This window comes from Ursus arctos, unplaced genomic scaffold, assembly GCF_023065955.2.
Source record: "Ursus arctos isolate Adak ecotype North America unplaced genomic scaffold, UrsArc2.0 scaffold_16, whole genome shotgun sequence".
Taxonomy (NCBI): Eukaryota; Metazoa; Chordata; class Mammalia; order Carnivora; family Ursidae; genus Ursus; species Ursus arctos.
In genome coordinates, this window is record NW_026622830.1 from 32,026,038 (window position 1) to 32,098,126 (window position 72,089).

Here is a 72,089-nt window from a genome sequence, read left to right on the forward strand (position 1 = left end):
GCACCACAATCAGGAGTGAACATACCCATCATCCCTAGAAGTTTCCACATGCTGCTCTGTAATTCTTTTCTTCTAGCTCTTTTCCCAATCACCTTGCAAAGCAACCACTGATCTGTTTTCAGTCTCTCTACATTAGTTAGCTTTTCCTAGAATTTTAAATAAATGGAATCACATAGCACGTATTCTTTCATCTCCTCTGCTGCCTCATTAGCCTACTATAACTTTAAAAAAAAAAATTCCAGTGGTTGCTTTAGAGTTTATAGTAATAACATCTTTACCTTCAAAAGATTCTATACTACTTTAGATGTAGTATAAAAATCTTATACTTTGGGGGCACCTGGGTGGCACAGTCAGTTAAGCATCCGGCTGTTGGTTTCAGCTCAGGTATGATCTCAGGGTTGTGAGTTCAAGCCTTACATCAGGCTCTGCACTCAGTGTGGAGTCTGCTTCAGTTTCTCTCTCCCTCTCTCTCTCTGTCCCCCCTGCTCGTGCTCTCTCTCTAAAATAAATAAATAAATCTTTTTAAAAAATCATAATTTTCCTGTTTCTCCCCTCCCATGCTTTATGCTATTATCACACATTTTACCTATACATATGTTATAAACCCCATGATACATATTATTTTTGTTTAAACAGTATCTTTAAAGAGATTTAAATAATAAGAAAAATATATGTTTTCCCCATACAGTTACTACTTACAGTGTTCTTTATTCCCTTGGGTATATCCCTGTTTCCATTTGGTTTTATTTTCCTTCTGCCTAAAAGACTTCCTTTAAAATTTGTTAGAGTGCAGATCTGCTGTTGATAAAGTGGTATTTATGTTTTCCACCATTTTTCCTTTTTGGGCAATTCCCACCTGAACCTCTCTTCTGATATGCATTCAGGGTCAACTGAGCTGGCCTTAGATGTTTAGTTCCTCACTATATGTTACTCTGTTTCTTTTTTTTTTTCTTTTTAGATTTTATTTATTTATTTAACAGAGAGCACGCAAGCTGGGGGAGTGGCAGGCAGAGGGAGAGGGAGAAGCGAGCTCCCCAGTGAGCAAGGAGCCCGATGTGGGGCTCGATCCCAGATCCCGGGATCATGACCTGAGCCAAAGGTAGATGTTTAACCCATTGAGCACCCAGGTGCACCATGTTAGTTTATATTTCATCATCTTCTTCAGAATTGATTTGGTTATTCAGTTTTCTTTTATTTTTCACATAAATTTTAAAGTCAGTTTGTTGATATTTACAAAAAGGTTTACTGGAATTTTGATTGAGATTGTATTACTGAGTCTATTTATCAAAGGGGAGAGATAACATTGTGACAGTATTGAGTCTTTCAACCCATGAGCAAGTATAGCTCTTTGTTTATTTAGGTTTTCTTTGATTTCTTTCACTAGTGTTTTGTAGGTTTTTTTCATACAGACCTTGTACCTATTTAGATTTATACACAAGTAATTCAGTCTTGGGTGCTATTGTAAATGGTATTATTATTATGTTTCAGATTTCAATTTATCATGCAATGTATGATAATGCAATTGATTTTTGTAGGTTGACCTTATATTCTGAGACCAGGTAAAACTCATTTATTAGTTCCAAGAGTATTTTGTGAATCCTTTGGGATTTTCTACATAGACAATTATATTATCTCTAAGTAAAGATGTATTTATTTCTTCCTTTCCAATGTATTCCTTTTATTTCTTTTTCTTGCTTTATTGCACTAGCTAGAACTTCCAGTATAATGTTGAGAGAGAACATCCTTGGCTCCTTGAGGGCTTAGGAGAAAACATTTTGTCTTCTACCATTAAATATCATGGTAGTGGTAGTATTTTGTTGTTGTTTTGTTTTGCTTTTTTGGTTTTTTTTTTTAGATAATCTGTATTAAGAAAAAGGAGTTTGCTCACAAAGAGTTGCAGTTGTTACTATATGAGACTGTATCACAAATGAATGTATGTTGGACGTTGTTGAAAGCTTTTTCTGCATGTATTACTATGGCCATGTGGATTTCTTATTTTTCCTAATAATATGGCGAATTGTAGTGATTGAATTTTGAATGTTGAACCAGCCTTGCATTCCTAGGATAAACTCCACTTTAATTTGATGTATTATGCTTTTTATATATTGTGAGATTTGATTTATTAATATTTGTTATGAATTTTTGTGTCTATGTTCATGATAGATGATGGCCTGTAGTATTCTTTCCCTGTAATGCTCTGTCTGATTTTGGTATTAGAATAATGCTGACTTCATAAAATGATTTGAAAAGTATTCCCTCTTCTTTCATTTTCTGGAAGGGAATATATAGGTTGGTACTATTTTTTCCTTAAATGCTTGGTAGAACTCATTAGTGAAAGTATCTAGGCTTGGAGAATTTTGTTTTGTTTTGTCTTAGCATATTTAAAACTACAAATTTAATTCTTTTTTCCCTGTCTCTGTTTTTGTTTATTTGTTTGTTTGTTTGTTTGTTTGTTTGTTTTTAGAGAGAGACCAGGCAAGATTGGGGGGAGGAGCAGAGGGAGAGGGAGAGAGAAAATCTTAAGCAGGCTCCATGCCCAGTGCAGAGCCCAATGCAGTCCCTGATCTCACAACCCTGAGATCATGACCTGAGCTGAAATTGAGTTGGACACTTAACTGACTCAGCCACCCAGGCACTCCACAAATTTAATTCTTTTAATAAACATAGGACTATTCAATTATCCCACTATCATTGTAGATTTGTCTGGTTAGCCTTTCAGATCCATCAGTTTTTGCCTCAAGCTCTGTTGTTAGGTGCATGCATGTATAAGATTGCTATGTATTCTTGGAGAATTAATCCCTCTATTATTATGTAATGTCCCTCTTGTACCTGATAATCTTCCTTGTTCTGCCTTGTTTGGAATTAATATAACTACTTCAACCTTCCAGTTAGTATTTGTGTGTATTGATTTTTAAAAATGTATTTTTGGTAGACAGAATATAGATAAGTCTTGTTTTCTACTAGATTGTTGTTTTTATCTTTTATCCAATAATACAATCTCTATCATTTAACAGGTACATCTAAACCATGGGCACTTAAAATAATTATTAATATAGTTTATCATGTCCCTATCTGTTATCTATCTATTGTATTTCTTCTGTGTGTCTTATTTCTTCTTACTGTATCTTTTCTGATTTTTTTAAATATTTTTCCTTCAATTTTACCTTCTCCATACACTTATAATTTATACTTAAAAATCTTTTTAGTGCTTGTGCTGGAATTTAAAATAGACTTTTTTTTTAAAAAGATTTTATTTATTTATTTACTTACTTATTTAAGAGAGCGATAGACCTCAAGGAGGGGAAGGAGCAAATGGAGAGAATCTCAAGCAGACACCGTGCTGGGTGGAGCCTAACGTCTGATGCAGGGCTTGATCCCACGACGCTGAGATCATGATTTGAGCCAAAATTAAGTCAGATGCTTAACTGACTGAACCACCAGGCACCCCATAAAATATGTTTTTTAAAATTATTTGAGTCTATTTTCAAATAATATGATACCACTCTACATGTACTAAAAGTACCTTGTAACAGTACATTCCCAGTGTCTCCCTCCCATCTTTATGCCAGTATCACATATCTCACTTCCACACACATTGTAACTATGAACACTCAATCCATTTTTACAGTTATCACTTAAATAGGTCTCTTTTAGGGTGGTTAAAAATAAGAAAAATAAAGTTATATTTTACCTTCATTTATTCTATTTCCAACACTCATTTCTTTACATGGTTCTAAGTTTCCAGCCTTAATCATATTCCTTCTGCCTGAAGAACTTCCTTTAATGTTTGTCATAGGAGAGGTCTACTGACAATTGATTCTCTCAGTTTTTGTTTGTTGAGAAAGTAGACTGCTTTTGCTAAATAGAGAATTCTGTGTTGATAGGGCTTTTTCTTCTCTTTTAACACTTTAAAGTTCTCACTCTACTATTTCTTACTTGCACTGTTTCTGATCAGAAATCTGTTGTAATTCTCCTTTGCCTCTGTAGGTAAAATATCTTTTTTCCCTCTGGTTTTCCTCAAGAATTTCTCTTCTTTCATTTTCTGCAGCTTGAATATGGGGTATTTATTCAACTTGAATTTCTGGCTTGGTGTCACTTGTTTTTGAAAATTTTCAGCATAATTTCTTCAAATATCTCACCTGCATTGTTTTCTCTTCTCCTTCCAGCATTCCAGTTATCCACATTATGCTGTTTGATATGATCCCACAACTCTCCGGTGCCCTGTTTTGTTTTGTTTTTTTCCTCGACACTACTTCTGTGCTTCAGCTTGTATAAGTTTTATTGCCTTTCCTTCAAATTCACTGACTGTTTCTCAGTTCTGTCAAATCTACTAATGAGTCCAATGAAGGTCGTCTTCTTTTCTGTTACAGTGTTTTATGTTTCTAGCATTTCCACTTGATTCTTTTTTACGGTTTCTATCTCTCTGCTGAAATAATTTTTTTTTTGCATGTTTACTTTTTTTGCATGTTTACTTTATCTTTTCATTGGCCCTTGAACATATCTAAGTATGATTCTTTTTTTTTTTAAGATTTTATTTATTTATTTATTTATTTATTTATTTGTTTAGGAGAGAGAGAGAGAGAGAGAGAGAAAGCATGAGTTGGTGGGAGGGGCAGAGGGAGAAGCAGACTCCCCACTGAGCAGGGGAGTCTTGATCCCAGGATCCTGAGATCATGACCTGAGCTGAAGGTAGATATTTAACAGACTGAGCCACCCAGGCGCCCCTGGAATAGTAACTTTTGTGGTATAGTTTCTCTGCTTCATCTAGACTTATTCTAGTTTGAATTTCCCTGAAAATGGTCTGACTAAAAACAGAACTAGGTAAGATGGATCCATCTTGGGGCACAAACATTAAATTTCCATGGTTACAATTTAAATTGCATTGGCATAAATAATTGTTACTACTGCCTTTTATAAGGCTTAGAGGTTACTAAAATTTTTAGATAATTGGCTCATAAACTACAGTCATAGTAAGAATTCCATTATTTCTTATTTTTGCAAGTGACCTTTTCAGCTAACTTTGTTCTTTTGCTCTTAATTTTCTTAAATATCTTAATGTTTTGGGTATGGCATTCTTGATTGCCAAATTTACTTTATATAATTTCATTTATACAAGGTATTAACTAACTCTCCTTTATAAAGTTGCTAAATGTTCCATCAACCTCTTTATCATGATTATTGAGAAAAATTATATAGAATGATATCAAGACAGAACCATAGAAATTTCCATCTAGGTTGGCATAGAGCCATTAATCAATGTTCTGTGTATTAGTTATTAACCTGTCTATGAATCCGTGTAATTAATTTTGAAATGAGCTCAATTTCACCATTGTATCTACACTATCTCATGAAGGTTGCTGGATGCTTCTTTGATATAATGAAAAAAAATTACCTCTTTGCTTTCAGAACCCTATGATTTGTTCTTATCAAATCTGTGTTGACTTCAACTGATTACAATACTCTTTTTAAATTTCTTATATTTTCAATAATCTCTTATGGAAATTTAACCAAGTATAATTTACTGATCTCTAATTTCTAGAATCCATACTTCCTTCCCTTCTTCCCTCACTTCCTTCCTTCTTTTTTCTTTTAATTAAGTATATACCAAACTCTGGACTGTTGACAACTTTGTCATTATATATTTCTAAGAAGTTAGCAAGAGTTCCGAGATGACATCTTGAAGACTTATTAGGATTTTAATCTGCTTTTATAGTATCTTGATATGTTCTTGGTAATTAGAATTTTATTAGTATTTTAACCTACCTTGAGTTGTCATTTTCTCTTCACATTATTACATAATTTTAACTTGAAAGTTAATTTATTTGGTGAGTATATGGAAGAATTAAAGTAAACTCTTCTTATTTACTCAGGATACCTTTGTTAAAAACAAAAAACATTTAAAGAGCACTTATTTGAATTTATAAATCCCCTTTAGGTTTGCAAATGCCATAATGGAAAGGGGCCATCTCTTCCTGTAGCTCAGAATTTTTATGTTAAAGAATTACAACAATTAAGCACATAAAGAAAATATTATGGAGGATTAATCTGCAGTTGTACAAACTGAGTAATAACCAGAATTGGTAGTCATTACATATATTCTCACAGATCCGTTACTAAACTTAATTGGTATAGTCCAACAGCAGATTCACCAGAAAAACTTACATCGTGTGTGTGTGTGTGTGTGTGTGTGTGTGTGTGTGTGTGAGAGAGAGAGAGAGAGAGAGAGAGAAAGAGAAAGATAATTCACAAAATAAACATTATGCTATAAGGTGGTAAGTGTACATCCTAGGGTAAGGTGATGGGGAGCACCTGGGAAGAGTGTGGGACTTGCAGCTTTAAATAGACTTATCTGGATAGGCCTTATTTTGAGGGTTTATTCAAGCAAAATGTTGAAGGGCAGGTTGGAGTTAGGTCTTGAGCATCTAGGGAGAAGCATTCAAGTTAGAAGGAATGCTGTGCAAAAGTTGTATGGCATGTGTGATCCTATGTCTTCTAGGAGGGGAAGGAGAATTGTGCTCTTCAGAGCAGTGTGAATGAGGAGGTGAGAAGAAGAAGTCAGGGTGGCAGTGGAGGCCACATCTTGCACATCCACATAAGCTGTTATAAATACTTTGGCCATTTTTGTAAGTGAAAGGAGCAGTCATTGCTGCATTCTGAGCAAAGGAGTCACTACTCTGTCTTCTGTGTCTCTTTACCACCGAAGTTATCCACGACGTAAATAATTCATTTACTTAATCCCCCAACTTAACCATGCCTTACTTTCTTATGAAATTCTCCATCTCCCAGGCCAGAAAAAAAAAGAAATTTATATCTTGCTCATATAATAGTGAGTGCAAGTATTTCTCATCAGCAGGTGATTCCTATTTATTGATTCGGGAGCCAGGGTTTTTGCATATGATTCTTCCAACCCTTAAGACCTCAATCACCAAAAGGAGGAAGAAAGTATGTGGGAGCCCTCTTCCCTAGAGATAGCATGCATCACTTCTGTCATATCCCATTAATAAGAACTTAAATGTAACAGAAGCTGGGGAACGTAGTCTAGCTGGGTGCCCAGAGAGAAAAGATTTGAATCAACAGCTAAACACTCTTTTCCTCATCAAATAATCATTAAATTGATTGAGTCTACCAAATAAATACCTCTGAAAAGTACGTAACTTTTATCTCTGTCGAAAATTCTCTGCTTTATTCAGGCTTTATCCTCTCTACCTGAATTTATTGAAAAACTAACTATTCTCTCTAAGGTTTCAGGATCTTCTACAGATGTCCTGTTTCTAACACACAGATTTGGTAATTTTCACACTTCTTCAGGAACTCTTCATAACTCCTTACACTGGTACTCATGGCCTTTCTGGATCAGATTTCAAGACTTGTCTGCCCTCATACTGTGCTGCACTGAGGCGTGTTTCTATGGTGCCATGTTATCTGCTATTCCCCAGATCATCTGTGTCTTGTCACATGCTCTTGGTACCTAAATCACATTGTACCATATGCACATGGCAAATTTCAACTTTTAAAGCAGCTGATCTATCCTCTGCAAAACCACCTCTAACCTTGCCAGAAAGCCCCAGGAAATGAGCAATGTACTTGATGCCTCACACCTACTTAGTTATGACCTGGGACACAGTCTGTGGCTCTGGGCATGACAGAAAACAGACATGTATTATATATATATAATATATATATTTTATATATATACATATATAATATATATATTTTACAACAAGATTGATTTAATAAGCAATGTCTCATTTCCTTTTCTCTATCCTTTCTTTTTCTTTCTTTTTTTCTCTTTCTCTCTCCTTTTTTCCCCTTTCTTTCTTTTATAATATTTTATCAGGTTTGGGCCAGAGTACCTCATATTTTCAAAGTGTGATTTGAATAAAAGAACATCCAAGATTTCTTTTAGCACCAGAAATGATGGATTCTAAAGGTCATGAGCATGAGGCCTCATCTTTTATAGCACCTGCCTTGCGATGCCTGGATTGAGTTTGTGAGGGCAGTGTTCCCTACAGACCCCAGAATATTCTCCAGAAACCACTGTCTGTGCACAACACATTTGGTGGACACAAACCATATGATCAATATTAGATATCCAGGGGGTAAGGAATTCAGATGCTATTTAAACAGCAAGACCTTTTCAGGTCAAAAAAAGGTGTCTATTTCTATCTCATTCTCTAATCCATCTGAAAAATATTTGGAAATTAAGCAGGTGCGTAACATGTGAGTTTTCTTTAAGATGGATTTTCTTACCCCTTTTGGTTCAGACTGCCAACAGCATTTCTTTCAATTAATTTAACATTAGGTAGACATGAGGAAACATATTTCTCATCTCTTCAGGAGACTATAGGAGATAATTGGGGACAGATTACTCTTTTATTCTAAACTGGTAATATTTTCCATGTCTTGCATCAATATTTTTCTTTTTACTCAACGAAGGGCAGAAGTGTGTGCACCTGCACCTCTGTTAGCTATCCTTGATGTGTCTCCAGAAGTGGTTCAAAGTATATTATCAGTGTCTTGAACTTACTAATTCCCGTATTAAATTATAGTTACTAAATTGCCTTTAAAATCAATTCTTTTTAAATTGTGTAAAAATCTTACATTAGAATGATTTTTGTTTTGTGAGAGTAGAGAATTTCATATCATAAACACAAGGACTATATTAGTCAATAAATACTTGTTAACTGTGTTCTTTCCTTTGATTTTTGTATTTGGCATAAGACAAAGCCCACTAAAACAAGAACAAAAACTAACAAAAACAATAAACTAGTTTTAACTAAAAATTCTGAACAATTTTTTCATATTTTTTATAATCAAACGTTGGAAATTTCAATTCATATTTTCTCTTCCATCGAAGACGGTCTCAAGAACGAAAAATAGTTTTGTTATAAAGTGATATCTAACCTATAATGAATCTTCATGAAGGGGGGGATATTGACTTCACAAGCGTGGGATAAATGGCTACCAATTGATGATTTAGTTTCATGATGTTGATGGCTGAAACATACATTTATAAAAAGGCACACTATTTATACTCCATCTTAATAACTTCAAATTTGCTTCTGGAAAAAATTATTTTTTTCTTCCTTATAAAACCCTTTTGAGGTTTTAAATATCATCAATAAGTCCATGAATTCATACTTACATGTTGAACTGTGTGTTTAAATCCCCGCTTGAATGCTTTGCAGGTATAGTAAAGGTAAACTTAAAACTGAATTCCTTATGTTACTTGCACATCTTGGTAATTGTGAATAATGCTGTGATGAACATGAGTGTACAAATACCTCTTCAAAATCCTGATTTCAATTCTTTTGGTTAAATACCCAGAAGCAGAATTGCTGGATCATATGGTAATTCTGTTTTTAATCGTGTGAGGAACCTCCATACTGTTTTCCACGGTGGCTACATAATTTTCTATTCCCATCAACAGTGTACAGGGTGTCATTTTCTCCACATCCTCATCAGTGCTTATTATCTTTTTTTTCTCCTTATAATTATGCCATCCTAACAGGTGTGAAGTGGTATCTCATTATGGCTTGGATTTGCACTTCCCTGATGATTGGTATTGTTGAACATGTTTCATTTATTTATTGGTCATTTGTATGTTTTCTTTGGGGAAATGTGGTATATACATACAATGGAATATTGTTCAGCCTTAAAAAAGAAAGAAGTCCTGTCATATACAATGACATGTATGAGCCTTGAGGACATTATACTAAATAAACTAGTCACAGAAAGACAATCACTGCATGATTCCATTTACATGAGGAATCTAAAATAGTCTAATTCATAGAAGCAGAGAGTAGAACCATGATTGACAGGGCAAGGAGGGGGAATTGTGGGTTGTTGTTCAGCAGGTATAATGTTGCAGTTACACAAGATGAATAAATCATGGAGATCTATTGCACAACATTATGCCTATAATTAATAATATTTATTGCACACTTGGTAAGTGGGTAGATTGCATATTATATGTTCTTATCAAATTAAAAAAAAAGCCCTGAATTCCTTAGTTCTTTCTCATTCATTTCTGAGGAAATGGCTTTATTAGTTTAAGTGTTGCTAAAACATAATGAAAACTAAAGAAAGCAAAAAGCAAACAAACAGAAATATCTGGTTGCCTTGACCACTTCCTCTTTTTCACCCTCCCATTCAATCCCCAACCTATTAATTTCATCTCTAGATGTAGCTTAGATACACTCACTGCTTTACATCACCACTTTTATGACCCTGGACCAAGGTACCACTTTCAAAGGTCTACACTACTACCAGAAAATCCTCTGACAAAATCCCATATCACTGTTGTCTTCTCTAGTATATTCTTTAGAGACTATTCCAAGTGCTCTTTTCTAAAACCAAAAGATAACATAGGCTGCCCCATTACTTCCATGTCTGCTATGGCTTCTCATTGCACTTAGAGTAAAATCCAGATTTCCCACCGTGGCAACTCCCTACCTGTTCTGGGCTCTGCTCACGTTTCTCTTAAATCACCACAACTGACCTCCTTTCACATCCTCACAAAGCTTTGTTCAGGCGTTCTGTGTGTGGACCACTCTTCTGCTGAATTTTGTCAACACTATCATCTTCCCCAACTCCAGTTCTCTGATTTAATGGTAAGTTTTTAGAAAGAGCTTGTGTGATTAACCTAGCTATATTAATGTCCATAACCCATTAGTCCTATTCCCACCATTCTGTTTTTTATTTTAACACTACAGAGTACTTTCCACATATTGTAATTCCGGTGGGAGCTTTATTGTTTCATATGATTGGAACCAGTAGTTGATTGGGTAATTGCAATCACAACAAAAAAATAATTCAAGACTAAAATTAATAAAATAGTACACCTATAAATTAACATTTTATTTTAACTTAAAACATAGATATGTTCTTTCCTTTATTGATCTTTTTACATAGGGTCAATGACTTAATAAGTATGTTGTTGAATGATTGGAGTTATTCTAGATCTTTCTTGCATTAGTATACTGCTTTGGCTGTATTGCATAATTTAAATCAAATGAGAATCCAAAGACACCTGCGAAACAATCAGAATGTCTCTAGATTTGATACTTCTCTTTGGATTGTTTATAGATGTGTCTCCCACACTTCATTTGGCAGGGTTTTGTTTTATTTTGTTTTTGGTGAATTGTTCTTATTGAGTTTTTCCAAAGATTTTACTCATATTTTTTTCTCATGGTAATCACTACTCAGACTCCTTCCATCCTGTCCTTTGCCTTCCTCAAGTGTCATATTTGCATTGCTCAGACCTGGAAATAGCACAGATTACCTTTACTTACATTCTGCTGGCTAGTCCTCGCATGATCACAGTCAAGAGCTAAAGAGGCAGGAAATGTAGTCTAAATGTGTGCTCAGGAAGAAGAGGAAATGGGTTTGGTTAGCAGCTAGCCAGTCTTGGCAAAACTCTCCTTTAAGTCCACTTTAGTATTGTTTTACAACATGTGCCCTATTTAATATAGTAAATTCAAAAAAGAAGATGACTAAGATCTGTAAGTATTATTTGTTCCGGAATGGTCCAGGTAGCTGTTTATTCTACTTATCCAAATCTCCTAGCAGGTACTGCCTGCAAATACAAGTCAATAGGCGATATTGTATCTTTTTAAAATAGTATTCCCCTTTAGAAATTACTCAGCACATATTTATACAGACGGGATCAGGGGAAAAAAAATGAGGTCATGAGGACCATAATATAAGTAGGATAATGTTATAGACATTGAAATATTAAAATAGTCTCTACGATTTCCTGGCTTACCAGGCAGTTCTTTTGGCTCTCACTTACCTACATAGGTGTCAGCAAAACATTCATGAGATTGAAAGTAATAAAAGGCATTGGTGGCTGTATCAGGATTGTTTTGTTGGCCAGGAATAGCTTCCACACAGATGGTTTGAGCCTGTACAGAACCACTTGGAGGTACTGTAATTACCACTACACTAAATATATCCCATTATTTATCAATCGGCTGTAATTCTGAAGACCTACTATTAAAACCTTGCTGGATTCATCATTATCTTCACAGGATTCCTAACAAAATATTAATATCTAACCTGGAAAGACTAATAGATTAACCCCAAATTGCATTATTACTACATCATGAATGAATGTATTAAAATACCTAACTCTATGCAAATGGCAGATGGTATGTAACGTAGGACAGGTGAAATTTTAATGGCAAAGTTTGGGAAGAATATAAAACTGTGGACATAGGTACTAAGTTAAATGCTTCTGACAGTTAGAGGGCAGGCCTAAGGGCATTAGGGGAGTGGAAAGGTAGCACCAACTTATAAACATATATTTGTCCCTGGACATAGATATGTATTTCTTGGTCAGAGTCGTCTTCATGCAAGTGTTACTCTACTAGTTCTGTTTTAAAGAACAGTTATAAAAGTCTTTTATATTACTCAATAGCCACTTCCACATAATATAAAATAATATCTTGTCTGCTGGCAACTTCAAACATTAGACCAATCATATGTAAATGGAAAATCAATAGAGAGTGTTTTAACAGCTTTGGGGTATGACTGAGATATATGTGTAGATAGATAGATAGATAGATAGATAGATAGATAGATAGATAGATAGATAGATATGACTACCCATATTTAGTGTATATAGTTTGGTTAATTTGGACATATTATACATATGTCCATACCCATGAAACCATCACCATAGTCAAGGTAACAGACATATTCATCATCTCCAAAAGTTTCCTCGCATCCCTTAAGTTTTTTTTCTGGGTTTTGTTTTGTGTTATTGTAAGAACTAGTAACATGAGATCTACCCTCTCCACAAATTTTTAAGTGCACAATGAAGTATTGTTGACTATAGGTAGTATGCTGTATAGCAGATCTCTAGAACTTATTCATCTTGCATAATAGAAACTGTATACTGATTAAACAATTCCCCACTTCCCTCTTCCCCCTGGTAACCACCATCCTATTCTCTGCTTCTATGAGTTTAACTGTTTTAAGTACCTCTTTATAAGTGGAATCATGTAGTATTTACCCTTTTGTGATTGGCTTATTTCAGTTAGCATAATTGCCACACAGCAATAAAAACATTATCTGCTGGTAGACACAAATATAGTCAAACCTCAAAAAATTATATTGAGTAAAAAAAATTATATTGGGTAAAATAAGCCAGACACCAAGGAGTAAAAAAGGACTCAACTTCTCTCAACAAATCTGAATGATGATTGCTAGAACACCCACACAGTATAAAAAGCATCATATTACTGTTTTAATCTTGACATATTTACTAATTTGCTTTTAACAGTTTGGATTTTTCTCTTTACACTATTCTGTAAAAATAGAATCATCCATCTTTTAAAAATTTATTTATTATATAAGAAGGAGTTTAAATTAATTCAGTTTCTCCATAAATAAAATACCAGGGGCGCCTGGGTGGCTCAGTCATTAAGCGTCTGCCTTCAGCTCAGGGCATGATCCCAGGGTCCTGGGATTGAGCCCCGCATCAGGCTCCCTGCTCAGCAGGAAGCCTGCTTCTTCCTCTCCCACTCCCCCTGCTTGTGTTTTCTCTCTCGCTGGCTCTCTCTCTCTCTGTCAAATAAATAGATAAATAAATAAATAAATAAATAAATAAATAAATAAATAAATAAAATCTTTTAAAAAAATAAAAATAAAATGCTAACATCTTCAAAAAAAAAGAGTACATAGTGTATGAACCCATTTATACAAAATCAAAGTAAATGCAAAATTACTCTATGGTGATAGAAGTCAGCATAGTGGTTGTCTTGGATTTGGGCAAATATTAAGTAGAAAGGTGCACAAGAGGATTTAATGGAGTGATAAAAATATTCTATATCTTTATCTGAAAGATGGTTACATGCTTGTGTGCATTTGACAGAGATCATAGAACTGTCCACTTATATTTTGAGCATTTTCATGTACATAAATTATACTAAATACTGGTAGACTAAAAAAAATTGTATCACTTCTGCATAAGAGCATTACTGTGAAGATGCAAAAAATAATACTTTCTAAACATGAAATGGAGAAATCCAAACTTAATCTGAATCATTCTCTGTATGACACCTGTTTCTAATAGCTTCCTAGAGAGAATGAAAGAAGAAAATGTATAGTGAGAATATTTTCATTTCCTTTTAAGCCTGAGTGTAACCAAAATCTAAATTAAAACACCAAAGACATGAAAAAGAAAATTAATAGCAGTAGGGAATTCAGAAGTACTGGTGAATTTGAATGAGGTGTTCCTATAGTCACCCATGGTAGAGGTGAATTTAGCACCTTGCACATGATTCTGGAAAACAGGTACACATCTGGCTTCCTGCTATTGGGCATGAGTTTAAAAATTTTGGCTCAGATATATAAATCAATTCATTTAAATCCAAAAGATTGATACTAAGAGCTCAAAACTCACATTGGTCCCTTGGCTCTCTCTTCTGATGAACTGAAGTGGAAGGTTTGACTTAGCTTTCAGAGAACTTTAAAAAGTCTTAGATGTAATAGACTTAAATAAGTCTCTTAGCATTACTTTGTCAAGTTCAGGAAAGTCAGCCAAGTTAAACTCAAAGGTATGCCTGGGACTGATGTAGTTTTCCCTCAGATAGCTGTAGGGATTGTGCACGTAAATTAATGAATTAATCATGACAGTGTCACAACACAGACTTCTAATAGCTCTCCAGTTGCATAGTTTCAAAACTATTCATTTAAAGTTTTCAAAAACAAAAATTATGGCAGAACAAATTGTAAAGGCTTAGTAAAATCCCATTATATGGTCCTCTTTAATAGTCCTGATTCAATGAAAAACAGGAACAAATTAAACCAATATAAATATTCTAAATTAACAGTTATAGAAAAATATGTACTCAGTGGAGGACTACTTGATGGGTTGTAAAGAGATGAGTGATCATATCCAAAAGCTGCCTGTTAATGGACAAATATCAATCTGGAAGGGATTTTTCAAGATAATCTACAAGGATTAGATCTTGGTCCTCTTCTGTTGAACTATTAGTACAATGTGGGCAGATGTTCTAGGTACGAGTACCATCAAATATATGGCACAGTGCTGAGATTTAACTCCTTTTCTGTCACAATACTGCACCATAACAGAACAGTCCTTTATTAGATATATGTTTCTGTATAAATAGACTGTTAATTTTTAGTAGCTGAAAACCACAATAATTTTATTTGCTTATGATCCTGTTGGTCAGCATGAGCTGTGCTCAGCTGGGTGATTTTTCTTGTGACCTCTCTTGGGTCACTCACACAGCCCTGGTCAGTGGGAGGGGTGGCCGGAGGCTAGTTGGGAGAAGAGGCCTCAGCTGGACAGCCTTCCTCTGATCCTCATGTGATCCTCATGTCTCACCCTCCAGGTGACTGGCCTGAGCTTACATAGCAACAGCATGTTCAAATAGGACAAAGGGAAGTGGCAAGGCCCCTTGAGGCCCATACTCAAAAGCACACAGTGTGTCTTCCACTTTATTTTGTTGTTTAAACAAGTCATTAGGCCAGCCCAAATTCAAAGGGTGAAGAAATAGATTCTACCTGTCAAAGGGAACTTCTACAAATAATTTGTAGTCATTTTCAATTTAGCACAGTCCTCTCCTTGGGCACAGTTATTTAGATTCCTCTTGGGAAAAATACACTAATCACCTTCTAAGACCACCAAAAGTAGTGGGGTATGACAACCAACTCTCTGAATGGGAAAAAAAAAAAAAAAAAAGATCCCTGATATGGAGTATTTGCTCATTTCTGTGTACCAGCATGCATCATTTCAGGATATTGATGGGATATCACTGAGTGTGAGTTGGGAAAAGATGCACACAATCAGCTCTCACAAGCTGGTATAAGGTGGCCCTGGCACACCACTGCCAATGATGGCATCAGACCCAAATACAATATATCAGAATCTATATCTAGTCCAGGTAGAACTGGGGCTTCTTGAGTGTGGCTTCTCATGATCTATAGGCCTATAAAAACATAGATTATCCACTTCCCATATTCCCAATGCACAATTTTGAGATAGTGACAAGATAACTAGTGTAACCAATTTTTAAAAAGGAGAGGAACAGGCATCCCATAGCAGACTGGTGCATAGCAATTTTTATATAACAGATATTGTCAGGTTTCCCTACCCCAGGAGCTGGCAATAGTCCTTGCCTAGGGCCCTGATCTGTTCTGTGAAAGTAACTCCATTGCCATTCTTAGGTCTTGACATGACTCTTTAGGTATTTGGCTTTGCTCTGTACGATTTTTCTCTTCCTCTGAGAGGTGTTTTCTTTTCTGTAAGAAATACTGCATACTTCCAGCTGAGAAGTTTTCTTCTTACTTGGTAAGATTGGGGGCCCAGAGGTATGTTTTCATTTTACACTCTCTGTGCCACTTGTAGATCTAGGTGCTGAATATCTCATGTCTTGTATTGACTACTGTACTGAAAGTGAAAAACCGGATGGTTGTAAGTGTATCGGCTGTTTGCAGTTGGCATCACATGGCTGATTGGGAGCTGCAGCTGCCGCTGCCCCGCATCACAAGAGTACTTACTGCCTATCACCAGCCAGGGAAAAAATCGAAACTGAAAGTTTGAAGTATGGTTTCTATTCAATGTGTATCACATTCATGCCATCTTAAAGTCAAAAAATTATAAGCTGGGGACTGCCTGTCGTGTGATTTGGGATTTCTTACAGTGACTCCTTTTTCTTGCTCAGTCTGTGATTTGAATCCTTGGCTTTGCAAGTAGAGTACGGATATCTCCCCCACCACCCCACAGCCTGGATAGAAGCTGGCATTTCTGAAGTATACACATTTAAAGAATATATTTACTCCAGGCCACTGAAATTGCATTTGAAGAGAATATTTCGGGATTAGATGACTCACTAATTCTTGTTTAGATCCAAGAAACAATAAGGAGACCACAAAATGTATAAACACACATTTTACGCACAAACATACAAACACACTGCCCCAAGTGAGGGAACCAAGACAGGCTCACAGTAAACCATAGGCATAACAAAGAGAAAGAAGCCTTCCAAACCCAACCAACTTTGTCACAGTCTTTGAAAAGTCTACCGAGGCCCTTGGGGAGAAATGAATGCTTCCTAGGTCCAATTTAATGGGTCAGGAAATTGAATACCCAGCTTAAAGAGGGAAATAGTGAGCCATTCATCAAGGAAGGGAGATTAAATCTTTTATTCTGCTCGATAACCTAGATGGACTCCCTTTCCCCAGTCCCCTTTCCATTTTGTGTCTTGGGACACCATCAGTGAGCTGGGTCACCAACAACAGATTTAAGATTTCTCCTGAAACTTGGCCCTTGTATACAAATGCTAGGTGACAGAAGCTTAAATTGGAAGTCATTTCACCTAACCATATAGCAGCTAACTTTCCTGTAAAAAAAAAAAAAAAAAAAAAAAGGCAGCCGAGGTATGAGGCCTCTGTCCTGGATTATAATCTACAGCGTATTCACACTCGCCTGTCAAGCATGCCTCGTTAGGAAACAGCTAGACAGTGAGCTTGACTTCTGCGTGTTTTTTTTGCTCTTTGCCTACACATGTTGCCCAATAACCTTCTATAGATGCCTATATTGTGTGAGACTAGGGGTATTTGTCCCGTCCCTCAGGCTTAACAGTCAGGGGCAGAGATCTGAAAAGTAATTTATGTAGCTTTTTCCTCCGTCCCTCAAATTCTATTGTACTTACGATTCATTCTATTTACTGCTAATCATCAGAAGCCCAGCTAAAGTTTTGAGAGTAGCAATGATGGGCATAAACCAAGCAGATTTCTGTTAATTTCCCATAATATATTTTTTAAGAATATTCTAAGTGTTAAGTTCTATACTGTGCCCTAGAACATTGTTTCTGAAATGGGGGTGATTTTGCCACCAGGGGCATTTTGACAATGACTGGAAGAATTTTTGGTTGTCATAAAGAGGGAAGGAGGAGGGTACCATTAGCATCCAGCGGTTAGTAATCAAGGAAGCTGCTAAGCATCCTGCAAAGCTTTGGACAACCTCCCACAACAAAGAATGATCCTGCCTAAAATGTCGATAGTCCTGAGGTTATGAAACCCTGCACTAAAGAGAAAATGATGCTCCAGCAGTGATATCATCAGCTTATGAGCATGGCAAATATTCCTCAAATAAGCGCCTCATCATATGTAAATTTGCATGTCTGCAAAGTCAGAAGTTAGTGTCAGGAGATCATCCAGGAAGGCATGTCCAAAGAAGTCTTGCTTGAAATCAAACCTGAATGGTGAGTAGAAATCAGCTATGTGCAGGGAGGAAGGAAGAACATTCCACAGAAAGGGAACATTGTGTGGGAAGGTCCTGTGGAAAGAATAAACAGAAAGAAGCTGAAGGGCAGTGTTGATGGAATGCCAAAGTGGATGTGGAACTTAGGATGGAGTGAGTCTGGGAAGGGGGCAGAGAGCTACATCTTCTGGGGCCTCGTAGGCCATGTTAGTGAACTTTGACTTTATACTAAGAGCAATGGAAAATAATGACATTTTTGAACTACAGAGGTAGTGGTGCTGGTGGATAATCACTTTGTATACACTTGAAAATGGTTAAAATGGTCAACTTCATGTTATATCTATTTTACCAAAATTTAAAAAATAAGGAGCAGTATGCCATTTATTATGGTATATAAACGGGAGAACTTAAATGGATGATCAAATTCAGAAGTCCAAAATAGCCATAAAGATTTTAAGATAGCTCTAGACTATTACTGGCATCGGCAAGATTAGTGCTGTGTGTGGGAACAGTTTTAGTTCCTCCTCAGCCAAGAACTTCCTTTTCCTATCTAGACCCATGAAACATTTTCCTTTTGAATGTCAAAGCAGGTGTTTACTTGAACCTTGTTAGAATTTCCAACTGATGGATTTCCTCTCCCACATGGAAGTTCTTGTAGCTCAAGGAATCTTTCGAGGAGAAAAATTTCTACTATGAAGCTACTTAGTGTTGGGTCCTTTTTTCCAGCGTAAAAATATTTGTGTCTGAAGGAAAGAGGCTGAATAACGAAGAGATGAGCCTGCCACCACTTGGGTGTCAGTGACACAGGCAGTCCCATCTGGGGCCTGTTACTGTGTTTTATAGTTGTTTTGCATGGATTAGCATATTCATTGGGGTTCAGCATTCCCAGACATCTGGCTTGCTCAAATGAAATCCTAGAAGAAATAGACAACTTTTAATAAAAATCATTAATAGCACTGTCTTTCTTTATTTTTACTTTAATGTTTTTAGCATAGCAAACCTCAGAGTATTTAATCACAGGAAAAAAAAACCCCGAGTTTTCCTTATTCATGAGTGTATTTCCCCGATAGATATATTTTTAAAATACTTTAAATGTTTGTCGTATTTTTTAAGTAAAATATTTTCTTATTTGTAAGGGAGAACGGCAATGAGATTGTAAAACTGACGTATTTTCGTTTGTTTACCTAATGAAAGCTGAGACTTTGTAACAGGTAATGGTGCAAACTGAACCCAATCTTTGAGGGACCATTCTCTTCTTTGCATCTTAGAAAGGGAGGAAAGTGAGTCCTGATACTTTGCTATATGCCTTCCAGAAGTGCTGTCCCGTAAAATGTTCTGCAATCAGAGAAATACTATAAAATATTCTATAATTTTTGCTGCCCATGATGGCAGCCAGTAGCCCCAACGTGGCTGCAGAGTCCTTGAAATATGGCTAATGTGGTTGAGCAACTAAATTTTTAATTTTATTTCACTTTAATTAATTTAAATTTAAATAGTTATATGTGGGTAATAGCTATAGTATTGGACAGTTGAACTTAGAGTTTAAAATTGTATCTGGGGCACCTGGGTGGCTCACCAGTAAAGTGTCCGACTCTTGGTTTTGGCTGAGGTCATGATCTCAGGATCCTGAGATCCGGCCCCAGGTTGGGCTCCATGCCCAGCAGGGAGTCCTCCCTCTCCCTCCCTCTCTCCCCCTCCCCCCCTAAAATAAATAAATAAACAAAATCTTTAAAATTGTAATCGGTGGGGAAGATGTCTAATTGAATCGTTTTAGGGAAAAAAGCTTCTTTTGTACTTTTCAGGCTTGCAGCACATTGATTAGCCATATTATTGCTGGTGGTGAGGATTTGTTTTTTAAAACATCTTTTCTTATTTGCTTTTATTTTTATTAAGTTTTTATTTTAATTCCAGTGTAGTTAACAGTGTTATATTAGCTTCAGGTGTACAATACAGTGATTCAGCACTTCCATACATTACTCAGTGTTCATCAAGACAAGTGCACTGCTTGATCTCCATCACCTAGCTCCCCAGCCCCCCAACCCCCCATAACCATCACTGTGTTCTCTATAGCTAAGAGTCTGTTTCTTCATTTTTTTCTTTTTTTCCCCTTGTGCTCATTTGTTTTAATTTCTTAAATTCCACATATGAGTGAAATCATATGGTATTTGTCTTTCTCTGAATGACTTATTTCACTTAGCATTATACTCTCTAGCTCCATGTTGTTACAAATAGCAAGATTTCATTTTTTATGGTGGAATAATATTCCTGTGTGTGTGTGTGTGTGTGTGTGTGTGTACACACCATATCTTCTTTATCCATTCATCTATCAATCTACACTTGGGCTGCTTCCATAATTTGGCTATTGTAAATAATGCTGCAGTAAACATAGGGGTGCATGTATCCCTTTGAATTAGTGCTTTTGTATTTTTTGGATAGATACTCAATAGAGCAATTACTGGACCATAGGGTAATTCTATTTTTACCTGTTTGAGGAACTTACATACTGTTTCCCATAGTGGCAACACCAGCCACTTTGCATTCCCACCAACAGGGCATGAGGGTTCCTTTTTCTCCGCATCCTTACCAACACTTGTTGTTTCTTGTGGTTTTGATTTTAGCCATTCTGACAGATGTGAGGTGATGTCTCATTGTGGTTTTGACTTGTATTTCCCTGATGATGAATGATGTTGAGCATCTTTACATGTGTCTGTTAGCTAAAACATCTTCAGTTAGCTTTCAAATGTCAGTTTTACAAAATGCAATAAAATATAAATATGGATTCATGCTATAAAAAAACAGAAGAACCTGGTCAACAAGAAATCTACAGGTGCTAATGTTTAAAAGACATACTCTCAGTCTGCAAAACATTACAAAACAGAAATTGTAGATTCCGTTCACCTGGGCTGTGTTTATAACCCTTCATGGAAATACATGCACAATCTCACTAAACTTTTACTATGTAAAATACAGGGATTGCAGACACAGAGGAGCAAGAGTTTAAGAGCTGGCTTTCTTATTCAAACTAAAGGTCTAAAGCGCGGTTCTAAGAATGACAAAAAAAATTGATTAGCATAGGCCTTGATGTTTAAAACTACAGATTTAAACTAAATGATGTGTTGGAATGCTTGCTCTAAATGCAGTGACAGTTTATTTCTGCCCATCACACTTTTTCCCCATCTAGTGATAAGGAACTCATAAAACACTGGCGTGACACACTCGTGGGAAACAGGCATTTACCCCCAGGGGAGCTGATTTCTTCACTCTGATCTTGATACTTACACCTGTGTGATTGTGTCCTTCCTTTTATAATTGAAGGCAATATTTGCTAGCTTGTCTTTATGCATTTGGCTACTCTCCCCTGTGCTTACGCATCACAACATTCATGAGCAATACTCTTTCTTGTGATTCTTAAGGTCCTTCACCGAGTGCATGAACATTCAGTTAATGCCCTTTTGGTACATGTATTAATGTGAAATCACACATTTTTGCATCAAACAGATCTGAATTGGAATCCTCACCATCTTTTACCATCTGTGAAAACTAAAGTATTCTGTGACATTATTATGTTTCCTAACATTGGAAATAGAACTAATCTTATCTCTGTCACATTTTTGTGAGTATATAGTCCTCACTATCATTGATGGCAATAATAATGGTGGATCATGAGACTTGAGCAACTTTACAGGGCAGACGGGTTTATTATCCCATTTTGCAGATGAGGAAAGGAGGCCTTAGTAACTGAATTGCTGAGCCTGATTCCAAGGAGTCTGTCAAACTCATAGGATGAGTGAAAGAGCTGATACTGTAATACTCATAGTTGCTTCTCACTATCAACTTGAGCATTTGAGACTAGGTAGCTCTTACAAAATGTGAAATTTTCAAAATAAAGTATTTCTAACATCTGAAAAGGTACAGTGTTCAAGATAGCAATTGCTCATCTACTCAATGCTGAGAATGGTCACATGCTAACATTTGACATGTTTTCTCCAGATAATGTTCTTTTATTTTAAGAAAAATAAAACAATCGTAGACACAGATGGTATTTTTCTCAACCCTCCTCTGCCCCATTTCCCATTCCCCAGAGGTGCCACCCAAGAATGTCCAGCTGAGGGGGTGGGTGGGTTGAATCCAGCCATGTATGCTGGTGGGGGGAGCTGCATGTGCTTCAGAAGTGGTACGTTTTAAAAATCTGTACAAAGAGACTGCAGTGGCTAACAAAAGCCCTGCCACTTCTTTCTCTCCCCGACTCCCTGCCCTAAGAAAACTCTCGTTCTCTATTCATATTGCTTTATTTTCACTATATATTTCCCTAATAAATATATTATTGTTTTATATCTTTAAATTTGTCCATTAATAAATATTATGGTATGGGTGTCATTTTCCACCTTGCATTTTTTATTCAAAATTATTATTTCGAGATTCATTTAAATTGATAGATAGCGATCAAATTCCATCATTTAACACTAGGATAATAATATACAAATATGTGCCACTGGGTTATTCATTCCCCTGTTAACAATCCTGTAAGTTGTTTACAATTTTCAACTTACTATGAATATTGAAACTAGGACCAGAACGTAGGAATCATCCTTGACTCCTCTGTTTCTATCCTTGATTCTTCTCTTTCTATTCCCATTCACTATCAACCCATCAGCAAATTCCTTAGGCACTATCTTCAGAATATATCCATGCTAATCAAAGCCATTGTCATCTCTCTCAGCTAGATTAATGTCAAGAGTTTCCAGTTAACTCCTCTCCCTGCTTCTTCTCATGCCTTTCAAAATCTTTTTCTGTACACAGCAGCCAGGGTGACAGAGAAGACAAGCCATACCATTTTTCTACTTAGTGCTTTCCTCTAATTTCCCATGTCATTGAGAATAAAATCCAAAGTCATTATCATGGTTTACAAGCCTTTTCATCAACCATTCTGATCTCTTATCACATCTGTCAGTCATTCTGCTCCAGTATTACTGTCCTCCTTTCTGCTTCTAGAATGGCACCTGCCTCAGAGTATTTGTTTCCCACACCCCACACACACATATCTTCCCTAATTTGTCCACTCATGTTTTTGATGACTGTGCTGAATTCTTTCCATATCAGATAGGTCTTTTCTTGCTACATGTCCTACGGTAGCACCTACTTAATCCATATTTTCTTGGTATGTCTACACAAGAATAAAATGTAAGTTCCCTAAGAGGAGATACTTTGTTTAAATGTTATTGGTAAATCCCTAGGACCTGAAACAGTGTCTAGCTTATACTAGATGGTCAATCAATAATTGTTAATTAATGTATCGGTATTCTTGATTGGCTTTCTTATGCATGTGTTCAACAATTAAGTCTTCTAGCCCTGATATAAATCTGAAGTTGAGATTTTTATATTGTACAGTATAGTTCTAAACTGATCTCTAAAATGGAATCGTTCCTACCTGTCCTTTTTAAGCTTGGCCAATTTTATGGGTGGAAATAGTATTTCACTTTTGCTTTGTCATTTCTCTGATGACTAGTTCAGTTCAACATCTATTCATAATGGGCAGCATGGTTTCCTTGACTATGAATTGCCTGTTCATAACCTGGGTTCATTTTTTTTTTCTTACTGGTTATAATAACTGTTTGGTACTTTTAGTTATTAATTACAAATTAGTTATTAACACACTCAGATCTTTTCTCAGTACATCCCTTATCTTTTAACTGTATTTATAATATTTTTTGTTGTATAATTTTTAATGGTATTTCGTAGTTTGTGAGGGTTGGGAATCTGGGGACAGCTTGTCTGTGTCATTCTGGCTTAGAGTCTGTCCTGACATCATAGTCAAGCTGTTGTCCAGGACTGCAGTCATCTGAGTTCAACTGGGGCTGAAGAATGTACTTCTGCACTCCCGCATGTAGCTACTGGAAGGTCTTAGTTCCTTCCTGGCTTTGTCTAGAGATCTCAATATCTCAATTTTTTGCCACATTGTTCTCTTCATTTGTTGCTGAGAGTCCTCATGACTTATCAGTTGGCTTCTTCCAGAGTAAATGATCCAAGATAAATCGAGCCTAAGATTTAGCTGTAATCTCTTATAATCTAATTTTAGAAGTGACATACCATCACTTCTGCTATTTTCTACTAGTCACACAAACCAGCCTTCCTAGAATGTGGCATGGAACTACACAAGGGTGTGAATACAAGGGGGCAAGAATCATTGGAGATCTTCTCGTAGGCCGTCTACTGCAGATGGTCAGAGATTTAATGTCAGAAGAACTTAGTGATTTATTCACTTTTTTAAATGAAGACAGAATTAGTTAGGGTAGTGATTCTTAACCAGTGGTGATTTTTGCCCCCAGGGAATGTTTGGCAATATCTGGAGATAATTTAATTGTCACAGCTGTGCAGAGGAGGGCACTATTGGCATCTAGTGGGTAGATGCCAGATATGTTGTTAAATATACAGAATACATGGGGTGCCTGGCTGGCTCAGTTAATGGAACATGAGACTCTTGATCTTGGGGTTGTGAATTAAAGCCCCACATTGGGTGTAGAGATTATTTAAAAATAATAAAATCTTTTGGGGCACCTAGGTGGCTCAGTTGGTTGAGTGTCTGACTCCTGGTTTCAGTTCAAGTCATGATCTTAGGGTCATGAGATGGAGCCCTGGGTCAGGCTCTTCGCTCAACTAGGAGTCTGCTTGAGTTTCTCTCCCTCCCGCTCCACCTCTCCCCCTGTTTGTGTGCTCACTCAAGCTCTCTCTCTCAAATAAATAAATAAATCTCTAAAAAAATAAAAAATAAAATAAAATATTTTTAAAAAATACAGAATACCTACTCATGATAAATAATTATCCAGCACAAAATACCAATAGTGCTGATGTTGAGAAGCCCTAAATTAGAGAAAGTCTAAATAAACAACAGATATCTTAGTTACTGAGTAGATTTTTCAGCTAATTCTATTCAAAGGGTGGTAAATACACAAAGCAATTTACAATCACACTTACTTACACACACAGACACATACACACACATACACATATACACCTGCAGTTGATTACATCAAACCAAAGAGTTATAATCTGTAGAAGACACCATGGATTAAAATAAAATTTGGGAGCATTTCAGGATAGTAGCTAGCAATTAGCTATTAATATTCATTGGATCAGTGTGCTGTGATCACATAAGTCATTGAAAAGATATGAGCTTGAGCAGAAGTTGCGTAGATGAATTTTTTGTGTTTCTCTTCCCTATGTGTCATAACATTATTGGGTCACCTCCCAGGCTCACTTAAGCTATGTAAAGAACTTGTAGGAAACTAAATGGCTGGGGAAGAGATAGGTTGGATTATTTCCTTCTCTGTTCTCTCCCTTTTCTTGCACCTGGAGTCCTGCTAGTGGTGGTGTCCTTCCAGGACAGCAGCTCTTTTCAGGAAGCCCTGCTTCTGTCACTCCAGTTCTCAGTAATGTGATTTCCCATCGTTGCTGCTCTCAAATCTTGAGGTAATGATGGATTTCTACTGTTGGTAGTCATGGTCTCACATCTTTTGCTGGATCTCTAAATCCTGCTGTCTCTCTGTGCATAGGCCCATCATTTTTCAGAATCTCATATAAGAGTGTCTTTGGCTCCTTGCTCAACCTGACATATATCTGAACAATATAGTGTAGAGTATGTAAGAGATCCACTCTAATAACTATCTAAGATCCTGACACTGGATCCAATCCAGGGTTGGGGTGAGTCTGGATAGAGAGAGGTAGAGTGGGCAGAGCTGATAGCAACTGCACGTGTATAAAGTTCATTAGAGATGATGTCAGAGAGAGCAAATCTTTATCATTAATTTCCTGGCTGCATACTTGTACCTCTGTGGTATAATGGAAAAATACATATTTGGTTTTTGTCCCAGATTCCTGGCACAGAGCTCCTAAAACTTCGTAGAATGTCCTGAGTGAAGGAGCGTCTTTGTTTATTCATAACGAGTGCCATTCAACCATACCTGAGTTTATACTAATGAGGTAACTCAGAGCAGGGCCCCTAGATAGCTTGAGGATGGAAGCTGGTTACCAGAAAGTCTGTGAGTGATGGAACTTTCAGACCCACCTCTAGATCTTGGGGGAGAGGAAGGGCACTGGAGATGGAGTTCAGTCCCCAGTGGCTGATGAATTAATCAGCTGTGCCTATCTTACTGAAATCTCAATACAATTTTTTGAATAATGAGACTTGGGGAGCTTTCAGGTTGATGAACATGTCCATGAGCTGAAAGCTGGCTATACCCTCTCCAGCCCTCCATCTTGCTTTGTGCATCTCTTCCATTTGGCTCTTCCTGAGTAGTATCTTTTATAATAAAACAGTAATAGTAAATAGCACTTTCCTGAGTTTTTTGAGGTGTTCTAGTGAATTATTGAACTTGACTGGGAAAGTTTAAGGGATCCACTCAATTTGTAGTTAACTGGGCCAGAAGTGCAGGTAGCCTAGAGACTCCATTTATGGTTAGTATCTGAAGTGGAGACAGTCTTGTGAGCCTGAGCCCTTAACTCATGGGATCTGCATTAACTCTGAGTGTGTCAGAATTTAATTGAATCGTTGGACACCCCACTGGTGTTGGAGAATTGGAGAACTGGTGGTTATTTAGAAAATCCAGTAATCCCTCAGTAGAGTATAAATATCACAAAGAGAAGGACAATGTTCCATTCACCATTGAATATCCAATACTAGGTCATGATGTATATACAATAAATTATTATTTCATAAGCCATGGTGGTCCCACAACAAGTTAGAGAATAAGTTAGAATAATTCAGTATTTACTTAGCAAAACATATAAAGAACTGTTATGGTCTCTGAAGACTGCAACATCACTGGAAAGGAATTCTTTCTTAAATATTCTTCAGTACCCTACTGATCTAGATAAATAACAGAAAAATAGAAAGTTCCAAAGGCATTTACCATTTATTAAAAAAAAATAGTACAAGAATCATACCAAATGTATATTTGCCCTTAATCCTAGATATTTAAATGGACATGATAATTGATGATTATTTAACCTGCAAAAGGACAAGGAAGAAAAGGAGGAGAAGGACCAAAGAAGAAGAATGGAAGAGGGCATTAAATTTTAGTCCTCAGCAAACACAGCACAAGCTGTTTTATTTAAAATTGTATGCTTCTATAAATGTTTAAGTTAAAGGCTAACTTTTAACTTTATACTTCACTTGGTCCATCTGTAAAATGAGGTAATTATCCCTCTCTTTTTCTGTAAAGATTCACAAACTTAACAATTCTATTTTCTTAAAATATTTTGAAATCTAAACAAATATGGTTCTAAGAATTTTTTAAATATATGGCTACTGTTAAATTCCTGGGTTCAAATGATTTAGAATTAGATATAATAAGTGATAAATATTATAATTTTTCCCAACCAAAAAATTCTCTAAAATATACTATCCATCTAAAACTGTCATCCTAATTTGTTTTCTGCCTTCTTATTGCTAATATTTAGTAATCACAAAACCTATGTCAACTTCTCCCTCTCTTCCCTCACAGACAAGTTGATGGTTGTAAGTTCAGTGCCTTCCATGTCTCTGAATTTAATGGACTCCTCCCTTCTTACTACTGTCCACGTCACTCAAGAACATATTTCTTCTCACTGGACTAATGAAGAATCAATCCTCCTATCTTGTTACCAATTTCTTTGTTTCGAATCATTTTGTATTCTGCTCTGGGAATGTAGCCAGATACAGCCATAGGACAAACCTTTCAGAAATACTTAGCCCCTCCCCATTTTCTATCAGTTAATTAATTGATTATCAATTAGTTGAAAACAAAGTGCCAGGCTGTCACTTGTCTGATTCCAGCCTACCCTTTAATCTTTCTCATTTCTTTCCTTTTATCTACATTCTAGCCAAGTTGACACATTTCTAGATCTTTAATATTCTCCATACGTATTCATCCCAAATTTTTGCTTCACCCATTTCCTTCACCTAGAACACCTTTCTTTCCCACCATGTTAGCCTGTCAAAACTCTGTCTGTACTTGCTCATCTTTAAGACTGACTTCTTTAAGTTATTTCTGACCTTACAAGAAGATCCCTGAACCTAATTGTGCCTTACACTTGCTTCTGAGACTGTCATTCTCCTTTGAGAGACAGTTATCTATGTTCTCAGAAGTCAGTATCATGTAGTGATTGAATTCATGGGCCTAGAGTCACGGTCTAGGTTTGGAATGTGGCTCAGCCACTTACTCTGTGACTGGACAAGTTACTTAACTTCTCTGTACTTCAGTTTTCTCATTTGTAAAATAGGGATAATAATAAAACTTCCTTCATAAAGTTGTGGCAAGAGTGATTGAGCTAATATCTATATAGTTTTAAACTTTGCCTGGCATAGAGTAAACGTCATCTGCTATTCTTAACCTGTTTCCTCCCTGTCTTCTCAGACCGCCACTATTTTGACTTTTCTTTCTCAGTCTTGCCAACTCCTGAGTCCAAGTTAAAATTATCTCTCTCCCGGACAATTTCAGTCATCTCACTGGTTTCCTTGTGGTCAGTCTGGACCTCCTCCAATCTATTTTCCACAAAGGCCAGAGTGATATCTTAAAATGCAAAACCACTCATATCACCTCCTTGTGAAAATTCTCCAGTGGTTTCTCAGTATATGCAGGATGAAGAGTCAACTTTCCAGGATCCAAAATCCTGTGTGGTCTATCCCAGCACTGTCTAATAAAATTTTCTGTGAAAATGAGAAGATTCTATTATCTGTGCTGTCCTATAGTCAATGGTTGTGTGGCTATTGAGAACTTAAAATATGACTAGTGCCACTGGGGAATGGAAGGTCTCATTTCATTTCATTTCATTTTAATTAATGTAAATTTAAATTTAAGTCAAACTAGTCAAATGTGGCTAGTGTCTATCTTATTGAACAGTGAAGCTCCAGCCTCTGTGTGGCCACATTTCCAGCTTCATACTCGTCTTCACTTTCCAAAGTCCAGACACATTCTCATTCTCCAATGTCTCCCTGCTTCCTCTTGACTTTGTTCATATTGTGTCATGTGGTGGTTAATTTTATGTGTCCGTTTGGCTAGGCTGTGTGTCCAGTTGTTTGGTCAAAGACCAGTCTAGATATTGTGAGAAGATATTTTCAGATATTAACATTTAAACTGGCAGACTTGAAGTAAAGCAGAGTAACCTCCGTAATGTGGATGGACCTCATTCAATTAAAGACCTTAAGAGTAAAGACTGAGGTTTCCCAAAAGAAGAAATTCTGCCTCAAGCCTCCAACATAGAACACATCCCTGAGTTTTCAGTCTGTAGATTTCAGTGTAACACTAAAACATCAACTCTTACCTGAACTGCCAGCCTTCCCTACAGATTTCAGAATTGCCAGCCCCCAGGATTCTTTGGAGAACCCTAACTAATACACTACCTTTCTGAAACACCCATTCCCAGAAGCATTTTCTTGATTATTTTTTAATCATCTTTCAAATCACAGTATGAGATGAGTTCCTTTGCTCCGTTCTCTAAATCAAGTCTTCTGTCTCTTTGAGTACTTATTTCAATTTCAGTCAACCAACATTCATTCATTCATTTACTCACTGTGTATCCTTGCTAGCATGGAGCACACAGCAGTGGCACAACCTCATAATTATTTCTTATTAGTGTGATTTCCTGATTAATATGTTTGCACCTTTAGATCATAAATTCATGAAAGCAAGAACTTCATTGTGCTCTGGTCACCATGCGTCCTGATTCAATGCTTTAAGCATGTGAGCGTTAATGAATGAATAAAGTTCTGAAAGGCTGGGATTTTGTGTTAACCTTCCTTATAATATCTTTCATAAGATTGTGCACATGCAAACACTAAGATGTTCTTTTTTTGTTTTCTCTTGTTTGTTTCTTTGTTTCTTTGTTTCTTTCTAGTAGGCTCCATGCCCAGCATGGAGCCCAATGCTGGGCTTGAACTCACAACCCTGAGATCAAGACCTGAGTTGAGATCAAGAGTGGGACACTTAACCATCTGAGCCACCCAAGTGCCCCAACACTAAGATACTTGACAATTAAGGTAGAGTTTTATACATTTTAATGCACATAATTTTTTTTTATGCTACCTTCAGCTAAAACAACCCCCCAAAGGTTATGGATACTAAACAGATTACAAGCAAATAGCATTTAAAAATAAGTAGAAGAGTTAATTTGGGGATCAGAGTTTTCCATGAGAAAAAGGATCTAGATATTATATATTCTAGGTCAAATTTCTCTGTTCAGGTGAGCAGCTCTTCCTGAATCACGGTAAAAATCACTACTTTAAAAGATGCCGTAAGTTTTACGTTCCACAAGAAAGATGGGAAGGAATCCAACAGCTATAAGAACCTCCCATTATCTAGGCACCTCAGGCATTAGTTCTCACAAAAGTTCCAGAAGGTTTGTATTTATCATTAGCTCATTTTAAGAGATGAGAAGACAGATGCTTAGGGCTGTTACATAACCTGCCCTGCCCCACCCCTTTAGGGACATCTGGTAGTAGAGTTGAGAGTTAGAAACCAAGCCTGCTGGACTGAAGCCATGACCCATCCCAGTCAACAGAATGGGAGAGGTAACACACCATTGCATCTTCATCCAAATAAACCCTTTTGGGTCAGGATTACCTAGATCCTCTAGAGAAAAGGTAGAGGGTTTTTGCCAGATCCTATAAAAAATGTGTGTATATATATATATATATATATGTGCATATATACATATATACAAACAGTGTGTGTGTGTGTGTGTGTGTGTGTACACACACACTGTTTTGAAATATACTTTCACATTATAAACTGGAGGACAAAATTTGGGAATGTGTAAAAATGCACGTGCTCTCTTTTTCTCTGTATGTCTGGTTGAACAACCCTGGGACAGATTGCCTCTGAATTGGGGTAATATGATGCAAGCAGTTCCCTGTCCTTTCTTGTTAACCAGCCCTCACCCCCAGACCTTTCCCATCAGGGCCTTGTCTTAGCTTCTGGTCTAGTAGACAGGGATCCTTCTGCTTCCTTCCCACTACAGTATATATTTGTTGAACTGTTGAACTGAATATGCCGGAAGCATTGATTGGAAATAATCACTCTATAGGGAACCAAAACAACAACAACCTCATGATGAAAAAAGAGCAAAATAAACTGGTCTGGATTTTCACACCCTACCTCTCAGAATGTTGACAGCGAACTAAAACCAAAAAATACAACTGTGGCAATACATTAGATATTTGTCAAATCAGGCCAAGAGACAGAAATGTACCTATAATACATAGCAGAATATAAAGGTGATACAAGTGATCAAAAGAGAGGGACAGGGAAAGGTCAAAGGAGAAACTCTCAGCCTGTAGGGACTGCAATATTTCCATCAGAGCAGCTACATTCCAAAGTGGTTGTGGGGCTGATGGGGAGCTTGTAGAGGCATGTTGCACAATCCGGGAGAGTCTTTGCAGGTTTGTACTCACATTCACTTTCTAGAGACTTATGAGGCCATTTTAGGCTCTATCTTTCCAGTGCTGCACCAAAAACATACATCTTTATTTTTCTTAAAACAAAGAATAGTACTGCAGTATTATGAATTGGGTATAGGTTGAACAGATTTCACTCTTCTTTATGGAAAGATTGCTTCAATAATTATAACACAAGGGGGCAGGATTAATTCCTGATTGTTGACAATTGGATTCTGGAGACTGAAAACAACATCATATTTATTGCATGTGGTTTCCTCCCTTCTTTCCCTTTTTTCTTCTTCACCCTTCCCTCTCTCCTTCCCTTTTCCACTTTCTTTCCTCCTTCTTTCAACTAATGTTTATATTATAATGCTTATTCTGCCAGACACTGCTTTAGGCGCTGGGAATGCATTAGTGAGTAAGACAGATACAGCCCCTGACATTATGGAACCTAACCAGAGTGAGAGGAAGGATTGTACAAAGGATTTCTTTGAAATTCCTATATGCTTATATGTGTAAGAATCATCTAGGGGTTTATAGATAAGAATACAGTGAAGTTACATTCTATGAGGCCAGTATTACCTTGATCCCCAAACCAGGCAAAGACCCCATCAAAAAGGAGAATTACAGACCGATATCCCTAATGAATATGGACACCAAAATTCTCAGCAAGATCCTAGCTAATAGGATCCAACAGTACATTAAAAGGATTATCCATCATCATCAAGTGGGATTCATCCCTGGGATGCAACGGTGGTTCAACATTCACAAATCGATCAGTGTGATAGATCATATCAACAAGAAAAGAGTCAAGAACATTTGATCCTCTCAATTGATGCAGAAAAAGCATTTGACAAAATACAGCATCCTTTCCTGGTGAAAACCCTTCAGAGTGTAGGGATAGAGGGTATATTCTTCAATTTCATAAAAACCATCTATGAAAAGCCTACAGCAAATATCATTCTCAATGGGGAAAAGCTGAAAGCCTTTCTCTTAAGATCAGGAACACGACAAGGATGCCCACTCTTGCCATTATTATTCAACATAGTACTAGAAGACCTTGCAACAGCAATCAGACAACAAAAAGGGATAAAAGGTATCCAAATCGGCAAAGAAGTCAAACTGTCTCTCTTCGCAGATGACATGATACTCTATGTGGAAAACCCAAAAGACTCCACGCCCAAATTACTAGAACTTATAGAGCAATTCAGTAATGTGGCGGGATACAGAAGCAATGCTCAGAAATCAGTTGCATTTCCATACACGAACTATGATACTGAAGAAAGAGAAATTAGGGAATTGATTCCATTTACAATAGCACCAAAAATCATACATTATCTGGGAATTAACTTAACCAGAGAGGTAAAGGACCTATATTCTAAAAACTACAGATCACTCTTGAAAGACATTGAAGAAGACACAAAAAGATGGCAAAATATTCCATGTTCATGGTTCAGAAGAATAAACATAGTTAAAATGTCTATGCTACCCAGAGCAATCTGCACTTTCAATGCCATCCAGATCAAAATACCAAAGACATTTTTCAAGGAACTGGAATAAACAGCCCTTAAATTTGTGTGGAACCAGAAAAGGCCCAGAATCGTCAAGGAATTGTTGAAAAGGAAAAACAAAGCTGGGGGCATCATGTTGCTGGATTTCAAGCTATACTACAAAGCTGTGACCACAAAGACAGCATGGTACTGGCACAAAAACAGACACATAGACCAGTGGAACAGAATAGAGAACCCAGAAATGGACCCTCGGCTCTTTGGGCAACTAATCTTTGGCAAAGCAGGAAAAAACATCCAGTGGAAAAAAGACAGTCTCTTCAATAAATGGTGCTGGGAAAATTGGACAGCTCTGTGCAAAAGAATGAAACTTGACCACTCTCTCACACCATACACAAAGATAAACTCCAAATGGATGAAAGACCTCGATGTGAGACAAGAATCCATCAAAATCATAGAGGAGAACATAGGCTGCAACCTCTTTGACGTCAGCCAAAGCAACTTTTTTCATGACACATCTCCAAAGGCAAGAGAAACAAAAGAAAAAATGAACTTGTGGGACTTCATCAAGATAAAGAGCTTCTGCACAGCCAAGGAAACAGTCAAAAAAACTAAGAGGCAGCCCACGGAATGGGAGAAGATATTTGCAAATGACACTACAGATAAAAGACTGGTATCTAAGATCTACAAAGAACTTCTCAAACTCAATACACAAGAAACAAATAAATCAAAAAATGGGCAGAGATATGAACAGACACTTTTCCTATGAAGACATACAAATGGCTAACAGACACATGAAAAAATGTTCAAAATCATTAGCCATCAGGGAAATTCAAATCAAAACCACATTGAGATACCACCTTACCCCCGTTAGAATGGCAAAAATTGACAAGGCAGGAAACAACAAATGTTGGAGAGGATGTGGAGAAAAGGGATCCCTCTTATACTGTTGGTGGGAATGCAACCTGGTACAGCCACTTTGGAAAACAGTGTGGAGGTCCCTTAAAAAGTTAAAAATAGAGCTACCCTATGATCCAGCAATTGCACTAGTGGGTATTTACCCCAAAGATACAGACATAGTGAAGAGAAGGGCCATATGCACCCTCCAATGTTCATAGCAATATTGTCCACAATAGCTAAATCATGGAAGGAGCCGAGATGCCCTTCAACAGATGACTGGATTAAGAAGATGTGGTCCATTTATATAATGAAATATTACTCAGCCATCAGAAAGAATGATTCCCCAACATTTGCAGCAACATAGACGGGACTGGAGATTATGCCAAGTGAAATAAGTCAAGCAGAGAAAGACAATTATCATATGGTTTCACTCATTTATACAACATAAGAAATAGGAAGACTGGTAGGAGAAGGAAGGGAAGAATGAAGGGGGGGTAAACAGAAGGGGGAATGAACCATGAGAGACTGTGGACTCTGGGAAACAAACTGAGGGCTTCAGAGGAGAGGGCGGTGGGGGACTGGGATAGGACGGTGATGAGAAAACTTAGATGTTTTAAACATACCTGTGCATGAAAGAGAGAAAGAGAGGATAATTTTTATATATTTGGAGTCTACTTTGGTGGCAGTGGGACTACTGTGAGGCAGCGATCTAGGCAAGAGAAATTCATAGTTCAGAATAAGATGATGGCTCTAGAGGGGGAGAAAATGACCATCTCTGACTACTGTTCATCAGATAAAATCCACAGGACTTGTAGCTGGCTATATTTGATAGGTTGTAAAGGATGACTCCAAGATTTCTGGTTTATATAGTCATGTGGATGATAGTTGTCATTCTCTGAGATAGTTAACACTGAAGCTAGAATCAATTTAGGGAGGGGAAAGATAATGAACTTTATTTTGAAACTACTGAATTTGAGGTGCCTCAGTGATATCTAGATGGACATATCAAAGAGACAGCTGGATAAGTGGGTTGGGAGCTCAGATAGAGACACTCATTTGTGAGTCCTCTGTAGTGAGTGAAAATCGAAGCCATTGGGCCAGATGGTATCTCTTTGTTTTAATGCAGAATATAAGAGGGCCTAGGAAAAAACCTTGAAAAATAACATTTCTTGGTACAATAAATGAGATTAAATCTGAAGTGAAGATGGAAAAATAACATTTCTTGGCACAATAAATGAGATTAAATCTGAAGTGAAGATGGAAGTAAATAAATATTTAAGGGGGAAACCAAAACAGCCTATGTCATAAAGACAAGAGAATGTTTTAAGAATCAAAGAGTAGTTTGTAGTATTGAGTGCTTCTGAAAGGTAAATTAAGATGAGAATTGAGAAAAAAAGTTTTGATTTAGGGGACACTGGTGACCCAAGGTAAAATTTTTACATGGAAGGAAGGGGCTAATGCCCAGATAGAAATGAATTGAAGGACGAAGATAGTTCAGAAGGAAAGGATGAGCACACATAAGATAGAAGAGATAATAATAGGAAGGTATTGATCTAAAGTATAGGTTCCACAGACAGCAAACGGGTCAGCTCTCTATTGAGATTGGAAAGACATAGGACAGGGTGATGTAAACGCTAAAATGTTTATAGATTTTATGGAAGGAATTTGAAGGAGTTAGCATTAGATGCCCTCCATTCTTTCTGAAGCATGTGCCTATTTTTTGAGAATGAGGAGAAGAAACAAATTGTTCTGGGAATTAGAGCACAAGTAGATCAGAGAAACATAGCTAATAATGTTAGTTATCAATTGCCACAGCAGTGCTATGTAACAAACCAACCCAAAGGTGAGTGACTTAAAACAATAGCCTTTTATTTAGTTTGTGAGTCTGTGAATTAGCCTGGTAGTTCTGTAGCCGTCTGAGCTTCCTTCTGTATTTTGAGATTGGCTGACTGTCATTGATCTAGGCTGGCTTCCACTGGGTCACTGGGAGGAATGATTCCTCTCCATGTGTCTCTCATCTCCAGTAGGCTAGCCCAGGCATGTTCTTGTGGCCAAGGCAGAGATGCAAGAGCAGAAACGAAAGTATGCAAGTGTGTTTTCAAGCCTCTGCATTCATCACATCTGCTGACATTCCAATGGCAAAGCTCAGTTAAATGCCCCAGTTCAGAATCAAAGAGTGGGGAAAGTGACTGTTCCTCTTTAGTGGGAGAAAATCTCATGCTATAAAGTTGTTTGCAAGTGTGGGGGGGGGGGGTGGATACAGTTGATGGCAAGGCATTGGGACCCTAATGCAGTGAATATACAAGTCCCCAGTAGTGTTGAGAGTTCATTCATGATTATCATCATTTGATAATAGAATCCAGTAGCCCTATTATGTGAATTTCTCCAGAAACATTTGAATGCTTGGGGAGAGCACAAAAAAAAAATATGTTAAGCTATGTGTAGAAATTTCCAGAGAATATAAGGAAAATACAGAAAGACAGAGAAGCTATGCCATTTATGATACAAGTTAGGCAGATGGGTTTGTAAGCATCTTAAAATATAAACTGGCTACCGAGGAATGTGAAGGTATGGTAAAATGGAAAGAGGGCATTGTGAAGCCAAAAGAGTCATAACAAAAATAGTTAAAATATAATGTTGACAAGGAAGAGGTCAAATCAGGAAGAGGATGCTTACATTTTTGAGGTAGAGCATTTACAGGAGATAACAAGGTCCAAGGAGTAGTGGTATGAGTGGGGAAGAGGGGAAGAGGAGGAAAAAGAGAAGGGCAAGCAAATGAAGAAGAGTGGGATGTGGGTGTTGGGTCAGACTTTAATAGGAGAAGAAAAATACTAGCCTACTGTCCATAATGCTGGATGAATGACAGGGAGTAACCAGGAGGTTAATAGATGAGAGTGTGGAGAGAGGGAAAGCACAGTAGAGCTGACCAGCATGGGATACAAGAGTTGGATTTTGTGATCAGATTGGTACTGTTGTTACTGTCGTTGAGATGGAAGGTGAATGGACTAGAAACAGCAATTGGAAGCAAAGAAGTCAAGCTTTTCTCTCAACCTTGAAATACATGGACTGTGATAAAAACGACCAACACCTGGGAAAGCAGCAACCTAGATTGTAGGTTAGACCAGATTGAGGGGACTGCAGACTTTCTTTTTAGGGAGTACACACAGTTTTGGCACCAGTAGTGGTGCCATATTGGCTAATGTTGCCTGGCAGTTGTAGCCTAGATTAATTCTAGTCAAACTGGGCATGGGTATTCCAGGCTAGGCCAGAGAACAATAAGGATGGAAAAGGGACTGAGTTAAGGAAAGGAAGTAGGAGAAGGTCACAGAGAAACATTCATTCTCCCTTTCTGTCATCTCAGTGGTTCTTTGGCAAGAAGTCAGTGCCTACTGAAAGTAAGCCCTTTTCTATCCTGAGAAGGACGGAAACTATTCTAATAATTGACAGTCTCAAAGCCCTTTTAGGGAAATAATTAAACATTGTGGAGAGGATGGGAGGTAACACATGGGGTTATACAGAGATAAGGTTGCTATTTATTTTCTTCTCCATATGAGAAAGGAAAGTGGAAAAATGTAAGAAAAACATATGTAAGTAAATATAGCACATACGTCCATTTAAAAATAACATGAGTGTCTGAGATAATAACCTGATTATAGCTTGACATAATGATCTAAGAAGATTAGTGAGTTAAGTGAGGTTGTAAGGAGTAAATTTTATATATATATAATTTTTTTTTACATATAACTTGAGTTCATGTCCCAACCCTGTCTTGCTTATAATTCTGGTTGGGGCATAGGTTCTGATACGCACTAAGGGTTCAGTTGATACATTTGAAAATAATAAATGGTCTCTTGAGAAAGTATAGTTAAGCCTTTCTGAACCCCAGTGTCCACATTTCTATTTTCCTAATTGACAGTTTTTCTCTAAGTTTTTATCAGTATTAAATGAGATAGAAGATATGGAGTTGGTCTACAGTAGAAGTTAGCAAATGTTCATTTGAATCTAAATTTGCAAATGTGAAGAGAATCCTTTCCTTAGCCTGTTTAGTCATTGTTCAAACGTCTCTTACTATCTTCTCACACTTGCATTTAACCCAAGCCTGGCATATAAACACCAGTGGTTCTTCTTAAAGGGTTGACCTGTTATATTTACACACATATGCACTCTTTGAGGTAATCTTGAGCCAGGCTCTCGCTGATTACATTTCAGCTTTTCATGCTGTTGTCCCAGAAGACGTTGACGTCATCTGGAGACATAGTAGCGCCGTCCGTCCTCAGAGGCTCAATTCATTCTGCCATCCGGAAACTCTGTCGACAAGGCGGCCAGTGTTAGAAATTAAGCTTGTGACATGCAGGACATGGTGGAGTGCAAACATTGGTCAGTGCTTCCTCTCCCAGCCACAGAGGAAAGCCACACTGATTGGTATTCAGGAAAGGGACCTCCTGTTTCGAAGGATTCCTTCATGCTGTTCAGCAATGCTGTTTAGGGTGGATTTTCCCATTTGAACTGCAAAGCTTAAACACAAATATTAACTACCTGAAGCTGCAAATAGCAGCATAGTACATTAAAAAAATAATGAATATTTTAACCAGCCTTTGCCCAACCAAGAAAAATATTATGCAGAAATGAGGCTGATTTTAGAAAAATGCCCAAGGAAACATTAAAAAAAAAAAAAGTTGAGTTTCCTTTCAAAGTTTGTTTTTGCTAAACATTCATAGTTTTGCTTTTTCCAATCCAATTTTATTATAAGAAAGGTCTCCCACATGTGTACCTGGCATTCCTTTCAAAATAATCAGTAATGCACAAAACCTTTGGAAATGGTGGGTAAGTTCTTAAATGTGGCAGAAAGAAAGGACAAAACGTATTATAAATAAGGGAAGGCACTTCTTTGCAAGCATACGTGTTTGTTGCCCTTTTACTTATAGGCAGGCTTTCATGTTCTCATCATTTTGACTATTTAACATTTTGCTCATTTTGAGAATCCAAATTTAACTGATCCTTCTCTGCTAATTTTCCTCACAATGAAATCACTGAGGGCACCAATCACCCGTGGTCAATGGAAGACGGATGTTTTGGAGCTGTCATTCTGGATGGAGGCAATGGATAGACATCTGTTACACCTGTTGGAGAGCTCCCTTGCCTTTGATTTCTGTCCTTGGGGAAGATCAAAATGAGATTATCAAAACATGCTCTTCACGAATTCTCATTCTCAATCAGCAAAATAGAAATTTTAGACCAATTTTAGTGAGGAACAAAATGCTTCCAGAGCATTTTTTTAAGCTCATTTTTCTCAATACTTACCATTATCTTTATTAACTCCTCTTAACAACCCTATGAGGTTGGTATTAGTATTAACCCATTTCCCAGATGAGGACAATGTCACACAAAGATTAAAAACTGACTAGATGGGCACCTGAGTGGCTCAGTTGGTTGGTCGTTCAACTCTTAATTTCAGCTCAGGTCATGAGATGGAGCCCTGCATCAGGCTCCGTGCTGGTTGTGGAACCTGCTTAAGATTCTCTCTCCCCCTTTCCCACTGCCCCTCTTTAGGTTTAAGAAAAACCTAAAAAAACCCTGCCCAGATGATCGAGCCAGGACTCAAATATCAGCTGTCCTAGTCCAGAGCCTCTGCTTTTTAACTTCCCTGGTCTGCTGCAAATGAAATTCATTTTCAAATTGGCTAAAATGGCTTTCCCTGGCTTGCTGTTAATCCACTGTCATTCAACGTTTGGGGTGGTTTTTTGGGTTTTGTTTTGTTTTGTTTTGAAAGTTTTTTGGGTCAATTTGTGGATTATACATTTTGTTGTTATAGTAGTAATAAGACATGGGTCAGGGTACCTTGATTCTACTCACAGCTTAGCTACTGGCTCTAAATGATTCTGGGTATTGCATGAACTCAGTTTCTCTCCTGTAAAGCAGATACAATGGTAGCATTCTATCTGCCTTAGTGTTTTGTCCTCCGAATCCACTGGTAATAGATTTAAAATGTTATTACTGATGCTTCTCTCCCCACGCAAAAAAAAAAAATGCACCAAGATAAAGTTCATAACTATTTAAGTTAACACTTGAATATTTAACTTCTATAATTTTTTGCCTTAGAGGATTGTACCTTTTGGGGTAAGGGAAATTTTAAATTATTAATGAATTTTTTATCAAACTTTTTGCTCCACATCAAGAATTATTATCAAGAATAAGTTGTGAAGATTCCCAGATGGCTCAGTCGGTTAAGCATCTGACTTGATTTCAGCTCAGGTCATGATCTCAGGGTCATGAGATTGAGCCCCACATCAGGCTCCACACTCAGTGGAAAGTCTGCTTTAGATTCTCTCTCTCCCTCTGCCTCTCCCCCCCAAAATAAAATAAATCAATAAAATCTTTAAAAAAAAGAATAAGTTGTAACATGCATTTGGAACAATAAAAACCAATAACCACCATGTTTCAGTAATATCAGAAATGTGAGAACCATTAACAATGATAGTCCAATGGTGAAATTAATTTGGACTGCCAACAGATTCCTCATTCCACTCTTTAGGGATTGCTGAATCTATTTATAGGGAACCACACCCAGAAAAATGCCACAGTGGGAAGGGTCATCACAATATTTGTGAACCCTTGCCATAAATGAATTTTCAGACTATTTTAAGGCAATTTACTGTTTTTATTCCTGAGCATTTATTTGGACATCTTTTTCTCCTTACCCACATAGAAATGTTTATCTCTATCACTAAGTTCCTGTTTTAGTTCCATGCTTTTACAGCTTTCTTCTCATCCCAAGATTGGAATCATATTCCTCAGTTTTACATTGTTTAAAACAAGCTTTTCTCCTGTCCTTCTGTCTCTTGGCTAGTGTTGTCCCATAAAAGATGAAAATGTACTATAAGTGAAGGAAAAACCCAAATTTAAATATCCTACTCTATTATTTGAAAAGGATAATTCCTCTCTTTTTTCCTTTTGCTCAAGCATCTGAAAGGATGTGGTCTTCACGGCTGGAAAGCCAGAATGGTTTTATTTGAAAAATTGGGCCCCCTCAGTTTGTGTTACTAAGCGCTGTGCTTGTGGTTTTTGTAGTTCCTTCCCTTGGGGATAACCTGACCCCTACCATGCTTAATAATTTTACTTTTCTCCTCCCTTCTTTGATGTCTGATGGTGACAATGGAGCAGCAGGAACCACCATAGTAGATTAAATAATTTGTTTATTAAATAATTCTACAAATATTTAGTGAGCACGTTCTATATGCCAAGAACTGTTTTATGTACTAAGGATTTTGCAGTCACAAGTCAAATACTACTGCTCACACAGCACTTACATTCTAAGGATATTGGACAGAAAAACAATTATCTATCTTAATATTTGTCTATCTTAATAAGCGAATATGTAAATCAATGAATAGATAATTTTGGATTATGGTATAAAAAATAGAGGAAATAAAAATGTGATAAAGTTGTTTGGGTTGAGAGGGAAATGCCTTATTGTGGTCAAGATTCTGAGAGATGACTTTTGAAGGGCAACTATAATTATTTTTAAAAAAATATTGTATTTATTTATCTGACACAGAAAGAGAGAACACAAGCAGGGAGAGGGAGAAGCAGGGTCCCCACTGAGCAGGGAGCCCAATGCAGAACTCGTTCCCAGGACCCTGGGATCATGAGCTGAGACGAAGGCAGACACTTAACCAACTGAGCCACCCAGGTGCCCCTAGGGCTACTGTAATTATGAGAACTAGCCACATGAGGAACATTTTAAGGCAGAGAAAACACCACATACAAATGCGGTGAGATGACAATTACTTGGAATGTTGAGAATTAGAAGATGAAATGAGCAAGGTGGAGATGACACAGATGAGGTCGAAGAGGTAGAAGAGGATCATGAAGCATATATGTGACTTTGTAGATCGTGGAAAGGAGGTGGGGATTTTGTTCTAAGTATGATGGTACAGAGCAGTGATTCTCAGACTTTGTGCACACTAGAATCACCTAGGTGGCTTGCTAAAGCATGCATTACTGGGTCCACCCCCAGAGTTTCTGACTCACGACCTCTAGGGTAGAGCCTAAGAATCTGCATGTCTAAGAAGAGGTGCTGACACTGCTGGTGTGCGGGCAACACTTTGAGAACCATTACTATAATAGTTCTCTATTATTCGTGTGGGCCCAGAATCGTTTTCACCACGGTTTTGTAACTGAATTTGATTTTCTTGTGGGAAAAGTCCGTCTTCTGCTCTTAGTCAAACCTATGTATTCCATTTCCTTGGTCACAGTAAAGACATTCAATGATGGACGTATGACTTGGCAGTCATTTGAAACCCATTCCGGAGACAGTCTTGCAACTACTTGGAAATGAAAGTTCTCAAACCACTGAATGAGAAGCTGGTAGGCAGGGAAAATCTCCCTAGGAGTTAAGCCAGTACAGAGGAGCACTGAGCTGAAATATGGCAAGGCACTGAGTTCAATATTCTCAGCTGAGCTCCTGGATGCAGCCATGCCTAAATCAACACTGTTCCTGTACTTTTCAGTTACATAGTTCATTTTCCTATTTTATACTTCTGGCAATTTCTCTTTGGTTTCTAAAACTTACAAACCAAAAGTAAATACAAATAAAAATCTATTATAGATATACCAGTTATTTTATTTAGATGTACGTTAGTTCATCACAGAGAACCATACGAAAGAGTGTAAATGGCTCAGTAGTACTCCGCTTATTTATGACATAAATAACCTTTGTACAAGGCAAACTTGAGCTACTTTAAAATTGAAAGGAGGACAAAAAATACAGTACAAAAAACATAGGAACACACACACAAAATATAGGACTTGGTGGCACCACAGCCCTGCCAGCAGTACTGTCATCCCCGTATTTCCATAATCTGACCCTAAATAAAATTTATAATTTTATGGAAACTTCATGGTCTTCACAAGTCAATGCATGCTTTTTTATTTTTTATTATTTTATTTTTATATATATATATTTTTTACCACTGGCCCCTTCCAGCCATGATTTTCATTATAATTATATATGGCAGCTTCTCATTCAGTTTTGGCCTCAATGTGATCCCTTCAAATAGCCTTCCTTGGCTGTCCTATTTCAGGTGGCATCTTTATACTCAATCAAGTCCAACTCTGTCAAATCATTCTATTTCATTACTTTCTGAGAATTTAACATTTTCTCAAATTATCTTCTTTATTTTCTCACTATCCATCCCTTATAATACAACGTAAGCTACATAAAAGCAGTGGTGTCTCCTGTCTTGTTTATTGGTAGGTCTCTGTCACCCAATTGATGAATGAATTAGTTACACATTTTGTAGAATGGAAAAAATAATGAACTAGTTGCACTGTTTTGCTTTTCCTTAAATAGCCTTTAAAAACAATAGACTTGTGTTTTTTTGAGCAGTTTTAGGTTCACAGCAAAACTGAGAGGAAGGTACAGAGATTACCCATATGCTCCCCACACAAGCATAGCTTCCCCGTTATCAATATCCTGCACCAGAGGGGTACATTTGTTACAATTAGTGAACCTACACTGACACATCATTATCACCCAAAGTCCAAATTGACATTAACATGTACTGGTGCTGCTGTACCTTCTATGGGTTTGGATAAATATTGACATATATTCATTATTATAACATTGCATAGAATATTTTCACTGCCCTGAAAGCCTTTCATGTTTCTCCTATTTACTGTCTCCCCACCCACCTCTGGCAAACACTGATCTTTTGCCTGTCTCCACAGTTTTGACTGTCATGTAACTGGGACCATACAGTATGTAGCCTTTTTATATTGGCTTCTTTCACTTAGGAATATGCATTTAAGTTTCCTCCATGTCTTCTCATGGTTTGATAGCTCATTTTTTTTTAGTGCTGAATAATATTCCATTGTCTAGATGTACCACAGTTTATTTAAACATTCATCTACTGAAGGACATCTTGGTTGTTTCCAAGTCTTTATTCAGTCAGGTGAGTGGGAAAATATGAGGACTGTCCGTAATTTTGTAATTACATATAACCTTTATGATTTCAAGATGTTGCTGGTGACCCATTGGCCATATGTGGATCAAAGTGTTTTTCTGCAGTGGTGAAGGATTTGTGCCAACCTGTCTCTGCTTCCTCTCTTGTTCAACCCCATGACCACTTTGGCGTTGGCTTGTGGGACAGGGTGTGGGCATTGGCAGACCTCAGACATTTTGGAAAGGAAGTTGTTTTTTGGGGGCAGTGGTAAATCTGTTTTTAGACATGTTATTTCTGAGGTGACAGCAGGCTACTGAGAATGGCGTCTACATGTATGCAGTTGTATGTAGTTAGAAATATGGCATTGCAGAGAGGTCATAGTTGGTCCTAAATATTTCAGAGTCATAAGACTGAACATCTTTCTGAACATATTTCTGAACACAAGAAAAAGTGTAGATGAACACTAAATACAGGTTGGTGGGCATTTTTGAGGAGAATAAAAGGCAGAAGGGATTATATCTGGGGAGGATCACTGAGGAGCAATCCTAAAAGTTATTTGTAATCTTCTCTTCCATAATCTGGGTAGTGTGTTTTCTATTATTTCCAAAAATCATATATTTAAGTTAATAAAAAGTTAAAAAAAGAATAAATATGGATTGCCTTTCTTAAAAAATGTGCAGTACCAAAGAGTGAATTTTTAATACTTCAGATGTCTTTTTTAATTTTGTAAAATGTGGTTGCTTGAGGCACTTAGTTGAGAGAATTCAAGTGAGTACAATATTTTTCCTTAGTTTCCAGCTATTTCAGGAACACTATTTTAGTTATGAATGAACTGATGATGATATTCTTCTCAATTCTGTTTACTCGTGTGTAAATAAACATAACTGTTTGAGCTTCCTTTCTCATCATACCAATGCCTACTCCTCTACAAAAGATGATTTCCAAATACCCACAGCATAAAGAATGGAAGAATCTGTCCTCAAATTAGAGCCTATATTAATGAATGCACAATTTACAGCATGACCTGTGTATCAGTTCCTTGTTGCCATAATAATGCTGCAGAGCAAATCACCTCAAAACTTATTAGCTTAAAATATAAGCATATTTATCTCTTAGTTTGTAGGTTGGCTGGGGGACTCTTAAAGTCTTGGATGGGTCTGTTCTTGTGCTTGCAGTGTGCTGTGGGTGAGCTAGGGGGCTCTGCTGATCTTAGCTAGGTTCTCTCCTATGTCTGGGATACACCGACTGTCAGCCTGTCTAGAAGGAACCCCACTGGAAACCCTGGGACAATTCTGCTGTGCCTTCCATGCCTTATCCTCTAGCAGGCTAATCTGAGCATTTTCTCATGGCAAAGGTAGACGAGGAATGTAGAAGAGATGTTCAAGGACTTTTCTGGAGTTCTGGTATATTTTTACAACCTCTGTTGACGCCATGTTTGCTAACAGTTTGCCAAAGCAAGAATCAGGAGATAGAAACTAAGGATGTACTGTATGGTGACTAACATAATATAACAAAAATTAAAAAAAAAAAAAAGAATCAGGAGATAGAACAGAACACTCTTCCCAGAGTGGGAGGACACTACACATTACAGGGCAAAGGGCATGGATTCAGGAGAGGGTGAAAACTGGGGCTATTGATGCAATGCATGTACCACCACATGGCCTTCCCCATCCCTCCTCATGCCCTTCTGTCTCCTCTCCCTGCCTGTCCAGGTCCTACATCTTAGCTTTCTTCTGAGACTTGGGTCATGTGTCCCTGACTCTGTAAGTGATCATTCTAACCTTCTTTCCCATCCAACACCTTAAGGTGCTCACAGTTAGCTTCCATCATTTCTCTTTTGTATCTACATTCTTGAATGTTACTTCATAAAAGACGATGTCCAATCAGACAATGAGGGACTGGTATATTAACTCCTCCCTGGAGTTCTGGTATCTTAATATTTATTTTTGTTGGTAATTGGATATAACCCATTAATCCCTCCCTTCCTTTGACTACCTTTTTTCCTTCCTCCCTCCCTTCCTTATTTACTTCCTTCTTTAGTTTTTTTTTTTTTCCTTTTTCTTTCTTAAATTTTTAAAACTTTTCTCTAGATATAAGGATTTTAACTTATTGAGGACAAAGAGGCTCAAAACTCTTTTCATCACAGCTAATTAGATTTCTGACTCACTCTCCATAGCTAGTATTTCTCTAGGCATATTACTTGTGCATACCCCCCAAAACAGGTGTCAAAACACATTAAAGGCACAGCCTCCTAAAACATCAAAGACTTGTGTTCTTTATTTTTTTAAGTGCCACCACAAAGCTACAAACCTGTCTAAATTAGTCATGTGAAGTGTATTACTGTCAAGATGTAGTTAATTCAGGTGCTGCCCTCAATATTGATCTCATTATCTCATATATCTCATTATCTCATATATATATATATGTAAAATTCTGCTTTAATCCAAATTCCAAATTCCAAATTTGAATAATTTATGTAGAGACCAAAGGTATGGCAGGCTAGCAAATAATTTCAGGACCTTTACAGAGATGCCAGGTAAAAGCAAAGAGCTGGAAAGTAGGAGAGAAACAACACAAGTCTTGTTAGGTGGACTATTCAAGAGTCAGGCACATTAGATATCAAATACAAGCCTTCGGTTTCTCAGTGGAAGGTTCAATGAGAACCTCCAGGGTCTAGACTTTCCACCCTGGACATGATCTTACCCTAAGCCACCAGCAACAAAGATTTGAAAAAAAGACTAAGAGCAAAATCCATATTCGTTTTATCACAATTGAGCTGTGTATTGGAATGGGAAGGGTAACTTTAAGACACACTTTTGGGGGTGCATGGGTGGCTCAGTCCGTTAAGTGTCTGCCTTAGGCCCTGGGTCATGATCCTGGAGTCCCGGATCAAGCCCTGAATGGGTCACCCTGCTCAGCAGGGAGTCTCCTTCTTCCTCTCCTTCTGCCCTTCCCTCTGTTCCTTAGCTCTCTCATTCATTCTCTCTCAAATAAATAAATAAAATCTTTAAAAAACACACACACACTTTTGAACCTGAGCTCAATTGGGCAAGAAATGTAATAAGGCATTACTATCCTCATTATACAGTTGGAGAAACTTAACCTATAACAAAGAAGTTGAATGCCTTGTCCAACCAAGTTCACACAACTAACAGGTGCAAGAGAATCTGAACTATCTGGCTTTAGAATCACTTTCCTTTGCCTCCTCAACCGATGGCTGAAAGCATAGTCTTGTCATATAAGTAAAACATCCCCAGATTTACTGACAAAGGATTTCCTAACAGCAAAAGTGAGTCCACCAGAGAGTAAATACAGAGAGCTTTCCTTGGTTTTTAAAGATTTTGTAATCCAGGTTAATTAGGTATCTCATTACAGCCTGTTACTATTTCTTGAGAGAGGCAGGAAAAACAAAATGAAGCTGATGAGCTTGGGGGGAATGGGGTCCACTTTTAATCAGGCCCTCTTTTTAAAGAATCTTCTTTACTCTTTATTCTCCCACACAAAACCAACTGTAACATTTAACTTAATGCCTTATGATAGAGGATCTCTTTTCCTTCTTCTTCTTTTTTTTTTTTTTTTTTGATTTCTCCTTTTTCTTGAATAAACTGCTCCATGAGCTTTTTCCCCTCTCTCTCTCTCTCTACGTTCTAATACACCCGGGATATTCTCTCACATGAAATCAGCCAGGTTGGTCTCTCTGCTCATGCTCCCACTGTTCTCATAAGAAAAGAGAGGAAGGGGGCTCAATGCCTGGAGTGTGTGAAAATGGGAGGAAGGTGAAGGCAGAGTGTGGCAGGTATTGTCCTGAGGGCATGAATGGATAATCACTCCTGTCACGGCAAATAGACTCTGTCACAAGGAATTCCGTGGTTTTCCAGAGGAAATGAGCTTTCCCTGCAGGCTGCCAAGCCCAAATGAGCTCCTTACAGCACCTGCAGATCTGAGCATCAAGCAATTATTCCACTATCTTGCCTAAAAACAAAGACTGTGCTACCCTTTGACAACCTCTGACCTTTTCCAGCTAACATAAACTAATTATATTTGCAGCAGGAGGGGAGGAAGGCTTTCGGAGTCCTCCGTGGGAGTTGTCCTTCATGCTTTGTGCTGTGTTGTCAGTTCTGGCAATCCAAAAAATGACCACCCTTCAATCAAGAGAGTAGCTGGACGAAGCGCTTAAAGAGATACAGGGAGGCCCTTATCGCAAATAAATCTCACTGCCCAGGATTTAGCAGTATGCCTGAGCGGCCCACACTGTCCATTTAGCAGTGGTACAAGGGAGCCATTGTTAAGTGTCACTTAGCCGCAATTACAGCCTGGTCAAAACAGTTGTTTTGTTTTGTTTTGTTTTCGCACAACTTGTTAATGGGCCCGTGATTAGGTGTAAGGAATAACCCAAGCCACGGGCACTGAAACGAGGTTAGAGGTTAATTGAGACTTTCTATCTCAACAGCCTGAGATTTTGCAACCTTTTGCTGACAGGACAGTCATGAACAAAAAGGAGATAATATGATACAATTAGTTGGAAAGCAGGAGGGTCAAAATTCCCAGATGAGAAAGGAAAACAGGCCAAGGGAATCAGGCCAGAGGGACCACCTGGACCGCTTCGGAAGCCAAGATCTCTGTGGCCATTCATCTGGTGGATGAGGCGGAAAGTGGTGTGCCCACCATTCATCACATCGCTCCTCTCTACCAAACAAAATACAAGGTCAATGCTATAAACAGTAGGCACCCCAGAGTAATTGAAATTCCAGGAACTGCCTCATTAGAAGAGCTCAGAGGCAATCAGGTTTTTCTTTGCCTACTGATGGTATATTCACGTCTTGAAATTGTGTGACCGGCCTTCTTCATGGTGGCTAAAGCTGCAGGGAGATTTTCTGAGAGAGTTTTTGAAGGACTGTGTCTAAATAAACGAGTGCCTTCGCAGGTGAGAGGAAGTGGCCCATCAGGACTTCTTGGGCTTGCTTGCGGGGGCATGGCATGCCCAAAGTCCACACCTGCTCACTCCCTCTTCACTCTATCAACAGGGCCCCTCTTTCCCCATTCCTTCTATGTCGTAATCAACATTTTAGTTTCAGCAGCAGCTGCTCTTTATCCTGAAACTCAGGCCCTTGAAACTATTGTTGGAGGTCTCTGGGATTTAATATTTCTTCGTTTTTCTTTTAAACCCCCTCCCTCCTCGCCCCCACCCCCAACACAAACTTTGACACATCCAGCTGGCAAACCCCTCTGACTGGAAGTTGACTAAAAATTGCCAACTCATTTTCTTTCATTTTTTTTTTCTTTCCAGTGCAGCTGGTGCCAAAATGTGATGATTTGTTTTGCTCCAGTCACTGAAGTTTTTGTTTTCTTTTATTTCAACCCCCTGCTGGCTTCCCAACTTGGTGCTGAGTCATCTGGTGCAGGTGTTCTGCGCGGCTGGTATTTATGTCACTCGCAGATGGTTTGGGTAAATTACACGATGTTCCTGCAGCCCCGTCGAGGCTCTCTCGGCTCTCTTTGATCCAAGGGGCTTCCTGTGGCTCCTGCACATGTGCAGGACTTCAGGGCACTGGGTGAACTCTTGGATGGATTCTATCCAAAGGTGGTTAGGTTGCTCTGGGCCCCACAGACTGATGGGCTCCAACTCAGGCTAAGAGAAGTTGACTCGAAGAGAGCCCTGAAATCACGAGGCACCACAGCTTAACCTGCACAGGGAATTACATGCCCAGTGTTCAGTAGAACATGAGTGAGTTAATTCTACAGCTGCCTAAGGAAATTGGGATAAAAGGAGCCCCATCCTGTCACTGAAGAGGGGGGAGGAAAGTCATGTTGGAAAAATTAGTTTTATAGTAGAACTGTTAAGTCTTTGAAGTATACAGTTGGTGTCTAACCTCACTGTCTCTAGCTTCTCTTCCCATGCTCAGTGCAAAGACCAGTCACATAAGAATCTAAAAATCTCATTCATTTATGCTCTAGACCCAGAGCATCGGTGAGGAGTTTACCAGTCCTTGCTGCCTTCCATCTGAGAAAGCTGCCCTTCATCATGAAGCAATACACTCCACTTGGAAAGGCTCCATGAATTACCTTTCTGTGGAGATTTGCAGCTTAGCAAGGGAAATCTCTGGCCATTGCCAAAGACATGAAGTATTAACAGTATTTCAGAAGTATTTTCAGAAATAGGCTTGGGGAGAACAGTGCCTTCCCAGTACTGCAGAAATCTCATCACCGTAGGATACTACATTGATTCTTCCACTAACCAACCTTCTGAGGGGTTTCTCATAAAGAGTGACTTTCAGTGCTAAAACCAAAACAGTCCTGGCAAATGGTCACCACCTTAACGTGTGGGGAGCATTTCTTGGAAAACTTGTTAAAACACAGATTTCTGGGCCTTGTCCCCAGAGATGATTCAGTTGGTCTGAAGTGGGGCCTGAGGGTTTGCATTTCGAACGCGCCCCAAGGTGACGGTAAAACTGCCAGAGCGGGGCTGTATTGTGGGTCGCAAGCATCTAGAACATCCTTTGCTACCTCTAGCAACATCAGAAGGGGAGGTTACATGTATGAGAAGATCACAGTGAAGAATACAGATGCTGGAGCAATGCATAGACTACGGAAAGGCATTATTTTTTTACAAAGTGACTTATTCTGAGTGTAGCAGGTAGTTGTTGCCATAAGAAACAACAGCCAATCTCCGTGGCATAGGACGATAAATATAGGCTCACATTCCCAGAATGGCAGGTCCAGTGTGCTTCAGCCAATCTGGGCTGAGCTAGGGGGGAGGGGGCTCTGTTTCACTCTGTAGGTTGGGTGCAGGTGTCTTCAGCATACCTCATTCTGGCAACCTGACACACGTTTTTCTCAAGGTGGAGGTCACAAGTGGAAACATGTGATGTTTCTGAACACTCAGGCTCAGGACTGGCACAACAGTACTTTCACACACATTCCACTGGCCATAGCCAGGCAAGCCCAAAATCTATAGAGTAGGGCAGTCCCGTTCTCCCATTGAAATGGGTGAGGGAGTAAATATTTGCCAAATAGTAGTCTAATCTACGACAGTGATCTCAGAGTTTGGGAATGTCTAGCCTAGTGACTGAAATATAATTGCTACATAGTATACATAATATACAACCAACTTTCAGGTTCTCTTAGAAAGAGAGATAGTTCCCAGGTAGCTGAAGTGGTTACTAAATACTGTAATACAGATCCCAGTTACCCTCATTTGTAAAAGCAATGTCCTTGATATTTCACTGTATTTGATTGTTTGTAGGAAACCAAAGGGAATATAGAATATACAATGTTAAACCAGTTACAAGTTTCGTATAGGAATAAGGGTGCTATAGTTTATTTTACTTTATTTTATTTGAAATATTCTACATCTCATCTTCAATAATATCGTTTCCTCTGAAGTTCTCAACCAATTTGTATTCAGTTAAATAAACCTGCAGATTCAGTGCATTTTCCCTTCGTAAACATTACAAATATTTCACGTTACAGTAATGTATCTGTAAGAGATTTAGAGAGAAAGCACAAATAACTACCAAAATAAGTAGATGAATTATTTAAGAAATCATTTTGAGTACAGTAGAACCATCTTGTTCTTTAAACAGGTAAGCTATTCTTGGTTTTTAGCAAATGGCTTTAAATGGGATTTATCCATATGTTGGTATTAAAGGGTATTTGTTATCATTGGCGGGACTTTCTGGAGGATTGGTATTTCCAGAATATCGGTGGTATCATCCATTGCTCACTGATTAGAACTTTTCCAACAGAGCATGAAGTTTTCATTGGTCTAGCAAAGGAATGTCTTTGTCAAAGTTAAGGAAAACAATTTGCTATTTGTATGGCTCAAAAAACGTAAATATTCATCACTGAGCGCCACCCCCCCAGCATCTATTATAAAAAGACGAGCTAATTTTTTAACTATGTCTTCAATCAGGATCCAGATTATGCACCATGGTATCTGTAGCTTTTTGGCTGGGTCACAGTGACCTGCACACAACCCTGGCAGGAAGCCCCTGGCCACAGTGTTTTCATCCCTTTGGTGTGCCAGTATATCAAGAATCCACAGTTCTCATTGAAATGACCAATGGAAGACTAGTGCAAATAGATCATCAGTTGGGATTTTTCCTCCAAAAGGGACTAATCTTGCAACTGCTATAAAGGATCAAAGATAAATTCCATTTTGTGCTGTTAATCACTCCAAAAACTTTATGCAGGAGAAACCTGGTTAAAATGAATGACTGTAGCAGCTTCGAAGGGGAAAAACAAGGAAAGGATCATAGTAAAAGTATAATATGCAACCTAATAAATATGCAGGGAAGGAAGTGTGGGTGTTGGAAACAAGTATCTGCTACTCAAGACGACTCGTCTACAACTGTGGTACTGAGTATCATAGTCACTAGCCATATGGAACTATTTCAATTAAAATTTAATTAAAATGAAAAATTCGGGTCCTCAGCCACATTAGCCACATTTCAGGTGCTCAGCAGCCACGTGTGGCTAGTGGCTACCATGTGAGGAAGCACAGATATGCAACATTTTCATCATTGCAGAAATTTCTGTTGGACAGAAATGATCTAGAGTGTCTTGTTACTTGGGAGGTGTCGCACTTAGTGCTCGTATACAGAAAACATTATATATATATATATATATATATATATATATATATATATACACACACACACATATATATATATATATATATATATATATATATATATATTTTTTTTTTTTTTTGAGTAATGCCGTGAAACTCTTTTCTCAGCTCCAGCTCTATTGTAAGGATTGCCCTAAAATTTGAACTCAGAGAACCTCATCTTTAATGAATAAACTGCTCGTACTGGTATGGCTATTTCTGCTCCTGATGAACATTGCTATGTGCCACACCTATGGAACCTTAACTATGTCCAAGGGAGGAAGCAGGAATAGGCTGCTATCTGCAAAGATGACGTTGTGTCATGCTTGCCATGCTAACTCTGTCACCCAGGGCTTTTCTCCCCCTGTTTAGGAGATCTGAGTTTTAATGAAATATAGGATGTGACAGTCTAAGGGTACCAACTAGTTCTTGTTCTTTTTTTTTTTTTTTCCCCCTGTTTCTGCCCTATATTTCTTCTTGGATATACAGGGTCAGACTTCTTATACTACTTCATCTTCAAGAATTGTAATGTTGTAAATGTTTCTCCTCCATCTTGATGATACTTGACAACTGGAAAGGCAAATCAATTCTTAAATGCTATGCCTCCCAGGTTCCAAAGGATTCAAGTTCTGATTATGGCTTTGAAAGTAGATAGATTGGGACTCAAAAGCAGTTCTTACCTGTGTCAGAGGGGATATGGTTCCTGTTACTTTTATATAGAGCTTCTGTTCCAGAATCTGCTCTGTTGAACGCCACTGAATTCTAGACATTTTGCAAATATTGTATCATTTGATTCTCATCTTAGGGAGTAAGAACGATCTGTGGGTTACTTTGAGAAAAGACTGTTAAGAGAATAGAAGAGCAGACCCAAGATCACAATTAAGTAAATTTATTTGAACCTAGGGCAATTGCTTCTGTTCTTTTTTTTTTTTTTTTTTTACTGACAGCTACTTTTACTGAGATAACTACCTAGAATTAGGCAGTAGACTCTGCCAGAGACTGAAGGTGGGGGAGGCTTTGGGGACAAGAATAGGGACCATGTCCAAGAGGAAAGGAGAAGAAAAAACAGAATATTTGAGCTCTCACCAAAGAGGCTGAGATTCAGAAAGAATAGTTGGAGCAGACTCAGGAAAGGCAGATAATTCAGTTACAGGATCCAAGCAATCAGAGAAAGATTGCACTTAGATTTGTGGGTTCCCAGGCTCACCCCAGAAACAAGGCTTAGGGCCACAAGACTGATGTTGTAACCACTAAATGGGCAGATTAGGATTCTAGTTTCCTTCCGAGATTAAGTTAGATTCTACAGTTTGTGGGTATGGACTGCCATTCTCAAAGCTTTGGAATAAAGAAAATCCATACTCTCTTCATTCCACTTAGTGAATGTCAGCTTAGCCATAAAATTTCAGGGGAAGAAGATGGCATGCACTCATTGTTCTGAGATAGCCCCGTCTACAGTCAGAATAAGAGAAAGTCACAGAAATACAAAAGGAACATAAGGAATTGTCGAGTCTTGTGCTTCAGGATGGTTGGTAATGAAAATATCCTACCCTGCTTAGTGAATAGTAAATTACTCTCATCTAGGACATGGGACCAAAATCTCAGAACCCCAAGGCTTGTCCAGCCCTGTTTTACTGCAGAAAAAAAGTTGCCATAGTGTTTCCATTTGGAAACTTTTTCTAATGTTACACAAGGTAAAAATATAAGCTCTTTAACACCTGGAATTATTAGTGAGGTATAACTAGGGTGACAGTATAATTTATCGTCCAAATAGAGATACTTTTGAGAATGAATGTAATTATTTATAATTATACCAGAACCACAGGTGTAAAGCAGAGCCGTCCAAGGCAAAGCAGGACACACTGTCACTCCAGGTATAGGCCACAGCTGCACGCAATTGGATTCATGACATCTTCCCACCTCAGTTGCTGAATATGACCCAAAGGCTGCTCTTTTCTGTCAGCTGATTTACAAGCTGATTGAAATAATGATGAAAATGCACAGTGGTGAAGATGTCTCATACCCATTTTAAGTAAGAATAACTAGTGTAAAGAAAAATGTAATTGATCATTGTTGTTGAGTTTTATTTTTTGGAAAAACAGTCACAATATGTCTAAAGAAAGTATCCAGTAACCAATCCCCCTTTAGGATGGAATAATATTTCTTTTTAATTCTTTAAAAAATGATCAGTTTCCTACTATCTTCAAGGCATTGTGTTTGCTGTTCTATTTCTGATGTGTCCTTAGTTGCTAGGGGAATTTGGAGGTTGTCACCATGTTTGGTGTGGTATTTAGTGGGTGGGGCCCTGGAATTGTAGATGCCCTGCAATGTGTGGGATAATCTCACATGATGAAGAAAAAAGAAATGTCTCAGGTCCCATCTGACATTTATGTGCATGAAAAATGTGTTTATAAGTACCTAAACCTAAAATTCAACTCCATTCTATATATAAATACAAACTATCTTTTCTACACTGTTTTAATTGTAACTACCATACACATTGAGGGAATGTGCCCTTTGTTTTCTTTGGCACTTTATCAAGAAGTGTTTAGTATTTCAGAGAATCACCTCAAAGAAGGCAACACCACTCAGCATAGTTGAGTGGCAACATAACACACCTGCATTTTAACTCACATTCAAGGTGAATCTTGAAGGAGTGTAAACATTGACAATTTAATTATATCTTACAATGTAGTTACGCTTAAGCATTTACATGTTGAAATACTTATTTTATCATAATTTATTTTCCTTTTAATTTCTTTTACAATGTATTTTTACAATATATTTAGAGCATTATATTGACTTAAAATAAGTGTGTGGGAGGTTTATATTATCTATGAATTTAATTTTAGTACAGTAAATGCTATGTTATAAAATCTCTGATATAAATAAAGACCTTTGAGTTGGATAGGGCTGTGGACCAGGGCTCCAAGGTGGTGCTACCCACAGTATGGCCCCAGAATCGGCAGCAAGGAGTTCATTAAAAACGCAGATTTTTAAGCTCCACTCCAGATAACAGAATCAGTCTCTTAGGTGGCATCTAAGTGATCTGTGATTTAAGAAGTGTTCTAGGTGATTCTTAGACATGCTCTTATGCATGCAACAATGTGAGGATTTTTGCTCCGGGTAAGACAAAGAGGACTGATAACTTGTCTTCAAAGAAGTCTAACAGGCGGCATAAAGATACCTTCCTACGTGAGGGAGTGATGTACTGAACATGACGTATCAACAGCAAAAAAGCTGGGGTCTGAAACAAGTTTCAACTACACAACCCCGATTAAAATGAACAGGACTCCTGCTGTTAAGACTCGGTACAGTCCTAAAAACATACCCAGCAGAGTACTTAAGCTGTTCCAAAACACGTCATTCTCTACTTTTTAACAGGGAGCGAACAGCTGGGATGTGTTATTAGTAAGCCATGTTTTCATAGGCTTTCTGGTTTTCTTTAGCCAAAGTCTTACAACAGTCCTCGGACAAATTAGTGCCTGAAGCTATAGGAAGTCTTTAGTCGTGTTGGAGAACTGCTGAGTAAGTCAGGTCTCAAAGACAGCATGCCCACACGGACTGACCTTGCCACCTCTGGCCTCTCCACCTTGGAAATGCCTTCACAACCAATTACACTATTCTCAAATGTCTATTTACTTTTAATGACTCTAGTTAAATGTTAAGAGTTATTCCGATGACCCAGTTCAAGACCAGCAGGGAAAGCTTAAACCAATCAATAGATTAAACTGGGAAGCTCTCAAATAAGTGAGCAAAAATCAAATCAACATTTTAATAAAAGAGCAACAGATTGTTGAGTGCCTATATGCCCTGGTGGCACCGAACCAGACCTTACCTTTCGAAAGACACTAAAGAGCTCAACGTGGAAGAAATGTTGGAACACAAAACATGGAAGCTTTCTGTTTCTAGATGGTCTCACATTCACTTGTGCTCCAGGGCACTGTGTTTTTTGTTTCAAATTGTCAGCACCGTGATCTAGCCTCTCACATGTTAACCGAAACAACTCCCAGGGATGTTCTTCTTGTATGTTGTTGGGAAAAATCCTGGAACATTACTCTTCCTGCCACACACAGGAACGTGGACTGCCCAAGGTTCTTCCTTGGGTTGCCTCTTACATTGTTGGGACCTACATGGGTATTTGGTTTTAACTTCATTTCATTTTCAGTGCTGCTGGCCAATCATTACCAAAAGCAAGTCCATTTACATCAGATTTCAAACCATTATTATGTGCCTGTTGTTCATACATGCCTATGGTCCACATTATCTAGTATCCATTTTTTATGGCCCATGGGCAATTGCTATAACTGTGTAATACCTACCTGGGAGTGAGAGAGAGAGAGAGAGAGAATGGTGTTAATTCTTTTGATAACTCGGGATGCAAAAATCTATGTGCTAAAGTCATCTGGATGAAAGTATAAACTCCTTACCTTACTCTGGCTAGAGACAACTTCACATTAACATTCACATCCCCTTTGGTACTGAGAGCTGTTCAAGAAAGCATTTAGCAACAGGTGGTCCTGGTTGCACTTAAGCAATTCCCCCTAGGGAACAACACATGCTTACACTGGAGATTCCCAGGCCAGTAAACCCAGGACAAAATTACAACTCCCAGTGGTCAGCTCATTTAGTTTTACACAATGGAGTCCATCCTCTTTGCTGGGAGTGGAAAATATATTCCTTTTAGAAAAAAAGTATAGTGTAATGGAAGAGGGGGGGAAAATCATTGAAAATTAACAGACTCGGGAGGTAATAAAAGTTCTGCCAATGATCAGCCCTGGGATTTGGGTCAAGAATTTAAAATTTCTGTTCATTAACAGTGTCAGTGTGTATAAAAATTAAAAGTTTTAAAAATCCTAGCTGGCCTGTGAAAGGACTTTAGGAGTGCACATAAGCACTCACTTGCATTAAAATTTGGTGCTTCTCCACATATGCTCTCTACAGATTTTTACAAGGGGAGATATGACCCCCAAAATTAAAAATCATGAGATTAAACTTCTCCAAGAAAATTTTACTACCCTAGTGTTCTATTTAGTTCATTTCAGCCAAAATTTATTGAACAGTTTTTATAAGTCGGCACACTGTGTTAGGGTCTTGAAATACACGGACAGACAATACATAGACCTTGCCTTACAGTTTACTCTACCATGGTCTTACAATCCCCAACATAAAGAGATCAACTGCACCAGATTTAATATCTCTTATAATCTGGGTTTCATCTTCATTACCAAGTAAAATTTTATATTCAGTCTACAGGTGACTCTTATTCACAAAACCAAATATATCACCTAAAAATACCCACATCCTCTGGTTGTTTATTACAAATGCAATATATCTCACTTGACACTAGACCTCTGGAACCAGAATTTGCATTTTAACAAAAAAAATGATTCATATACATGTTTAATTTTAAGAATTTCTGTCTATTATACTCAGTAGTTCCATTTCACCCTTCTAAGTTAAAGAAATAACTGATAACAATCCTTATTCTAAGGAAGCCTTAACTTTAAGGTCATCATTACTTTTGTCAACATAAAGTATTCAGATTTCTTATAATCACTTAGAATAGTAAAAAAGCAGAACTAGATTATAGGGGGGGAAATCTACCTCCGTATTACTGTGTCTTATTTCTGAGCTTAATCAGATTGATATCCTTAGCATTACTGTGATTCATAGCAATTGCTCAACAAATTCTGAATGAATGAATATCAAGAACAATACAACAAAAGAAGTTATAAGGAATATTGGTTAAAAAGAGAGGAAGTGACTTCCACTCTGGCCAAGATGGAATAACAGAGTAAACATGATGTTTATCCTCCCGTCTAGAACAAGAGAAAAACAGACAAAATATATGAGACACCAGTTTTCAAGACACTGGACATGAGACAACATCAGTGATGCCTGAGAGCTGGTAAAAAAATTAGATGAGCCTTTTCCAGAACCCCAGATGACTGCCTTAAGATAGTTTCCAGACCACAGCACAGTGAAGGGTGCTCAGAAGAGCCCAGCAGACTCTTTAATGTGAGGAGACACTGCTGAGCAGAGGGCAACGAGGTAAAATTGACCGGACAAAGAACCAGAGAGAAGAGTTGCACAGAGAGAGCAAGCCCTGGAGGTCTGTGGATGGTCCCCTTGGTGTACTGATCAGTTCGTGTGTATGAGGAAACTACTTGACACTGTGTAACTGAACTCACAGGAACCAGAAATACTGCTTGTTCCCATTAGCCAGAGTAGAAAACCTCAAGATTTATGGGGCACTGTGTGAAGTACACAGGAAGATCTTGCCTCCGTAGTGGGGAATAATTAGCCCTAGATTGCACACAGTGCCAGTCTCATCTAGCAAATCTGAGAAACAAGACAGAAAGATTAAACTGTTTCCAAGTCATTATCCCTAAACAAAATTCAAGAGTATTTAGAGAAATACAAAATTGTTATTATTATTCAGCAAATGAGAAGGTAAAATTCGCGATGTGTGATATCCAGTCAACTCTTAGCAGGCATAAAAAGAACACACAGCCAATGGGGAAACAAATAAATCATGCCAAACCAACCTTGAACTGATCCAGGTGTTAGAATTAGCAGACAAGGACACCATTAAATTTGAATGAATTAATTAGTATCTTAACAAAACAAAACAGGAAATGTCAGAATTTTCTTCTTTTAGAAGAAACATCACCACCTGGTGGTATTTCCAGGTTTTGCTGATAAAGACACTTAAAAAACGAAGTATGGTTTTTCTTGGGGTTCACAAATATTGTGAACTTGTATAAATGTTGTCTGTACTTGTATAAATGATACAACCACTTGTGAAAATAAATGGTTGAACAATTATATAGACTATTTATACAAGTAGTATTCAACCACTTGTATGAATTTTGTATGCATACATTTATTGTATGTATATACACGCATATGTATATATAGACACATTTGTATCTGAGTATTCAGAACCATGTAAATTAGAAATGTGACTAATAAATAGGCTTCCTGAAACAGTTGTTTTTCTGAAAGTTAAATGGCATTCATCATCCAGTGGGAAAGGCATTGTCTTCCTTTTAACAACTGTATTCTTAAATGCAATTTATTTGTTTTATTTTTTAATGTAATTTAAATATATTATAACCACTCTCTATCCTTATTACCTGACTTATTCTTTTCATATAAGTGATTTCAATCTCGTTTTCTCATACATTCATTTATGTGTCTGCTGTTTATCTTTTGCTATTAAAAAGTATGTTCTTTGAAGTTTTGTCTTCCCACTGCATCCCCAATACCTAGAATAATCTCTAGTATGTCATAAGCACTCAATAAGCAACATTTAAATAATTGCTTCACATTCAAAGATGAGTTTACTGAGTCCTGATGTTTCAATAATAAGATATAATTAAGATATATGTAAAACATATTTATGTATTTTTTGTGCAGTTATGTTTGTATATTATAATCCCAAATCCATTTTATAGTAAGTTTTATATAATCAGGTATCAACATTGTTGGCCAATTTTAGTTTCTAGCCAGGCAGTTATTTATTTGGCAATTTGGTATTTGATACTACAAAATAATAGTTAAAAATACACCTGTGGAAGAGGGCCTGGGCGGCTCAAGTCAGTTAAGCATCTGCCTTCCATTCAGGTCATGATCCCAGGGTCCTGGGATCAAGCCCCACATCAGGCTCCCCACTCAGCTGGGGGTCTGCTTCTCCCTCTCCCTCTGCCCCTACCCCCACTTGTGTTTGCTCACTCTCTCTCTCTTTCTCAAATAAGTAAATAAAATCTTAAAAAAAATACACCTGTGGAGCCAGCCTGGGATCAAACCTTGATTCGATTTCTTATTTGCTATGTATATTGATCAAGCCTTCCACTGGGCAACAGAAACTACTCTAGGTATTTTCAACAGGGAGATTTTAATAGAGGTGTTTGATTACCCTGAGAGTAGAAGGTTTAAGAACCCAAAAGGGGAACTAAGTTCTCCAAAAGATCAGCAAAAGCAGGAAGACATGACCACGGTTAAGGATGAAATTTCAACAGATAGAATATGTTGAAGGAACCCAAGTTATGGTAGAAGACAAGATTATCCTGACCAGCTGGTAGAAGACAAGCTTATCATACCTTTTGGGACCATGGGCTGAGGGGCTGTCAGGTAAGAGCTGGAGCCATAGGGAGTACACAGCTACTGACAGGGTTGCAGTCAAGGTAGATAGAGGTAAAGGGAGAAATAACACTGGTTTGCTCCTTTCTTCTGCCCTCCATTCACTTGCTCTTACATCCCATTGGACATAATTGCCAAAAGCCATTTGGCAAGGAAATCTGGGAAGAATAGTTGTCAGGAATTCACTCCGTAGGTTCTGGTTACCCATCTCTAAGTTGGCCAAATGAACATTTTGTCCTCTAGCTTTGATTCAGGGCCTTTCCACAAACTTTCTCTTGCTCTGGAATAATCTTCCTTCACCTCTTCTCTTGGTTACCTGTTCCTCATCCTTCAGATTTTATTCTATGTGTAGTAGAAGCTTCCTCTGGTTCCTCAGATGAGATTAAGCTTTTCTATTAGACATACTCTTGGAGAATTTACCACATCCCTGAAAATAGCACCAGAATTTGTGATTATGAATTTACTTGAGCACTTGTGTCGAGAATGTCTTTCTCACTAGGTAGCATGCTGCATGAGGTCATTTCTCCCCACTGTGGACTCTTCAGAATCTAACACAAAGTTGGCACTCATGTATTTGTTAAATGATATTTCTCTACCCATATCTTCATCCCTGTTCTTGAAGCATGATCAGGTCCCAGGCTTCCCAGACAAACCAAGCACAGCCTTGAAATTTTATCTCAAATTCCTAGACATGTAGAGATACCAAATTACCACTCAGATCAGCTTACTTAATGGAAATTCCAAAAGAAAGCCCTCAAATACTTCACAACTCCATAGAATCTTTTCTGCAAAAATCCCAACTAAAATACTTAATTCCATCTAATTCAATTTCAGACAAAATTTTGACATCTGTATTAGAGTTCTCCAGAGAAACAGAACCAATAGCATTTCACATATATAATTTATATGTATTAAATTTTAAAATATATTATAAAGACATTGGCACACATGATTACAGAGGCTGATAAGCCCCAGGATCTGCAATTGGCAAGCCAGAGACCTAAGAGAGCTGATGGTGTAGTTCCAGACCAAGCCTGAAGGCCTGAGAACCAGGAAAGCTGATGGTGTAATTCTAGTCTGAATGCCAGCAGGCTTGAGACCCAGGAAGAACCAATGTTTTAGTTCAAGTGTGAAGGCAGGGAAAACAAAACAAAACAATGTCCCAGCTTGAAGGCAATCAAGCAGGGGGGTTCTCTCTTACTCATGGAAGGGTCAGTGTTGTTTTTTTGTTTTGTTTTGTTTTATTCAGGCTTTCAACTGATTGGAAGAGGCCCAGACACATTAGGGAGGGTAGTCTGCTTTACTCAGTTTACTGATCCGAATGTTATCTCATCCAGAAACACCCCCACAAACACACCCAGAATGGTTTCTGATTAAATGTCTGGGCACCTCATGACTCAGTCAAATAGATACATAAGATTAAACATTACAAGTCCATCCCTTTTCAGCTTGGCACCTATACACATCTCTTTAAACCATACGTAATCTCCAAATAAAGACAATGACAAGGCCCTAATTTGACCTAACATGATTCAACTGTTGTAGACACAACTGAGAGCACACCAACCCCTTCCCCAGTAGAGGAGGTAGAGTCCTCCATGACTTAAATACTATGATGTAAAACTAATAATATTTAAATACTATGATATAAAGATAATACATCTTATGTTACATAAGGGAATAAGAGAGAGAGAGGGAAACAAAGATATTCTCTTATATTCAAACACAAATATATTTATAACAAAAAAGGAGGAAATACTCATGACAGTTATTGTCCTCATTTCTGCAATTGGTCACAAGGTCGTAGCTAGTATTTACCAGCCATCTTCTTCCAATATCAATTCTGTATTCCCTTTGTCTTCAGCAAGCACTTCAGCTGATCACCATCCTTTACCTGGTAGGGTGATAAAAACCTTCATTCCTGAAGGGTCTGGGCCACTGACACTCCTGCCTAGGTTGGGACATTGTACTTTTCCGTTGAACTTAATCACAGGGCATAGTAATACTAAGAGTCACCTTAAGGGCTCTCCATTATGTAGTAGTAGTCCAGTCTCCCATTGTGATCTGGATCATTCACCAGCCAGCACAGGAACTCCCTTTTTTGCCTGTTGATTCAAAGGCATGAAGAATCCAACATGGCCAGGTAGCAGTCTTCACTAGTTCAGTGGAATCATTGTGTCTCCTGGTGGAAGAATTTCTCCCTTTGAAACTAAAGCCTCGAGGCCAGGGGAGCATAAAGTCACAGGAACAAGAAACAAACGTTTTTGCTAGTGGGTCACTAGGGTAATAGTGAGTGGTACCTCTTCCATTTTTACTGCTTGATTTCTGGAGAAATCGTAGTATGTTCATATATTAGACACTGATTCAGTCTTTCGGGGGAAACAGATGTATACATGATTAAATATTGTGAAAATCACAGAGTCCTCTGTGAGTATACATTCTCGATGAAAAAGTTAGTGGGATACTTCTCAGAGCATATGGAATTTGAAAATGACTGAGTAGACTAGGGTCTGATTGCAAATGACCTTAATGCCATATGTTTTATCTTGGCTTCTCCCAGAAGTAGACTCCCAACTAAGAATTCAATTGCAAGTGTTTATTTAAAAAATGATCCAGAAACAGTAATGATGTCGTGGGGAAGTGAGACTGGGAAGAAGGAAAAGCCATTGTAGGGTGAATTGCCAAACTGCCCTGGGCAACTAGAGCCTAATCTCACTGGGAATCTCTGAGAAACAGTGCTGAACATATTCCTCAAGTATATTGCTCCTGAGAAGTGAAGGGACCAAAGTAATTACCTTCAGTAATTCCTTGAGGGTTGCTTCTGCAGGCATTGTTAATTCCTTAGCTTTTCTGCCTTCCCTTGTGCACCAGCAGAGATGGCTGTAGTGGCTAGAAAAAAGCTTTCAGGCAAAGAGATGCAGAGACAAATATTTGATACTCAGATATGCATTCTGAAATGGCAAAGTTGGGGAGAGGGATATCAGAGGACGACCAACAGCATTTCCTACAGCAAAGCAGGGAATTTGGACTTTATCCAGCAGACATTGAGATGCCATCAAAGGCTCTCAGAATGTAGGATAAAGAGGAACTAAAAGATGCCTTTGAATTCCGTGGGTGTTGAAGAAGAGAATGGCACAGTACCTCAGAGTCAACGTGATATTCCCTTCTTCTCACCCCTCACATATGACTATCCACTTAGCTTTCTTTTCGTTTGCTTTTCTATTTCATGAATATTCTCAGCTTTCTTTTATACCAATGTTTGGACTCTAAAACCATGACCTCACCTAGATAGTTACTTTAGTTTCAAAGTTGCCATTGAAAGTTCCTATTCCTAGCTGCTAGCCATTGTCCTAACAAGTTTAGACCTCAACTTCACCAAGACCCACATTTTAAATTTCATATCTCATCTGGGGCCATTACAGGACCTTCATAGTTTGAGTCTACACTTTCTTTCTTCTGCACAGTAGCCACACAAATTAACCTCACGTAACTCCTCCATTCCAGCCCCACTGAACTCTATTTTTCTATGCCTGCTTATCCATTTATGGGATGGTGACTTTGTACATGTTCTAACATTTGCCGAAAAAGCCAGGTCTCCAGTTTTCCAAATGCTTACCTTTTCAGGCACTCACAACTCATATATATATATATATCCCCGAATTTTAGCAGAGTATGTATTATGTGTACATGCAATAAAAACTGGCTTAATGAAGAGTACCAGAGAAAATAGATGCTTTCAGGAGAGAGTTAATGAGTCCAGATTTACCCCTATTGATCCTGAAGTAACTGTGTCACCCATTAAAAAGTGGGTAGCAAGAAATTGGAAAGGAGCCTCTTGATACCAGGAGGAAAGTGAGGTCTGAAGCAGCATGCCCCTGTTTGAATTTGATTCTGAAAAAAGAACATATGATTTAAATAACAAAGCACATGAATCTTGTTTCCTGTTGCCCCCACACCTTGTTCCATTTAGAAAAAAAAAAAAAAGGATTACTTACAAGAACAAGTAAAAACACAGGCAGTGGCAAAGGATAGACTATTGTAGGACATCTTCAATGTGTAATAATTGGGGAATAAATAAAAGAACTGGAAATTGAAACTAAAGAAAAAATCCCCATCCACCCCTTTGAAATCTTCCATATTCAGGTTGAACCAATTTGCAAAAGCAACGAAGATTCTACTTTCCTTCTTTCCTCACTTTCCGCTGACATTCCACATGAATCCCAGGGCTGGGCTGATTTCGTAAGTCATAGGCAAAATCATTATTGGGTAAACTCAGAGTGTATATTTCTGTAACTAAGGAAGAGTAACATGGAATGGTTTCTTCATTTTAGGCAGCCTTGAAGTAGAGCATTATTGTATGATCAATAAATTGGGTATCTGCATGTCTACCATTTCATGGTCCAAAATGAGATTCAGTGTTTATCCTCATGAGGAAATCTGTTGAATTTTATGTCTTGTCTCATAGAGGTGGCCTTTCTTGAGCAACACAGCAACAACCAAGCTTCACAGCAAGCAAACCACACACCAGTTTTCTTATGCTCTTCTTGGACATTCCAGAAACAGTCCTTATGCAGTGACTTAGTTTGTCAATTCCCTCTATCTGACTTGGATGTACCCATATTTCAACTAAAGAAACTACCTCCTAGGGTCGGAGTGTGCTGGCATATGAACTTACTGAACCAACCATCTGATTTTCAGAGACAAATGTAAATAACAGTACATTTCTTCTTATTGTTGTTAATGGCCAATAAAAATACTCCAGAGTTTGAGAACCACCTAGATCACAGATCTAACATAAAAAGATTTCTGGAAACCGATGGGGCACACTGTGAAAAAGAATAATAAATTAAGCCTAATCAAGAGCAATATGAGTACCCAGAAGCACAACTGTATAGAAGTGGTTTTCTCCACTGAAAGGAATCAGGCATGGAGGCAGGAGGTGCGTCTGATGAAAAGGATGTGGGAGTCTTTAGTTTACTAACAACTGTGAGAAGACATCATAAAGATGCTTTGTTGGTAAGGGGAACCATTCCCCTAAGGGCCGGCCATTTGGCTTCAGTTTCAAAGCTCACACACAATTCTTTAGAAATTCGGAGGAAATTTGCTAAATTCAAGTCAAGGAACTAAGGTTGAATTTGTAGTATCAGGAGTAAATGTTGGAAGCCTACCTTATGCTGTCACATGAAGATCTATTAAGGATATGCCTGCTTGAATGCGTCTCTATCTCAACATAAGAATCTTCACATGGTGTCTATTAGTTGGTTTATCAATTCCAGCAAAGGGAACATTTTCTCTCCATTTTATTTTAAGGGAATTAACTTTTTAAAATATGCAGAATTTTTGGTTCCAAAGATCTCTTTCATTTATTTTTTAATTTTTTTAGAGAGAGATAACATGAGCATGGGTGGGGGAGGGGCACGAGGAGATGGAGAGAGAGAATCTTAAGCAGGCTCCATGCTCAGTGCAGAGCCGGACATGGGGCTCAATCCCACGACCCTGAGACCATGACCTGAGCCAAAATCAAGAGTTGGGCGCTTAACTGACTAAGCTACCCAGGCACCCCACTAAAGATCTCTCTTAGAGATTTTTTTTTTTGAGACTGTGATATTGATTCCTTAGCAACTAAAATGAACACTAACAGGGTTTTCATTTATCTCACTAAAAAAGGTTAATGAACATTTCATGGGACTTTTAGGTATTCTGTCTATAGAAGCAGCTATTCTTTTTGCTAGTAGTTTGAACTTTTTTATCATTCAGCACTGTAAGGTTCTGGTACAATTGATCAGACATAATGAAAAATAAGTTCCTTAGAACTCTACTTTCATTACTTTTGAAAGTAATGAAAACCTACTCCAGTAAATCTTTGGGATTGCTAATCCGTGTGCATTCAAAATCAGCTCAGTGACCAGTGATCAGGTCTGAGCTGACCAGCTGATGCCGTAAACCAGCCACTTTGTCTTATGGCCCAAATTGGCCAGTTATTTGACTGGTATCATTGGACACTGAGGTAGAACTTGAAAGACTGTGCATGTAAATACAAACTCTGAGTTTGCAGTGGCAACTCATACGACTCTCCCCAGCTATGTGACACCTTTATTTCATCTGTTTGGACCATTTCAAATTCAGTTCTGCTTTAGGTCAAGGGACCGTGTTGACACAGAAGCCCCCATTCATTTATCTTGTATTAACTAAGTGCCCACATGTCCCAGACATTTTGCTGGGCCCATTGAGGTACAGTGGTGAGCCAGAAGAGACACATGCACCGTACACCCATTCTTTTTTTTTTTTTTTAAGATTTTATTTATTCATTTGACAGAGATAGAGAGAGCCAGTGAGAGAGGGAACACAAGCAGGGGGAGTGGGAGAGGAAGAAGCGGGCTTCCAGCAGAGGAGCCCGATGTGGGGCTCGATCCCAGAATGCCGGGATCACATCCTGAGCCGAAGGCAGACGCCTAACGACTGAGCCACCCAGGCGCCCCACCATACACCCATTCTTAAGTCATTTTCTCTCTTGCCCATCTCCATCCTTCTGTAATCCTCTGTTTCCTAACAGAAGAAATGTCTTTCTCATTTAAGCATGCAACTCTTGTTTTCTCCTGTCATACACTGGTCAGATGTTTCCCCTACAGAACCAGCCCCTGCTAAAGTGATATGATCTCCAACACTGTTAAATCCCCCATCACTTTCCCCTTTGCTACATGCCATGCCTTAGAGCCTGGTGTCGGAGAACCACAAATATACAGTTCAGAAGAAAAGCTGCTTCCCTGGCAGGCATTAAAAAGAAGAGGAGATTGTGGTTAGTTTAGTGAATTTGATCTTTTCACACCAGTAATTTAATTGTTATCTTTGTGAATATTCTAGAAGTTATGACATCATTGAATTCAGGGCAGGAAGGGCTCCTATGAATACTTCTACTCCCTTTTTCACACAAATAACTTCAATACCAAGTGGTTAAGTAAGTGTTTGTCTTCACACAGTCTGCTTGCTTGGGAATAAAAAAAAAATCTGTGAAAAAAAGTAGAGATAAAATCTAAGCATAACTCATATCTACAGTATAATTCATTATTATTAAAATCCAAGTTTAATTATAGTGATAAATTATTATTATTATAAAGGGTCAAGCCTCCTTAGATTCCTTCAATTACTTCACTTAGGAAAATAACTATAATTTCTTCTTTAAAATACCCAAATTAACAAAAATATTACTAATTCTCTGGGAACCAGGGGAAAGGGAGTCTAGGGCACAATCACATATAAGCATGTGTAGTTAATATATTTTTAGCATCTATAAGGAAGTAAGTTTTTTTCTTGGACAAAAGAGTCTGTATGATATAATCTGTTTCCACTTTTTCAATAAAAATATGTTGGGTCTCTCTCTCTCTCTCTCTCTCTCTCTTTTTTTTTTAAACACTTTTACCTTCTTTCTATTTCTAAAATTGTCCAAAGGCAATGTGATTTTTGTAAAATGTCCTAATGGTTCAAAATCATTTGACTGCCAATGTCTAATTCTAAACCTGATGTTCTGGAGAAATGTGTGGCCTAAACCATGCCAGAATGTCTCGTTTTATGTTTAAATGGTCACAGATTTAATAATGGACTACAAAAAAAAAGAGGCTTGCATTTAACTACATTCTTTACTTTTCAAGCACTCTTCCAAGCATGCACAAACACAGGGGAACGCCATGCACTTTAAATCCATGAGCACCATGGAAAAGGCCCACTCTGGGTTCTGTACACATTAACAAATTATTGCCCATTAGGTCAATGCAGAAATTAATTGTGGGATTCTTTTCAAATCCACATTGTTTCCTGGCTCTGTTGCGGGCCACTCAATTAGACACCTCTCAAGGCCTTTGTGCTGGACTAAACGCAGCTAATTGTTCTATTTCTGCATGGAGTGATTCATCTCCCAGATGTCTCAGACCTTTCAGCAGCTCTGCTCCACCAATATCTCGACATATGAAAATAGAGTCATTTGGGACCTAGGCAAAGGGGAGAGATTGGGAAGCAAATAGAGCAGGGTATTCTTTACCCCTGCCCTTTGGTATGATTAATCTTCAGTGAGAAAGGACTCCTGAATCATTCTCTTGACAGGACAGCCCCCTTGCTCTATCTGGCTTCCCATGTGAGGAGAGATGGATGAATGCTTCCTTTTTTCTCTTCCTCCAGGTGCAGCCCTATTCACACTCGAGCCTCACAGCACATAATAGAACAGTTTCTACTTGCCTATTGCCGTAGCCCTGTATTCTTTTCTCCTCCACTGATTCTCATTTGTTCAATCCCAGTGACAAAGCCTGCCACACTGAAAATGCATGAAGACCCAAAGACAGTCACTTATTTCCTTGGAGCATTGGAGTAAATGTATGCGTGTATTTTCTTACAGGAAGCATTAACCTCAGAGTAAATCTATGGAGAAATGTCCTTAAACCTCTAAGTTATTGGGTTAACTTGTATTTTTTTACTCTTTCAGTTTTCACCTTGTCTTTGTATTTTCTTCAACTCTTTCCTTTACCTATAGCAAATACTGTCACTCACCCATTGTAATAGTTGAGTATACAATAATGGAGTTCTGGAATAGGAAGAGGAGTCCAATCCTGTTATTTGTGTAGATTCAACCATGTTTAAAAGAACCAATAACTTATCATCGAATGTATTTTTTTGTTTTAACCCAGATTGACAAAAACATTCTGATTCAAAATGAGATGAGAAATTTGTACTTAAAACAATATTTAAACTTTATGTAGACACATATCTAGATTTGGGCTGAGCCCTGCCAATAATAATTAAGCTAAACATTGGCCTTAGTTTGAGTTCCCTGAAAACAGACATTGAGACTAGGATTTGAGTATACATAATTTATTTGGGAGGTGATCACAGGAAGTGAGGTTGGAATGATTCATGGAAGCAAAGGCGACCTAAAAAGGTATATTATAAAACAAGTTACCACTGTAGGCAGCTTGAACTCAGCCCCACTAGGGAATTCTGGAAGCCCCTTTGCATGCAAGTCAAGAGTTATCCTATCTACAGAGCAAGAGAGCTAGAGTATTTGTACGCTAATTTCCATCAGTCAGTGGTCAAAGGTTGGTCCCATGAGACTTAATTAAACCTGGGTATCAGGTAGAGTATACTTGATAACTAAGTAGTCTTCAGGCAAATAAATGGAGATGTGACTATTGACAGGCTGCTGGGGACTTAACAGGTGGCAGGGCACCAGCACAGTAGTGTCTCCTCCATTACTGCACTTTCTGAAACTTGGGCAGGAATGGTCATTGGCTTTGAGCTAATTAAAATCCTTCACTGCTTTTTTAGCATCTATGAAAACTCTGACTTTGACCTGTAAGGCCCTCCTTGACTGTTCATTTTGTTTCATCAACATTTCCGGCTGAATCGCTCTGTCCTCTACTTAACTAGACAAACACCATGGCCAATTAGTCTGAAATCACAACTTTAAGAGACTATTTATTTGTTATTTTTGCAAGTACAGTATAAAGATTTTTTCCCCCTGAACTGTTCGAGAATGATTGCTAACCTGATGTCCCAATACCCCTGAGTATTTTAGTGTATTTTATACAAAGAAGGACATTCTCTTACGTAATCACAAGATATCTGTCACAATCAGGAAATTAACATTGATGCATTTCTAACATTGAATCCTCAAATTCCATTCAATTTTCACCAATTGCCTCAGTAATGACCAAAACCCATTCCTGCCAAACATCTCTTTTCCTTGAGACCTTGAGGCTGTCAAGAGAAGTAAACACATATTGGTCAATAGTGATCAATTCAATTGCCTACAACCTACCAGCAAAGAGGCTTGAGAAAATGGAGTCTCCTGCTTCCCACCTCTCATCCCAAATCTTAAGAATTACTGGCTGTTCACAGTGGTGCAAACTATGAAACAATGGCCAGCATATTGCAAATATAGGGATAATGAAGAAAATAAGATGTCTAGGCTTCAAGAGTAATTGCTTCCTTTGCATGGAGTGAATGAAGAGAGAAACTGAGCCCCTATATAACCCACAGTCATGCTGCCACTCATAACAGTAGTCCAGTAAATGTCCCGAATGAAGCATCATGATTAGCGAATCTTTCTCAAACTTTTGGGAGGAGGTGGTACATAGCACTGAACTGAGAGGTGGAAAGAAAGTGCTTCCTTTTCTATATATTCATTTTGATAGAGTCTAAGAAAGTTACAGCAAATGCTTATTTTACAAATAAAACTCAAGACAATAAGTGTGAAATTCTATGTGAAAGGGACAGAAAAATGAGCAAATGACAGTGTATGAATAGGTTTCTTTCCTTTAAAAATTTAAAAGAGCTTTACAAAAGAGATTTTTTTCTTGTTGACCTCCCCTACATGTAGAGTTGGGAGTTTTGTCTCAGGTCATTACACAGAGACCGATTCTCACCAGGTGCTTAGGGTCATGGGTTCAGTTCTCTCATTGGTTCCACTTCCTTTGGGCTAAGTCAACTAAACCAGTGCAGAAGAGAACTTAATAAAGGAAAGGAAATCCTACCAGGACCTGTTCTAAGGCATCTTAGGGTTTTAAACCTAATGCTTGGCCTCCTTATGCCTTCAGGTTAACCATCTGTAAACAATTGCTACTTTTCACACCAGAAGCAGGTTACCTTTCAGTGGTGGACTGATTCCTTGGCCATAAAGTTTATAAGTCCACTGGCTAAGTTTATGAAGTGCTCAGGCATCCTTTGGAAATGAAAGGTGCTGTGTAGTGGCAAGGGCTCTTGGGTGAGAAAGAAAGGAAACACAGCCAAGGAGCCTAAGTCTTATTAGCCAGATACATTACTTTTGCAATGAAATTAGACACATTCTAAGAGAATTAAGATTGATCCACAGCACTGAAATGCCCTTGAGCTGGTAAAGCAGAGAGTCATTGCATGCTCTGCCTCTCAGGGCTCTTAAGCATGGGAGAGCCTAGAGAAATGCTGAACGGAGTAAAACTAAAGCATATTTGGCTACAGTAAGTCTTGTCCCTGCTGTAAACACATTGGATGGTTCTTCCCTTGAGGTTAGCGGGAGAGTGGGAGTACTATCAAGACTTAGAGAAGGTTTTGAATCATATTTCCTCATTTTCAGCATTTTCATCAGAACTTTGACTTTGTCCTCGGGCCACTAATCATGCATCTGCTCCAGAAGTAGGTAAGACTTCCCTTCCTTAGTCATACATCTTACCTGAAGCTTTCATTCTCTGCGAAGATGAATCAGATACTGTTCGCTTTCAAGTTAGAGCACCTGGTTTTGCTGTGTAACAAACCATCCCAAAATTAGTGGTTGAAACTAACAGTCTTTTCTCACTACAATGTAAGTTGGCAC